This window comes from Hibiscus syriacus, unplaced genomic scaffold (assembly GCF_006381635.1).
Source record: "Hibiscus syriacus cultivar Baekdansim isolate YM2019G1 unplaced genomic scaffold, ASM638163v2 tig00111151_pilon, whole genome shotgun sequence".
Lineage (NCBI taxonomy): Eukaryota > Viridiplantae > Streptophyta > Magnoliopsida > Malvales > Malvaceae > Hibiscus > Hibiscus syriacus.
Genome location: NW_024062999.1, coordinates 1,444,657 through 1,516,745, shown reverse-complemented (window position 1 = coordinate 1,516,745; position 72,089 = coordinate 1,444,657). Strand labels below are relative to the sequence as shown.

The window sequence follows — 72,089 nt, the reverse complement described above, 5'->3', positions numbered from 1 at the left end:
AATTACCTTAACTTGAAGTCTAAGGAACTTCACGTAATCTACAATTTCGTCGAGCATAGCTGCCCTGTCCGTCTGCAGAAGATTCAGCAATGCATCAGCAGATATGGAAAGAAGTCACATTATAACAAGAAATCCTAACCTTGTTGCAGCTAGGAACCAACTCTTGCAAAGCCTTCATTCTTTCGGCGATTCTTTCTCGACGTAGCTGCATTCACCGGAGAAAATAAACGTGGATGGACCGATAGAGGTTCAAAAGATTACCAGAATTGTTTAATGTCAAAACTCATTGCTAAGAAACAACAAACATGGTTTATTAAGACCATATGAAGTGTCCTAAATGAAGAGGAACTAAGCAATTTCTGATAAAGAACTTTTGATAAGAAAAGAGATCGAATTTTACCCGCTCTGCGATACTGTGGGGATCGGTCGCCTGTCCTCGCCTAGCTCGTACCCTAGGACGGGCGGCAGGTGGCTGCGGTGCAGCAGCAACTGGACCCGATGTTGGCTGGCTATGAAATGGCTGCACAAGAATATAACAGATTATGCAATTAAAATGTTCTAAAGTCACGTACAAAACAATTACACTTTAACCTTTGACGTCTCATTATACGATAAAATCGGGGAAACGTTCACGTGAGGCAGCCTTAATATAAGGTTAAAATAAGGCAGTACCGATTTTATTATTGTTTAAATAACAAAACTGGTAAAAAATAACCGGAAACATTATTAGGCGCTAAAAAATACCAATTTTGTTATTATGGATATTTTAATCGGATTTTCGAAAAAATGACCGGAAACATTGTAAAACTGGTAAAAAAATGACCGGAAATAATAATATTACCTGTAATTTTTTACTGATTTTATTATTTAAAGCCTTATTTTAGCTTTATATTAAAGCGACGCATTGTAAAACTGCCCCTAAAATCGAAGACGAGTCCGAAATGAACTTTTGATGCGCTTCTTACACACGCGCTATCTCTCAAACGTTCAAGTCGCGTTTGGGAAATCTATTTCCGACAAAGATCATCACTTGGATGGTGAAAAGGACCGAACAGGTCTATCACCCTTTCATCTTTGTAAAATTGTATAGGATCCGAGATGATAATTGCAGAGTTCCCCACACGTGCACAACACTTTACATCCCGTGCCAGTAATCACTTCCCTTTTACCCCCACCCTCCATTTAAAGAGCGTGAATACACGAATAATAAATGAAAAATAAAAATTAAATCCCCTAGGTTTTCTCTATGTATCAAATATACCCCTGACCTTAATCATGATGAAACCGTACAAAAAAGGTCAAATTTTACAGTACTGCCTTAAAAAGGAAGACAAAACAAAAAGGCACTTCAATCCCAGATTTTCAATTTCTTTTTCGTACTCCTATATGCAACAATATATATAAATATATGAATTAAGATTCACTTATATATATATAAATATATGAATTAAGATTCACTTATATATATATATATATAACAATTGATAAATTTATTAATTTTTTATAGAATTTTAATATTATCTTTTTCATTGTATATAAAGGAAAATGAATGAAAGAGGGTATATCTGAACGGAAAAATAAGTTTTACCTGGTGGAGCTGCTGTGGAGGCTGAGGCGGCGGCGGTGAAGGGCGAATTTGCTGAGCTTGCATTTGTCCAAAAGGTGGAAACAAACTTACCATATGCATAGAATCTCTCTCCTGACACAAAGCAAAGTTACAAAAAGAACACATAATGACTAAAATACCCTTACATTTTCCATAATACTAAACGTATAATTATGAAAAGATTGGAACATTTTTTTAAAAGAAAAATGTCATTTTCCCATGAGTCCAAGTTTGGATTAATTTCCCAGCAGGAAACGGCTGACTTTAAAGAGAGAAAAATAGGTCCAAAGTGAAAACTTTGCTGGTAAAATGTCAGAAACACTTGAAAATGATGTTCCTAGCGTGCCTAATATCATCTTATATTTATGCATAGATTGCTTAAATTCTATCAGATTTTTCTTTTTCAATTCTTCATATGGGTGAAAAAGACAACCCAAAGCTGCAATAATTCATTAGTGATGGACAAAATGAAATCATAAACCCATATTTTGCAACCATCTTTCAAAAGGAAAGGGAAAGTGGAAGGAAGATGAGCAGAAAACATATAAAAATAAAGGGTTTTAATTGATGAAAGAAGAGTGATTGATTTCATACACTGATTCCAGCAACAGCAGAACCAGCTGAACAAGAAGCATTGTTGTTGTTGCTGCTGCTGTTATCAACAACTCCATCTTCATGTCTCAAGAATCCATGTTCCAAATTCAACCCTAAAGGCATCATTCCCATCCCTCTAAATCCTCCACCACCAGTGCCTCCGGTTGCATCACCACCACCTGACCCTAGCTGCAACCCCATAGGTAAGGTAGCATCACCGCCTCCGCCGCCGCCACCACCACCGTATCCCGGTGGTACCGACAGGATCTGCTCGAAGAAATCATCACCTAACCCGGCTTCCTGTTGATTGCCACCCATATCTAAAACACAAAACAAAACAACTCCCCCTTCTCCTTCTCCTTCTCCTTCTCCTTCTTCTTCCCTCTATTACTCCTATATGTATAAATCAAAAGGCGTGTTTTTTTATGTTTTTAGAGAGTGGAAAGAGATTCTAAAACTGGCTGCTTGTGGTAAGTTATGGGGTTATAAGTTGAAGGGGGGTAACCGAGAAATGGGTGGCACTTCCGGAGCCCGAGAATCCGGAAAGAAAATTGTGAATTCCAAGAAGAATTCTCAAGTTATGGACTGCGTTTTCTGAGTTCCAGACACAGCTATTGCGCTCCCAGGTATGGTTTTAAAGGGAAAGAAGTGAGAGCGAAAGAACAATAATAATAATAATAATAATAAACAAGAGAGAGAGAGAGAGAGAGAGAGGCTTTTTAGGCCTTGTCGAATAGAAGAGAGTGGGGGAACAAGCAAACAAACCAAGTATATAAAGAAATCAAATTGGGTGATTATTGCGCTTTGATGAACTTTATATAGATAATATATAACTCCATATATCATACTAAATTAATTAATAATATATTATCTATTCAAAAAATAATAATGTATTGTTCCTCTAAAATAATAATATACTATTCAAAAAGTATAAAATTAAATTTATTAAATTTATATATATATAAATATATGGGTCACCTCCGAAAATTATCAGCAATACTTTTAAAGAAATTTCTTTATTTTCGAAAATTGTCAAATACAAAAGTCTTTTTCGCTTATCAAAACTCCCAAAGAATTCATATCCTTCGGGCACAAAAGTCTCACAACCTTCGAACCAGTTATAGTGCACAGATAAGACCTCTAGCATCCTTACATGACCACCAGAACAAAATTCAAGTCAAGTCAACTTGGTTTATTAGCCTACGAGTAATCATAATTATCTTATACCTATCACCATTAATTAGGGTGTGTTTGATTCACTGAATGTAAGATTACCAGTGAGAATAGGATTACCGACGGGAATAAAATTACTGAGAATATTGTATTTTGTGTTTGGTTTGTTTAGCAGGAATGTAAGATTACAGTGTTTGGTTAAAAGAATAAAAGATTATTAGAATTTATATTTTACCGAATTGTCCTTATTATATATATTTATTTTTTTAACAAGTAGAATTCTACTATAATATTACTATAATTAATTTATATATTTTCTTTAAAAATTTTAGATTCATAAAATTTATATAATTTTTTTTACAAAATTGAAAAGATAAATAGGTTTAATGAAAGGGTAAAATTTAATTTTAACCCTTGAACTTAATATAAAATTCTAATTATAGATTTTTTTTTTGTAAATCTAAAATAGTTTAAGGATAAATTTGTAATTTAATATTCGTAGAATATTTTTTAATCAACGACAGAATAAGGATACTTTTGAAAGAAATTTTTTTTAAGAGCATTTTAGTCCAAAACGTAGGTAATCCAACAATACCTAAGAGAATAGATGTATTAACATTCCCAGTCATATACCCTCAAAATACCACTGTTAGGAAAAAAATATTACCGAAGGTTGGGAATGTTGGCCAACCAAACGGGAGAATGAGATTCCATTCCCGGGATAATGTGAGATTACTCCAACCAAATGCCCCCTTAGGGCCACTACAAAAACCTCTTGAACACTATTGAGAGAATGGCCATCTCCATTTTATTTTATTTTTCACTATTGTCTTCCCTTCATGCTTTCATATTTCTCACAAAGAAGCATCGATCAATGTTCATTATTTTACTAGTTGTGACTTTCTACCCCCAAATAAAAAATAATGAACTATAAATGATTGACGAGATAAACTTATTCTCAATAATAATTGATTTAGTGAGCGTGGACAAATTTCACGAGCAAGAGAATCAGTTGAAAATCGAAACAATCACCTCTTATTTCCTTCCTAAAATCTATCCATTCCGAAAAAGCAAACCACAAGGAGAAGAAAAAAAGAAATGATAGCACGAACGACACCACTTATCATTCTCGCCAAGATTGTTCCTTCCACAAGAGAGCATCTTTGAAAGCGCAAGGAGTCACACCTTAGACAACAACTTCTACTTGAGGGCAACATGAAAAGGCCTGGAAGCTTCTATAGTGGTCATTTACATCGCCTTACAAATGAATAATCATAATACTTAATGACTAACATGTGTTGGTAAGGATACCCCCTCACGCGAGAAACTACTAAGGAATAGCTCTCTTAGGAATCGTTCAAATTACTCTTAGTAAGAAAATCCCTCCTTGAAATGTTATGTGAGGTCATTAATTTGTATTGACAAAAATAGTAAAGGGTTAAATAATAAGTGAGTGGATGATTAGGAACACCAAAATAGATAAAGGAGTAGTATCAAAGATTATGTAAATCATATAAAAACAAAATTTTATATAACATAAAAGTTGGGGATTTAAATTCATAAAAATGATTAGGTCATACTTATCACGATTTTGATATAGAGTATGCTCTTATCTGGCGATTAAAATCGTGAGAAACTCCTAAAGTACTCCTACCCAACTACTTAAGAAAACCTACTCTTAGAAAAAAATAAAATAAAATTAGCTGACCCTATTCACATATATAATGGGGTAAGGGGAGGTAGGGTAGTAGGCTGCCCCCAACGCCAGGTTGAGAGCAGCTTCCGTGGAAGACCTCCGTTATGAATTGTCCTCAGTGGGACTCGATCCCACGACCACAAGGTTAAGAGCCTTGCGCTCTCCGTTAGAATAAAATGTTATGTTTAAATAACTAATACATGTAGGCAATGCGATTTTGATACCTCTGCTTAAGTGTCGAGTTTCTGGGTATGTTTCAATTGTCTTGTGTTGTGTTGCAACAACGTGAGATGCCTTTTTTTGTGCTGTCATGGTGGAGATACCCTCTCCTTTGGCTAAGAGCGTTGAGTTACCTCCATTTTCAGTGTTGAGATGTCTACTCTTTTCTAGACTTAAATATCATTGTCGTCATAATTGAGCAAAAGTGTTGAGATGCCTCCAAACACGGAGATGCTTCAGCCCGTTAATTATAGAACCCTTGAGTTGTCTCTACAGATATAGAACTGTGAGTTGTCTCCAAGGTTGTTGTCTTACCCCCAACTTACGGCTACGGATATAATTAAGGGGTTGAGATGCCTCCATTTTGGTGCCGAGATACCTTTGTCATTTAAGCATTGGAAATCCTCCACGGGGTATATATGGTGGCATAGAGGTAACTCCATCAGAATCTAAAAAATATAATACGAGTCTATAAGGATGTAGAGATCTTCCATAAAATAAGTGTCCACACACATCAGTCCACTTAAATAATTAAAGATCCACAAATAAATACAAGATTTAAAAACTCACTCAAACAACAAGGCGTGAAAATAAAAGCTAGACAGATTGACGTAGAAAAATCGAAAATGGCGAAGTATAAAAAAGGGGGACAGAATTTTACTAAGTTAAAAAAATGTACAAAATGTAACACCCTAGACTTGACTGGGCTTAAAGTGTCACATTGGGCTATCGAGGTAAACTCTGATTTTTAAAATCTGTTTGTTCTTCTTTAAAAATATACTCAATGGTATCATAATTAAAAGCATACATAACTGATATAAAAATATTTTATAAAACAGAGCTCCATGACACATAGTTTAAAACAAAATGTTACATATTGAGATTTACAACTCAAATACATAAATAAGGTTCTATGAATACACATGCCCACTAAAGCTACAGTACAATACTCTGAAGGAGATGTTGGAAGTCCCACTACGACAGTGCTCCACGAATTGTTCCATTTACTAACCTGCCAATGGAAAACATATGAAGGCAAAGCTTACAAAGCCTACCAATATAATCACTAATTTAGAGCAGTATTAAGAGTTTCATAAGCATAAGCGTGCTAAAGATTAGATATTAAGCAGTAACCACACACACGATCTTGATCAAGTGCTACCTACTTAAAGTTTAACTTTGCCACTAAAATAGGGTCTCACGCTTCCCTTAGTCCTCGGACAACCTTAGTCCTCGGACAAGGGCCTTCCCATGAGCACGCCTCTATCAGGTCTCTACCCAGACTGAATGCAACTGCTTTGCATTATCTAAATGCAACTCTAACTCGACTATGTACTATCTATATTCCATGTTGACTAGTATATGGTTTTACAAATCCATCATACATTAGCGACTGAGAATATCCCCTCTGGTTAACCCACCCATCGCCAGTGTTAGGCCTCATGGCCAAATTAACCGTCGAAGTGCCTCGCGCACTTATTGTGGTGTATCCAGGTAAGGACATCACACCTGTCAACCCACCCCTCGTGAGTTTTAAGGCCTTGGTCATAGTCAGCCATAAAAGTGCCTCGCACACACATGCTTCAACTGTTTTCATATATCCAATACCACTAGACGATTATCACCGCAAGAACAAGATTCATATGACTATACATTCATACCTAAGGCCCATGGCTACATGATACTGACATCGTTAACTGACTCTTCATGAGTGTTCGAGCCTCGTGCCCTCATTAGCTCCTAAAGTGCCTCGTGCATTGACAATGCCCATTAAGGCAACTAAGGTAACATGGATACCCTAACATAATTGGACTCACTAAAGTAAGGATATCCTCTCACTACATACTATCTTGCTCGTTCTCTATCTAGAATATTATGCGAAGGCTTATTGGTTCAGTACTACTGTTACTTACTGCGTTGCTCCTCTTTAGTCTCTCGTTACTAAAGGGTAATTTACTCATTCTCTGCCTCTAGCGAAGTCTCTACGCGTTCTCGGGGTTTACGAATAATTCTGAGGTTGTTGTTCATTGAATTTATTATCATTTCAAAACCCCTCAAATTGAAAATACAGCTTACACCTCCTAGGTTCACTGACATTCTAGAATTCCACGCTTTTCACTATTTCTGAATCTCATTTATTCCTTGTACCACTTTTCAGTATATCATCCACAATAATCATCATCCTTAATAATTCGTATACTTTATCGTCTAAAGATACTTAGGCGTATATTGCTTATAATGTTACCTTTGTTATAACCTACTCCTACGAGTGTTCTAGGTATGTTTGGGTATTCAGGTTCTTCACAGACTCATTCTTACTATTTTGGATCTTTCTTAGCTCTTACAGTCCTTAACTGGGTCAAATCCAACTGTCTAAAGGGAGTAATATCGATATTATACTTGTAGTATTGATACCCTTGGGTTAAGTGTAGATACATTTATGAGTATCGATATAAAAATACATTTTATTGTGAAAAAGGGGCCTCAGTATCAATATTGCCACCCTAAGTATCGATACTGGCCCCTCCATGACAATATTGATACTCCCGACTTATGTAACACCCTAAACCACTACGACACACAGTCGACCGATTTAGAATGCTACACGGAACCACCAAAGTGGCTGACCATTTCTTTCTTACTTTCTCTGACTTTAAAGCAACCATTTTAATAAAACAAATACAAAATAAAATAAAATAAAAATGCTACAATGGGGAGCTACAAAATAAAATATTTACAAATCAAAATAATACAAACCAACTTTAAACTGAATCTATGACTCAACTGGACTATAATGTTTACAAATATACATGCCCTTTAAAAGTGTTGAGACGTTTTATGATCCTATTTAGTCTGGACCTCGGACGCTCTAAATCTTCCTTGAATGATCCACATATTCTACGTAAGGAAACAAATTCCAAACGCTGAGCTAACTAGCTCAGTGCCACACTAATAGCTAAATCATACTAATTGTACATCACTGAAAAGCTCAGGTATCAAGTCTACTACTCTGCTCTAGTGAGTATACTTGTATACTCAGTCACTACTCTATGGTAGACATCATGGTGTGGTTGAGGGTTTTTTATCTCGGAGCTTACATGCCCCTCTAGTTTATCAAGGTTGGTTACCCAGAATCTCTGTATCGGCCAACCCTCTCAACTAGCCCACTTCTTAAGTGTCAAAATTTGCTTCCAAGCTAGTCAACTTAAAGTGCCTCACGTACTCCCTAAGGATATATCTGGACTGAAACTATACTTTCGACACTGCTAGCTTTTCTAAAGGAACTCAAGTGTTGTGGTCGTTTCCCGAGCATTCAAACATGGCTAGTCTACTTTATCTCATTTCTACTTTTGATTAATTATTCTTACCGTTCTCACTTGTAGTCTTATTTGGAATTAATTATTGTTTTAAGGAAAACTTACTTGCTTATATAAATTTCCTTAAAAGCCCAAAACATTAACTTAGTATCGATACTAGCCTTATAGTATCAATACTCTTTCTTCAGTATCGATACCCAACCCAAGGCATCGATACCATAACTCTGAATTGCCTTGAATAAAAAATGAGTATCGATACGCATGTGGGAGTATCGATACTGGCCCTTGGGTATTGATACTCCTTAGAGTACCGATACCAAAATAGTATTCTAGATTTTTGGTCTCGATATCGAGCCCCTTGGTCTCGATACCAGACCTTCAGTATTGATACTCCTTAAAAGGGTATCAATACTACTCCTCAAAACTCTTGATTTTAAACTTCTCTCAAGAATAATATCGATACTGCTCCATGTAGTATCAATACCATCCCTTTAAAAAACCCTATTTGGGCCCAAAATTTTCCTCTTTACTCTCTAAAATCCATACATTAAGGTTTCCCAATTAGTTATTAAGTCTTATGTGATTATAGGGGTAAAAAATATGGCTTAGAAACATGCTAGTAACATCAAACATTAAATCTACCATGGAATTCTAGTCAACATGCTTAAATCTTAACTTTTTAGCTAAAACTCATTTATAATGATCTACAACTAGTATAAGGAAGTTGTGAGTGTGTTATCTAATTTCTCTTGCTGCTAAACCCTCTCTAAACTCAACTACGAGGCACTTTTTTTTACCTCTTGCCTTTGAGCTATCCGTCACTTCCTTAACTAATAAAATGTAAGAAAATGGTTTACTAATTTGTTTAAATATTGGAAATGGATTTACAAAAACTCTAACAACCTAATTTTACTAAAACTAACTTGAATCCTTTGATTCCCTTAACTTTCATAAAAACCTATTTTTGGAAACCTTAACTGAAACTTAAGATTTAAGACTTGAATTGAAGGTTGAGGGTTGGAGATTAAGGGTCTTACCTTAGTTGATTCAAGCTAGGCTTTGAATCCAAAAAGATTATATCTTTGATTGCTACTGAATAGAGAAGATAAGAGGAAAAATGGAAGAGATAATTTTGGGTAAGGGTTTCATATGAAATATCTTTAAATAAGGGGTTTCTATATTTAATTTTAAGAAATGAGTAATCTAAACTTTTAGTCTATATCCTTTAAAACCCATTCTAAAGTCATCATTTTCCTTAACTCTTGGGCCAAAATTAGGCCCAATGTTATAATAAATTGTTCTAGAAAATCTATTGGACTCGACTTACAAGTTTCAGGTTGACCCTAACTACTGCCCCGAGATTCAGGGTATTAAAACTCTCCCTCCTGATAGGAAATTTCTTCCCTAAAATTTCGACAAGGCAACTACTACTAATCTCAACCATTAGGACATCTACTTCTAAGGGTTGGATACTGGGTTAACTAGGGCGGTACATAAATAGGAAATAGGGTAAGGGTACCTAAGATTACATCAACTCCATCCTCCTCCTCCTGATCTCTGATTACAAACTGATGAGCCACAACTCTAGGCTCCACACCAGCTTCAAAATAAACTGTACCCCTACCTGTCTGACCAGAAGAACTCCCTTCTCTCTGAAATCCTTCGCCCCTCTGAACTGTCAGAGTTTACTGCTGGGTTGAAGCTATAGCTATATTCTGAGGTTTTGGGAAATTTCAGAGAAAATGATCCAAGTATCCACAATGGTAACAGCCCCGGGTCCCAAACCTACAAACTCCCGAGTGTCTCCCACCACAAAGAGAACAACTGGTCTGAGAATGTACGCTCGACGATCCCCTAAAATTAGTCACTGATACGGTAGACAAAGGTTACCTACACTACTAGTCTTACTCCCACCCCCGTTCGAACTCTACACTGGTATACTAGATTAACCTGCTGAGGCTCTCCAAGGCTCCTAGGAATCTCTAGACCTCTTGGATGGCTTAGAGGTTTTTGCTGACTCAGCAACTTCTCTACCATAACCAGATATAGTACCTTATTCCGTTGCTTTCTTTTCCACAGCTCTCTCTATTACTTTATCCTAACAAATTAGCTTGGTAAAAACTCACGGTGGATTGGCAGCTAGGTGAATGAGTATGTCTAGTCGAAGACCCTCTCTAAACGTTCTGCAGAGATGATATTCAGATAAAACTAGATCTGATGCATATCTACTCAGTCAGAGGAACTCTACCTCATACTCGAATACTAATCAGTTCCCTTGAGTCAATTGTATGAATTGATCTCTCATCGTGTCCATATGGGCCTCTCTAACATATTTCTGGCGAAACTTCTCTAAGAACCGATCCCAGGTGGGTCGCTCAGGCTCTAATGATATCTTTATTGTCTCCTACCCATCTATCGCGTCATCTTTCAACAGGGAGATGACATACTCTAACATACCCTCGGGGGTGACATACAACTGACGAAGAGTCCTAAAGGTTTCTCTTAACCACTGGTTAGTTAAGACTGAATCATTATCTACTGACCCAAATAACTCGATAGTCTAGTACCTCTAGAGCCTCTCTACTAGGGTTTCCTGAGGTGCTACGAGTGGAGGAATTGGCTGGATATATTGAACATATGAGGAAATAGGAATCTGAGAAATAACACTTACTATACGTTCTAGAGTAGAGGTTAAATTATTAAAGAATGCAACCATATCAACTCTTGAATCTCTAGGCTCTCCATTCTCGGAGTATGTAATGAATCATCTCTAGAATCACCGGCTAAAAATGCTCTACTCTCGTCTCCACCCTCTCTACTTGGGCATGGGCTTCTATTCATCTCTAAAATCTGAGATTAAGATGAAATCGAGGAATTACTACAACTATTTCATATACAGAAGTACGACATAATTTTATAGGGCGTGTATACTCATAAACTCTTTACTGACACTGACCCATAGATCCTAGGAATGCATAAACATTGCTCTGATACCACTAAATGTAACACCCTAAACTAAGACGACTCACAGTCGACCAATTTAGAATGCTACATGGAACCACCGTAGTGGCTGACTAATTTTTTCCTACTTTCTCTGACTTTAAAGTAACCATTTTAATAAAACAACTATAAAATAAAATATAATAAAAATATTACATTTGGGAGCTCTAAAATAAAATATTTACAAATCAAAATAATACATACCAACTTTAAATTGAATATATAACTCAAATGGACAACAATGTTTACAAATATACATGCCCTTTAAAAAAGTACTCTGATCTGCTCTGGTCTGGACCTCGATCACTCTAAATCTTCCTCGAATGCTCTACCTAATCTGCATAAGGAAACAAATTCCAAACACTAAGCTAACTGGCTCAGTGCCACACTAACAACTAAACCATACTAAATGTACATCACTAAAAGACTCAAGCTATTAAGTATATTGCTATGCTCTAGTGAGTATACTTGTATACTCACTCTCTACTCTATGGTAGACATCACGGTGCGGCGAAGGGTTCTACATCTTGGAGCTCTCACACCCCTTTAGTCTACTGAGGCTGGTTACCCAAAATCTTTGTATTGGTCAACTCCCTCAACTGGCCCATTCCTTGATGTCGGACCTTGCGCCCAAGCTAGTCAACTTAAAGTGTCTCACATACTCCCTAAGGATATATCCGGATTGAAGTTATACTTTCAACACTGCTAGCTTTTCTAAAGGAACTTGGGTGTCATGGTCGTTTCTCGAGCATTCAAACAAGGCTAGTCTTATTTGATCTTACTTTATCTCGTTTGTACGTTTGATTAATCATTCTTATCATTCTTACTTGTAGTCTTATTTGAAAGTAATTATAAGATTTTAGGAAATCTCACTTGCTTCTATAATTCCCCTTACTTTAAAGCCCAAAATATTATCTTAGTATCGATATTAGCCTTATAGTATCGATACTCTTTCTTCAGTATCGATACCCAACCCAAGGTATCGATGCAACAACTCTGAATTACCTTGAAAGAAAAGGGAGTACCGATACTCATGTGGTAGTATCAATACTAGGACCTTGGGTATCAATATTCCTTAGAGTGTTGATACCAAAATAGCATTCTAGAGCCCCTTGGTCTGGATACCGAGCCCCTTGGTCTCGATACCAGACCCTCAGTATCGATACTCCTTCAAGGGGTATCGATACTCCTTCAAGATGTATCGATACTACTCCTCAAAACTCATGATTTTAAACTTCTCTCAAGTGTAGTATCGATACTGCTCCATGCAGTATCGATACCAAACCTTTAAAATGCCCTATTTGTGACCAAAATTTGCCCTTTTACTCTATAAAATTCCTACATTAAGGTTTCCCAATTAGTTATTAATTCTTATGTGATTATATGGGTCATAAATAAGGCTTAGAAACATGCTAATAATATCAAACATTAAATCTTCCATGGAATTCTACTTAACGTGCTTAAATCTTAACTTTCTAGATAAAACTCATTTATAATGATCTACAACTAGTATAAGGAAGCTGTGAGTGTGTTACCTGATTTCTCTTACTACTAAAGCCTCTCTAAACTCAACTAGGAGGCACTTTCTCTTTACCTCTTGCCTTTTGCTATCCCCTATTTCCTTAGCTAATCAAAGGTAAGAAAAGGGTTTACTAACTTGTTTAAAGCTTGGAAATGTAGTTAAGAACACTTTAACAACCTAATTTTACTAAAACTAGCTTGTATCCTTTTATTCCCTTAACTTTCATAAAAACCCAATTTTGGAAACCTTAACAAAAACTTAAGATTTAAGGCTTGAATTGAAGCTTGATGGCTGGAGTCGAGGCTTTTACCTTGGTTGATTCAAACTAGGTTTGGAATCGAAAAAGCTTCTACCTTTGCTTGCTACTGAAGAGAGAAAAGAAAATGAAAAATAGAAGAGATATTTTTGGGTAAGGGTTTCACGTGAAATCCCTTTAAATAAGTGGTTTTTATCCTTTATTTTAAGAAATGTGTAATATACTCTTTTGGTCCCTCTTATTTAAAACCCATTCTAAAGTCATAATTTTCCTTAACTCTTGGGCCAAACTTAGGCCCAATACTCTTATAAATTGGTCTAGGAAATATATTGGGTTCGACTTATGGGTTTCAGGTTGACTCGAACTAGTGACCCCGAGACTCAGGGTATTATAGCTTAAATCCCTAATTTTTTCCCTAATTCTTTCCCTAATTCATCCAGTATTGATATTGTTCATCCTAATATTGATACTCAAACCCTAAAATTGTTATTTTAGGCTAAGAAATCACCCAAAATCATCCTAAAGGCCATGATTTGGTTATTAATCAGGTGATAAAGCTTTAGGGAGTTAACTAGGGTTTTAAAGTAGCCTAAAAAGTCTTCCAATCCTCTAAAACATGATTTGATCCTAAGATCAAATATAAACCCTAAAATGCTTAAATACTCAAATTTTAGTCAAATTCTTAAATTTATGAAAACTTAATACTCCAATGGATTAGAAATACACTACCTTTGTTTTAGAAACCCGAAATGAATCATCTTACTTAGCCAAACTCTTTTCCTTAGTTTTGAAGAAAACTCCCACTCTTCTCTTTAACTATAAAAACCAAGGCTTGATTCATTAAAACAACGTCGCTGTGGGGATTAAGAATGAATATGAAGCATGAAAAGGGCTTAAATCTCTTACCTTTTGCTTTAACCCTTGGAGAGGAAGAAGAAGAAGGAAATACGAGGAAATGGAAGGGAAAAGGGATATGAATGAAATAAATTGGCTCATTTTTAGAAAATGGGAAAAATAATGTTTTTGGTATTTCCTCATTTTTCTACAAATTAAAAATCTCTTTTTTTGGCTAATTGAGCTCCGAACTCAACCCAATTAAACCTAACTTAACGACTTAAAATATGAATTTCATTGGGTCCACTTACCTCTCGAGTAAACCCGAAACTACTCATTCGGACTTTGGGGTATTACAACTGTACTAAAATTACCAACTAGAAAAAGAAATTTAAGTTAGAGATCTTCAACAGATGCCTTTAGACCTACAACTTGACTCCTCAAAGCAGAAATTCATTTATTTTTTTTTAGAAAGGCCTTATAAATGTGATGGACATTTTCGAACGCACGCCCCAAATCAAGCCATTTTACATTCCCTCGACGAAATAATAAGGAGGGATAACTTTTTATACCTCTAGAGGTCACCTCTAAAAAATTGCCAACTCTTTAATGGTCAAGACATCTAGATAGACACATTTGCTTCTGAAAATTATTAGTTTTTCACCAGTTGAGACCTCTGGATAAACTCTTTTGTTTACCAGATGTTCCAATGAATCCATATCCTCTATGCACATGAGTATTATAACCTCTGGACCAGTTACAGTGCATAGACAATACCTCTGACAAATTCATGTGATATACTAAAACGAAATCCAAACTAGATCTATTTAGTCTATTAACCTATGAGTAGTCATAATTATCCTATGCCTATCAATATCAGCTAGGGTCACTATAAATATCCCTCGACTTTAACTTAGAGAAGGATCTTCTCCACTTTCTTCTCCTTCTTCACTCTTATCTTCCCTTTTATGCTTTTATATTTCTCACAGAGAAGCACCGGCCAACGACCATTACCTCATCAACCGCGACTCTATCCAAATTAGAATGGATGAACCACCAAAATTTATTCACATCAATAATATTTATCGAAACATATATATTATATAAAAATATTAATATATATGATGCCTATACGTGCAAACAATATCTCCTTATTCTTAGAAATCATATATTATGTTAAAAATTTATGTAGAGTAATATAAAATGAGATATTATGTTGATAATTATATATTTTAATTAAACTTATAGTATACCGATCAAAATATTTTAATCTTAATTAATATGAAATTTCAAATTCAATTTCGTGCAAAATACCTCATTCTTCTTCTCTTCTTCTCCTCCCCTTATAAGAATATATTGTATATTTTTAGTGCATAAGACGTAAAACTTTACAAATAATATAAAAATCGTTCATTATGTATAAATATTTATTTTATAATTAAAAAAAGAATATTTTAGTATTCGGTAATTAGTTGGTGAATTTACTATTTTAAAGTGATGTTGTCAAACGAGCATTGGAAATATGTTTCCTTTTTTTTTTCCGTCTTCCCATGTAATTTTAGGTAACCGACAACTTCACTTAAACCCATCAAATTGATTATTTATCATCGTACTTAATACAATATTGTTATTATAAATAATATCTTAATTAACCTTAACAAATTGGATGAATACTAAGGGTGTTTAATTGTTTTTTTTTATTAAGTTAAGATGATTATAAAGTAGTATATATTCTAAATACTATCAATCATTTGATATTGATCATTCAATCATCCTGTTGTAATCTCTGGTGCTCGAACTCGTGACCTTTAGGAACAACAATAATCTTTTAATCACTTAGATAAATTAGTTCGAGCTAATTATTTATTACTGAGAATATGTATGTTCTTATATTTGAGGTGTCGAGTATTCATTTTTTATAATAAAATTTATAAATTTTAAATATTTATATTTGCGGATTACGAATACTCAATTCATATTTATATCATTTTTTATAACGTTCAAGGAAGCTGTAAATGAATAATGCTTTCTTGTATTAAAGAAGGATTACAAAACTGGTTTATATACAGCTATAATGTTAACTAACTAACCGAATTACAACTGCTAACTAATCAACTAACTAATAAACTGACTTGAACCAACTATTAACAAACAAACTAATTATAAGCAGACACTACGAGCTAATACAAGCTGATATACTCTAATACCCCCTCAAGCTGGATGCGCATGTATGTTAAGGAGACCAGCTTGGCAATGAAGGCACGATGTATGGGAGGCCGAAGGGTTTTGGTGAAGATGTCGGCCAACTGGTCTGAGGAACGGACATGAAACAACTTCAGAAAATCAGCTTTCACCTTATCTCGTACAAAATGACAATAAACTTCGATGTGTTTTGTCCTTTCATGAAACACTTGAATAGTTGCAAGGTTAATTGCAGCCTGATTATCGCAATATAATCTTGGATAATCAACATCCTCATGAAATTAAGAGAGCAAAGAAACGAGCCAAACTAATTCAGATGTAGCCATAGCCATAGCTCGATATTCACCCTCGCATGAAGAACGTCTAACAACAACTTGTTTCTTCGATTTCCATGATACCAAGCTATTACCAAAAAAGGTACAAAAAACATTCGTGGAACGTCTTGTATCATGGCAAGAACTATAGTCCGAGTCAACAAATATGCTTAAGTGATTATTGGCCTGGACTGAGAATAATAAGCTGAGACCAGGAGAACTTTTAATGTATGCCAGAAAGTGCTTTAAGGCAGTCCTGTGAGGCAGACGAGGAGAGGAAACAAACTGGCTCAACAAATGCATAATATGAACAATATCTGGCCTAGTATTGGTCAAGTACATCAAACGGCCTATCAGTCGTCGATACTTCTGAGGATCAGAAAGCAATGCTCATTCATTTGTACTCAGCTTCGAGGATAAAGGCATGGGTGATTCGGTTGGTTTGATACCCAAACAGCCTGTATCTTCTAGCAACTGCAACACGTATTTCCTCTGGGATAAAATAATTTCAAAGTTATTCCTGGCAATTTCAAAGCCTAAAAACTAACGCAGGGGCCCCAACTTCTTTAGTTTGAAGTGCCTTTGTATTTTATGAAGAGCTTGTAGGTCTTCCCCGGCCAATACGATGTCATCTACATATACGAGAAGAGAAACGAATTCATTGCCATATCCCCTAGTGAACAAAGAGTGTTCGAATGGAGATTGTTGAAAGCCAAATTGAATGACAACGTTAGAGAATGCAGTGAACCATTGTCTGGATGCTTGCTTCAAATCGTAAATGGATTTGTGAAGCCTACAGACTATATTAGAACCGTTGAGCTCAGACTTGTATCCAAGAGGTAATTTCATGTAAACTTCTTTATCTAATGTACCATTTAGAAAGGCATTGTTTACATCTAATTGCAACAAATGCCAGTTACATGTTGCTGCAAGAGAAAGCAGGACTCGAAGAGAGGTCATATTGGAAACAGGTGAGAACGTGTCCATGTAATCAATGCCCTCAACTTGTGTGAAGCCCTTAGCAACCAGCCTGGCTTTACACCGGTCAACCGCGCCATCAGCATTATACTTCACCCGATAGACCCACTTGCAGCCAACAACACTCTTTCTATCAGGTAATGGAACAATGGTCCATGTTCCAAGCTCTTTCATAGCTCGAAGTTCATCACTCATAGCATTTCTCCAAGTTGGAGACTTGACAGCTTGATGATAATAAGATGGTTCAACAATGGATGAGATATTTACAACGAATGCTCCATACTCAGTGGAAAGTTTTGAAGAAGAAACAAAACTTTTGATAGGATATAAGCATTTTAAGGGAGCACTATTGCAATAATATTGCTGAAGGTAAGAAGGCTTATGAATGGTGCGAGAAGAACGTCAAAATGGCATTGATGCATCGTTAGTTGAGGCAATAGGTTCTAAGGGAACATCTGCGTGTGATTCAACATGCTCAGGAGAAGCATCCACGTGTGATTCAACATGCTCAGGAGAAGCATTATTGTTCGAATCAGTAGAACCAAGGGAAGCATTACCATTCGAATTAGTTGAGTCAGCAGGATCAAGAGGAACCTGTTGAAATCCATGCACATGTGAAGCATCGATCATGTCATTTACGATCTTTGGCAAGTAAAAGTCTTGAAAAATGTCAACATAATGGTCAAACAAGTTTGCATTTCGAAAAGGAAATGATCCTTCATGAAATACCACGTTTCTAGAAATAATGATCTTTTGGCTTTGCAACACATAAACGCGATATCCCTTTACACCTGGAGGATATCCAAGAAATACCGCAGGCAAAGCTAGAGCTGAAAATTTATCCTGTTGAGAGTTTAATGTAGAAACAAAGCAAAGGCAACCAAAGGCTAGTAGCCTACTATAATCTGGTAGATGACCATGTAAGATTTCATAAGGAGATTTATTGCTCAGTGCAGGCGATGAAAGTCTGTTAATTAGATATGTTGCAATAAGTAAGCAATCACCCCAAAAATTGATTGGCACATTTGACTGAAAATACAAAGCACAAGCAACAACCAATAAATGTTGGTGATTCCTTTCAACAACAGAGTTTTGTTGGGGTGTTTCCACACATGAAAACTGATGCATTATGCCCAAGTTAGTAAACAAATTAGTGAATTTTAACTCAGGTGCATTATCAGACCTGAAAGATCTTATATCAATTTCAAATTGTTTTTTAATCATTGATATAAAAGCAGGTATAATGGTGTTGACATCAGATTTATGTTACAGCAAGTAGACCCAGGTAGATCTCGAGAAATCAAAAACCAAGGTTAGAAATAAAGCCTGTCCAGAATACGTTTTGTGCTTGTAGGGTCCCTATATATCACGGTGAACTAACTCAAACAACCGTGTAGTATGAGAACAAGAAACTGGAAATGGAAATCTTTATTGCTTGGCCAATGGACAAACTTGACAAGAGTCTTTCATTTTTTACATTCTTTAAAAGCAAAACATCTTTAAGAAGATGCATGACATGGAGACTGGGATGACCCAATCTGTTATGCCAGTCACTAGAAAAAATGCTAGAAACACTATTACATGAAATATTAGATCTGAATGAGGACATCTGCAGCAAGTAAAGTCCTTGAACCAGCTCACCCTTCCCAATCACTTGATGAAGGTTCTGAATTAAACAGTTCGTTTTGAAAAACAACACACTAAGATTAGAGAATTTCAATAATGCACTGATTGAGAGCAAATTGAATTGAAAGTTTGGAACAAATAGCACATCATGTAAGACAAAGTCAGATGAAAATCGAACTGTGTCTGCAAAGCTTACTGGGATGATGGATCCATTAGGTAAGGTGATTGAACAACTCGTTATAGGAAATAATAATTCAAAATTATTTCTTGAATGACATATATGTCTTGAAGCTCCCGAGTCTAAAATCCAGTAGTAAGATATTCCAACACCAGAAGCAGTTATGTGTGATATGATCTTACCTTGCATGGCAGTATTGATCGAAGTGGTAGGGATATCCAAAGATGATACGGATTGTAACTGGGAAGTGAGCATGGTGATCAATTGTTGACACTTCTCAGGAGTGAAGGTTTCACCGACAACAGGAAAACTTTGCTGAGAAACAACAGAGTTGGTATGAATAACTTGAGAGCTTTTACCACGAAAAGGGTTCGAAGAGGACCAATTCTTGGAATTGTAATCAGGTGGATAACTAATCAACTTGTAACACCTGTCTTTTGTATGACCAAGGAGGTTGTAATGACTGCACAAGGGTCTGTTCGTGCGAGCATTAGTGCCAGAATGAGTCTTGACAGCAAAGGTAGGCTCAGAAATAGGGTGAAGAGATTGTACATTTCTTTGATTCTCTTCTTGAACAATTAAATAGAAGACTTTTGAAATGGGAGGAAGAGGATCCATTAACAGTATATGTCCCCTTATATGATCATAAGACTCATTTAACCCCATTAAGAATTGAATTACTTGTTCTTGCTGCTGTTCAGCAAGCATGCGTTGCACTCCTCCACAATTACATTGGAGACAACTGCATAGCTGTCGAATTGAAAACAGTTCATCCCAAACAATTTTCAACTAAGTATAATAATTGTTTACTGACAATTTATCTTGCACGAGTTCGCATAATCATTTCTTTAAGTGAAACAAACGTGGTCCATTCGACTGCTGGAAATTATCAACCAAATCTTTCCACATTTCAGCAACAATTGTATGATATAGTAAGCTTGTAGCAATGTCTTTGGAGACTGAATTGAGAAGTCAAGAATTGACCAAATTGTTGGCTCTTGTCCAAGCATTAAACTGGTTTACCATAGAAGGGTCAGGAGCTTGAATGGAGCCATCAACGAATCCAAGCTTGTTTTTGGCAGATAAGGCAAGCATCATCGACCCTTTCCAGCTGTGAAAATTATCATTAGAGAGCAACTGGCTCACCAATATCATGCCAAGATTGTCAGACTTATGCAAGTAATAGGGATTTGTCTTATTGTCGAAACTGGCGTTCAATGATTCAACCACGATGAAACGTGAGAAGAAAGAAAGAAACTTCTGATACCATATAACATTCAAGAAAGCTGTAAATGAATAATGCTTTCTTGCATTAAAGAAGGATTACAAAGCTGGTTTATATACAACTATAATTTTAACTAACTAACCGAATTACAACTGCTAACTAATAAACTGACTTGAACTAACTAGTAACAAACTAACTAATTATACGAGTTAATGCAAGCTGATATACTCTAATATGTTTATTAATCCAGGATGCTTATAAGCGGTAGTATCTATTTTAAAAACTCAAAACCATAAACTCAAATATCATGTAATCTCTGGTGCTTGAACCTGAGATATTTAGAAATAAAAATCATTCCTTTAACCGTTGAGATAACTTGGTTCGTGCATATAGGGATGTAAATGAGACGAGATAGATCCCGAGCTACTCGAGATCGACTTGGTCAAAGCTCGATAAATACTCTATTTGAATGGACTCGACTTAAGCTCAAGCTTGCCTCAAGTTCTTAACGAACCGAAACGAGCTACTTGATGCTCGACTTTAAAAGCTAGTGAGCTACTCGAAAATATAATATATTTAGATTTTATCTTTTAAAAAATAAATTATTAAGAATATTAACATTTATGTGTTGAGTTTTTTGAAAAATGTAATATAAGGATTTCATGTATTTAAGGTTCATATTCGAGTTTGATACCTCAATCAAGTCAAGTTTAATTTTTTTTTTTCATTTCGGGCTTTTACGAGCTTTAGTTCATGATTTCAAATTCGAGTCGACCTTGAAAATTTTAGGCTCCCAAGTTTTTGAGTCGAATCGAGCTCCATTTAAGAGTATTCGAGTCAAGTCAAGCTCAGCAATACTCGAACTCGGCTCAACTCATTTATATTTGTGTTATTTTTATATGTATCGATAAATCAACAATTTTAAACCCCTCTAATAATATGAAACGATACTCAATTTCAATAAAAATCCCTCTAGAAGATCCACTTAGCGGGCCATTAGGGTCAAGGTGAGTGTGATTAATTAGCCAAATAATTCTCAATATTTTATTGGCTAATCACCCTTCAATCCAATATCCCCGTTTTCTTCTTCAAACTCATAATTCAAAATCTAATAAAGCTTTGCTTAACATGAGAGTACCAACCATATTAAGAAAATAAAAGAGCCTTTGCTTAGGATTCTTGGCCCACCATTGAAATTATTTACTTGGGGAGACAAGAAAGTCAATTTGAGTGGGCTCTAACCATCCTTCCAAAAGGTGAAAAAGGAAGTGGAGTGGGCTCTATTATCTCTCATAATATTTGATAATATTTGATATTAATGGGATAAGACGTTAAATCTCGTAACTAAATAAGATTTACTATTAAAGAGTAGCACTAGTTGACATAAATTAACATATTCTCTCTGGATGACCCGAGTTTAAACAGTATTAATACATACGATCGCTCCATTCGAGACTCGGCATCCTTTTTCAGCTTAGATTCGAACTCCTTTGCCGCCTGCAAAATTTAGAGACCAAGTTTAGAACTTATCAACACCACGTAGAATTAGAAACTGTATTGCTTGGAAACATGTTGACAACATCAACATGTAAGAAAACCCCCTTTCAGTGATTGTCAAGGAACCTGTGTAACAACAGTACAAGTTAAATAATGTCTTTAGCCATGTATTACTCGGTAATATTTATAACATCAGACACTGAGATCGTTAAAAAAAGTAGTTTAGGTATTTATTCGTGAAATGCGCTATAATTTGGGAACTTATTTTATAATTAAGCCTCTGTGTAATCTTCTTCCAGTTCTGAATTCAAAGTGTCAAACAGAAAAAATCTTGAAGTGCTACCATAGCAATTTATTCAAGTGCATCAATAGTAACACTCAATGCATTGGACAATCAGAACACAATTCATGAAGGAAAACTAGAGTTATTTTCTATGCTCTCTTAGCTAAATTATCTGTTCAAATTTGAATCAAAAAAAAAAAAAGCAATTAAAAGTCGTCTAATTGCTCATGATTGAGTTGGTCACCCAATTAAACAGCACACCAGAGTAAGAAAAAGTCCTAAAATTTTCATTTATATCCTAAGATTCCTCATGGACAATGCCAAAGCCACCATTTTTACATCCCAAAGAAACCTTTTTTATCCTTCTAAATCTTGATCCTTTCCATTTTGTATCTGTCATCCCAAGCTAAACCCAGATAAGGAAATGAAAAAACATGTAGGAAACTCTCGACAGTTTTATCAAGGCTCTTCCCTATTTCAGGCAACTTCTTTGGTCCAAACACAAGGGCAGCCACTCCAGCAATAACAGCAAGTTCAGGCACACCAAGGCCAAACAAAGCGTTGCAAGTAAGACCCTTTTTAGCAGGTTCAGCTCTTGTCTTCCTCCTAGGTTGAACAATGACAAAAAACCAATTTGTTTTGAGATTTGGTTTTGTTCAGCAAAGAAACAGTGTTACTGCTGGTGACAAAATTGGACCAGGAAGAAGAAAAAGAAGCGTAGATGATGGGAATCTTGAGGGAGAGAGAGTTGTAGAAGCAACCTCCATGGTACAAGCCTAGATTTGGTTACAAGTGTTTTATATTTGTGGATGAAGATAGTATTTGTTAGTAGTATTTTATTTTGGTCGTAAACTCTATGCCAACAACTTACTTCTATGGGCACATGCAGTCACTGCCAATGTTCAAGTCCATACTTTACAGCGGGGCAGAATCCTACTGATACTACCATGGTTTGTGTTCTTTCAGCTTGTTCTCAATCGGGAGAGCTTTACAGCGGGGATTGTGTTAATGGTTTTATAGAGAAGACAATTTGTAGGCCTGAGGGTGATGTTTTTATTGGAACTGGTCTTGTTGACATGTATGCAAAATGTGGGCACATTGATAGTGCTTTATGTACTTTTAGGCTAATGAGTGTGAAAAATGTTCTGACTTGGACTGCCATGGGAGCTGGCTTAGCTCTTCATGGGAGAGGAAAAGAAGCATTGGAGCTGTTGGATGCAATGGGGGATTTCGGTATTAAACCTAATCCGGTGACTTTCACTAGCTTGCTTTCTGCTTGCTGTCATGCAGGGCTTGTTGAAGAGGGACTTAAGTTGTTTCACAATACGAGGAACACGATCGGTATCGAGCCTCATATACAACATTATGGCTGCATTGCTGATCTACTCGGCAGGGCCGGATATATAAACGAAGCCAACGATTTCATCATAGAGATGCCAATCAGACCTGATGCCATATTGTGGCGGAGTTCATTAAGCGCGTGTAATGTTCATGGAGATCTTGCAATGGCTGAGAAGGTAGGGAAGATTCTGCTCCAACTCGAGCCACCAAAGAATTCTCTACATGTGCCTGTTACCGGTGAAGATTATATTGCTTTATCAAATGTTTATGCTTCTGCCGGAAGGTGGCGACAAGTGGAGATGGTACGAAAGAAAATGAAATCAAAGAGGGTAGAAACCAAACCCGGTGGTAGTTTCATACAGACCATCGGCTAATCAACTTGATCAACTAATTGATTATGGCATACAAGTTTTTGAAGATGCAGAAAAGGCCTCCCAGTAGATCACATTCTTCTTCTTTCTTTTTCATGTCTCTCTCTCGGGTAATAAACATCAGGATTATGGCATACAAGTTTTTGAAGATGCAGAAAAGGCCTCCCAGTAGATCACAAGGAATTAAAAGGATAAACCAGAAAGCACATTAGTAAAAAAGGTTTAATCAAGCAGTTGCCATTACTGCATAATTAAACAAAAGAATAACATTGTTTCCAGTAGTTAAACCAGAAATTATAGCACAGTTTAGCCGAATTCCAAGACATTCTTTAGTAACTCTCTTTGGACTCTGCTCATGTGCCTTGCTCCTATTGCTTCCCGTTCGACTGGGATCCACGAGGGCTTACGCCTCCACGGATCCGCTTTTGCAGATGTTCCAAGCTAGCCACTCGCTGCAAAGAAGCTGTCTGTCCAATTTTGTTTCCTGTTACCGCTGATCCTCCGGAATCTGTTTGTATGTTTTCAACTGAAGAAATATCTGTGCATGCATTGTTTATTCTCGGGTCATGAGTGGATATACGATAGTCTGCAGCAGCCCGATAAAAGGTATGCTTTGGACCGCCTTGCACTGGATCAGCGACAACTGATGTATCAGACGGACTTCCATCAAACGACGAGACGCACATTGTCAATATCTCAGGTGAGGCATGGAACAGATGGTTCAAACCAGTAGTTCTTCTGACAGCCTCTTCAGCCAGTTTTACCTATACAAGGAATTCACCAACGGGCATATTAAGTCCGCAACCTAAAAGAAACTTGGACTCCAAGGCATATACATCAATGAGTAACTTACCTTGGCTCTCAATGTTTCTAAATCAGCTTTCAAAACTCTGTTGTCAACAGCTGCTTCATTTTGCTTTTGGCTAATGTCAGTCAAACGCTTCAACAAGTTTGCATTTTCAACTTTTAGTTGAGCAACCTGCAATCAATAATGGATTCGGATATTCGTAACTCGAAAAAATGGAAACGAGACACAGAGGAAAAACAAAACACAAGAGGTAGGGTAAAGCAATAGACCTGTGTCTCAAGTTCTGTCAAATGAGCCTGCTTTCTTTGTCTAGACCGCCTAGCCGACTCTCAATTCGAAAGCATCCTGAACCACCACCAAAAGGATAATCGGTGGGAATAGAACACAACCACTGAATATCAGCAAATTAGAAGAAAAACCGATCGTTACCTTCTTACGCGTTTTGCATCCGCAGGATCCATGTTCTCCATTGTCCCATTTTCTCCTTCAACTTCATCATCTTCCGACTGTTCTATCAACGATCCGGTACTTGTACTCGGCCTCACCTGAGCTCCAAGTTTCTTCTGTCCATTCTGAAAAGAAGAAATTCCAACCACTGAACCATCATCCTTGTCACCGGCTCCTATATATTCAGTAAAACAGCAGTATACTACATAAAATGCATTACTTCGAAAACTCGAATTCACAAGCCACTATGATTCTAAACCTTTGGAAACAGTTTTGGATCCCAATTGTGCAGTATTAGATGCCTGTGATCCACTGTCGGCTCTACCAGCAACAGCGTCTTGTGGTGTTACAATAGATGCCTGTTTGAAATGTACGAAACATAGTCAGTCGAACGATTTACGAGCGAAAACGATTCACATAACTTCAAACTGGGGACAAAGCAACATGAAAGATGCACCGGACATATGCACAGAAGATTAAAAAACCAGAACCATGAGCATGGTTGATTCCAAGTTGGAGAAAACAGTGACATCTAGAACCAAAATGAAACGAATGACCCAGACGCGCATGCATCGGCTTTCGGCTCATCAAATAAAAACTTATCAGACACAAGAAATCAACAGAAGTTCTTGAAAATGTTAACAGTTTCCAGTTAGTTAATGGTACTCATGAGGAATAATGCAAGCCATGCACAGGCACAGCCCATACTTGATTAATGTCCAGCTTTTCTCTGTCGTACAAGGTGTATTTTATAATATTTGATTTGAATTAATCTATCAATAAATGCAATACAAATGACTATACCAAAAATAATATTAGTTCAACCAAATTGGAAAATTTGTTTCAATTTGGCAATGGCAATTTCCAAATTCAAGATGGAAAGCAAATCCAGTAACCAATCGCAGCATAAATATAAAAAAAAATGAAGGAAAAAAACTTCTATTAATACTAAAATAAATTTTTTCAATGATTTACTGATACTAAGGGGCCATAAACAATACAAATAACCAGTTTAACTGAACTAATTAATAATGAATAAAATTTAAAACAAAACCTTGACTCTTGTTGGAAGCGTAGATGAACACTCAATAATTTATTACTCGAACTATTATTGATACGAAGCAAAATACGTTACAACGACCTTACCCCAATATTACAATACTAGTTGCGGCTAGTTTACAAACTTCTTAAAGCTTTGCTAAGCTCTCTCTCAAATCTCTCTAATTTTTTCTTTCACTCGTATTTTTTTTCCTTACATTGCATGTATAACTAAGCTTAGGATACACACATATATATAGGTATAATAAACCGTCTCATATGCTTTTACAATCTTCTTGTTTCCTTGAATTTGCTTGTTTAGGTTTGCTTTTCCTTTTCATGTTTGCCGTGTAAATTCCTTGTTTGCTGCCCACTCATATTATAATATTATTAGCTTAATTTCTAAGTAATTCATGAAGTTTCCCATCCATGGTTGCTTGTCACATTTTTCCACATTGCCAAGTGTTTGCCTCCATGTTTAACTTTCATATTTTATTTCCCATTTTCTTTGTGAATGTCACCTATCAATCTTGCCGACATTTTAGAAATCTAGTTTGATTTCTAACACTCCCCCTCAAACTTGATTTTTCATTCCGAGCTTTTCTTTGAGTCGGTTGAAGATATCTGCTCTCGTATAAAGTGATACTTTGTATCGATTTGCTTGCTTTGGCAATGGGAGACTTGATTCTTGGCAAGGGAAATTATAGACTTCTTGTCGACATAAATTGTAGTTGGTTCTCGTTTTGCCAAATTTAGCTCGTTCAAAATATTTTTTAACCACATTGCTTGGCAAGTGCACGCTACTGCGGCTATGTATTCTGCTTCACATATTGAAAGAGCTACCGTTTGTTGCTTCTTTGATAACCATGAAAATGCTGCAGAGCCGATATGAAATAGATATCCAGATGTGCTTTTTCGATCATCTAAGTCTCCCCCATAATTTACTATCAGAATAATCAACCAACTTCGAATTTTCTAAATGCGTGTAGAACAAACCATGATCTGTTGTACCTTTGACATATCTCAGGATTCTTTTTGCTGCAATCCAATGATCTAATTTCAGATTCTCCATGAATCTGCTTACCAATCCCACAACGTATGTTATGTCTGGTCATGTGATAGTCAGATACTTTAGACTTCCAACTATGCTTTTAAACAACGTCGGATTCACTTGCTCTTTTGTTAAATTCACACTTAATTTGATGTATGGTTCTGCTGGTGTGGCTACCAGCTTGCAATCTTCCATTCTAAATTTTCTTAAAAAAATTTATGCATACTTCTTTTTTGATATAAATATTCCTTCTTGCATTTGCTTCACTTCAACTCCAAGGAAGTATGACATTTCTTCAATATTTGTCATTTCAAATTCTTTAGTCATAGCTTTCTTAAAATCATTGAACATACATGGATTATTTCCTGTGAAAATCATGTCGTCCACATATAAGCACACGATCATGATATCATCGTCTTCATTTTTTTGTGTGTATAAGCCATGCTCGTATGGACTCTTCATGAACCCATTTCTCTGAAAATATTCATCAATTCTCGTGTTCCATGCTCTCGGGGCTTGCTTCAGACCATATAAAGTTTTTTTAAAATTGGTAAACTTTATCCTCATGTCCCTTTTTAATGTATCCAGGTGGTTGCTCAATATAAACTTCTTCTAGGTAGCCATTTAGAAATGTTGACTTCACATCCATTTGATAAATTTTTCATCCTTTTTGTGCTGCAACTGATGTGAGAAGTCTGACGGTCTCGATCTTTGCTACTGGAGCAAATACTTTATCATAGTCTATTCCTTGTCTTTGCTTATAGCCTTTGACAACTAGTCTCGCTTTGTGTTTCTCGACCTTTCCTTCTTTATTGGTCTTAGTCTTGTAAACCCATTTTACTCCAATTGGGTTATGACCTTCTGGTTGTCTTGTTAGTTCCCATTTATCATTTCTTTCTATTGATGCAATCTCTTCATCCATTGCACTCTTTCATTTTTCATCTTCAACCGCTTCTTCGTATGTTATTGGATCACTATTCACAAGTAAGCAGAAAAGTGAAACATTATTTAATTCATAATCGTTATACCTTTCTGGTATTCTTCTCTCTCTAGTGGATCTTCAAACTTCTGTGGGAGGTGCTTCAGAATTTTCTATTATGTTGCTAACATCGCTGCTGCTGCTTGACGACGATGGTATATTTTGTTAAGGACTTTGATCATCAGCTTGTTCATCTTGATTGATAAGATCATCATCTTTATATTTATCTTCATTAAAAAATAGTCCTTCAACTTTCTTTTCTTCTTTGCTCCATCTCCAATATTCTGCTTAATCGAACTCGACATTTCTTGAAATTACCACTTGTTAGAAGCGTAGGTGGGCTTTTGATAATTTATATAACCCGAAATATTATTGATACGAGGCAAAATACGTTACAACAACGTTACCCCAATATTACAATACTACAATAGTATAACACTAACTGCGGCTCGTTTACAAACACAACCTCGTTATTCTAAGCTTTGCTAAGCTTTACTCAATTCTCTCTAGCTTTTCTAAGCTTTCACTCATATTCCATCTCACTTGTATTACATATACAAACTAAAGGCTAAGCACATATATATAACCTTGTTTAACCGTCATATTTGCCGCCTTAAAATTTCCTTAGTAATTAAGCAAATCATAAGTAAGTGCCACGTATAAGTTTTGTTGTCATTCACTTGCTTCCTTCATGTAATTACCAACGTTGCCTTCATTTCAATTCTCCAAGTGTGGTTGCCGACACTAATATACTTAATAATTAAGCATGCACTTTACTACAGAGGATATGCCACATTTTCATGCATATATTAATAAGCATGCTTGTTGCCATTAATTCCTCCAAGTGGGTCATATTCATGCACTTCTAGCCACCTTTTCTTGACTTTTCAACTTTTAGAAATCAAGTTTGATTCCTCCCCTCAAACTTGATTTTCCATTTCAAGTTTTTCTCCACTTATCTTCTCCAATTGATTCTTCATTTGTTATGAGATCACTCTTTGCAAAGAGACTAAATAGTGAAACATTATTTAATTCATAATCGTTGTACCTTTCTGGTATTCTTCTCTCTCTTGTGGATCTTCGAACTTCTATGGGAGGTGCTTCATAATTTTCTATTATATTGTTAGAATCGCTGCTGCTGCTGCTTGACGACAATGGTACATTTTGTTAAGTAGTTTGATCATTAGTTTGTTCATCTTGATTGATAAGATCGCCATCTTTATCTTTATCTTCATTAAAAAATAGTCCTTTAACTTTCTTTTCCCCTTTGCTCCATCTCCAATATTCTGCTTCATCGAACTCGACATCTCTTGAAATTATTATCTTCTTGATAAGAGGATTATATAACCTGTAAGCTTTGTTTCTTTCATCATAGCCAATGAAAATATATTTTTCTCCTCTGTCATCAAGCTTCTTTCTAATCTGTTCAGGTATGCGATGCACCCAAAAATCTTAAGGTGTCCAACTCCTGGTTTCTGACCACTCTATGCTTCGTTTGGCGTCATATACTTCACACTTTTTGTTGGACATCGGTTCAATAAGTAAACTGCACATCAAACTGCTTCAGCCCAGAAATATCTTGGTAGTTGCTTACCTTTTATCATGCTTCTTGCAATGTCAAGAATTGTGCAGTTCTTTCTTTCTGCTACTCCATTTTGTTATGGCGTGTATCTAACTGTCAGCTGATGGATGATGCCATGCTCTTTATAGAATTCTTCAAATAACAAATGAAGAATCGATTAGAGAAGACAAGTGGAGAAAAACTTGGAATCGAAAATCAAGTTTGAGGGAGAGTGTTAGAAATCAAACTTGATTTCTAAAAGTTGAAAAGTTAAAAAAAGGTTGCTAGAAGTGCATGAAAATGACCCACTTAGAGGAATTAATGGTGACAAGCATTTTTATTAACATATGTATGAAAATGTGGCATATCCTCAGGAGTAAAATACATGCTTAATTATTAAGTATATTAGTGTCGGCAGCCACACTTGGAGAATTGAAATGAAGGCAACGTTGGTAATTACATGAAAGAAGCAAGTGTACGACAACAAAGCTTATACGTGATTAGACGATCGAAAAAACACATCTGGATATCTATTTCATATCGGCTCTGCAGCATTTTCATGGTCATCAAAGAATCAACAAACGATAGCTCTTTCAATATGTGAAGCAGAATACATAGCCGCAGCAACGTGCACTTGCTAAGCAATATTGTTAAAGAATATTTTGAACGAGCTAAATTTGGCACAAGGAGAACCAACTACAATTTATGTCGACAACAAGTCTACAATTTCTCATGCCAAGAATCTAGTCTCTCATAGCCGAAGCAAGTATATCGATACAAAGTATCACTTTATACGAGAGCATGTGAAGAATAAAATTGTGGAGCTAATTTACTGCAGAACTGAAAATCAACTAGCAGACATTTTCACAAAGCTATTGAGAGCAGATATATTCAACGGATTCAAAAAAAACTCGGAATGAAAAATCAAGTTTGAGGGGAGTATTAGAAATCAAACTAGATTTCTAAAATGTTGGCAAGATTGATAGGTGGCATTCACAAAAGAAAAAGGAAATAAAATATGAAAGTTAGTCAGACATGGAAGTAAACACTTGGCAATGTGGAAAAACGTGGCAAGTAACCATGGATGGGAAACTTCATGAATTACTTAGAAATTAAGCTAATAATATTATAATATGAGTGGGCAGCAGACAAGGAATTTACACGACAAACATGAAAAGAAAAAGCAAATCACGACAAGCAAATTCAAGGCGGTAAGAAGATTGTAGAAGCATATGAGACAGTTTATTATACCTATATATATATATATATATATCCTAAGCTTAGTTATACAAGCAATGTAAGGAAAAAATAAAAGTGAAAGAAAAAATTAGAGAGATTTGAGAAAGAGCTTAACAAAACTATAAAAAGTTTGTAAACTGGCCGCAGTTAGTATTGTATTATTGAGGTTCGTCGTTGTAACGCATTTTGCTTCTTATTAATAATAATTCAAGTAAAAAATTAATGAGCGTCCATCTACGCCTCCAACAAGTTTTTTTTATAATTGTATGTATAACTAAACTTAAGATACACACACATATAAATATATATATATATATATATATATATAAAAGTATAATAAATCGTCTCATATGCTTCTATAATCTTCTTGTCGCCTTGAATTTAATTGTCGTAGTTTGCTTTTTCTTTTTATGTTTATCGTGTAAATTCAATGTCTACTGCTCACTCATATTATAATATTATTAATTTAATTTATAAGTAATTCATTAAGTTTTCCATCCATGATTGCTTGCAACGTTTTTTCCATTATCAAGTGTTTATTTCCATGTTTGACTAACTTTTATATTTTATTTCCCTTTTTTTTAATGTCACCTATTAATTTTGTCGACATTTTAGAAATCTAGTTTGATTTCTAACATCTTTCTCAAAAACTTAACAAAAGAAAATGTTTCAGTTTGAGAACATTTGTAGATTTATTCGGCTGATAAAATTGGAAAATCAAACTTTTCAATGACCCAAAATGCAAAAAAAAAAAAAATCAAGTTTCCCTTTTAAGTTTTCTCGGAAACCAAACATAACCCCAAAAAAACATATTTTTCGAAAGAAAATGAACATTAGAGATCTAAATTTTCCTTCATTAGACACTCCACTTTTTCTCACCATCCAAACACCCAGAAAAAGGGCAAAAAAGAATAATGGAAAAGACTTACCATTGACATGGCAACAGCAGCGCAAGCCAAGTTAAGCTTCTTCTTAAGACAAGCCTGATAATCATCTAAATCTGCAGGAACATTGTTGTTGTTGTTGTTTTTCTCAAAACACCCATTCTTCTTCTTCATCAGCTCCTCCTTAACTTTATCCTCCTCGTTATGATCCTCACCTTTTTCATCAACTTCTTTTTTAAGGAACTCCTGAAAAGCCCACTCCGAAGCACTGAAGTTCATTTTAGAACCGGGTTTGTTGTCTTTTTCGGCGTCGCCACCGTCGGCGGCGGCGGATGAAGACCAAAAATGGTCCGACATGTCTTCAACAGAGAAAACTCTATCCATTGTGATTGGTTGGATCGTTCGGGGCTGTTTTTCGTCGTTTTATGCATCTGCTGATTCAGATGCGTGTCAAATAGATTGGGATTCAGAATTTTTGCCAAATTTTTTTTATTCTTTAAATTAATATATTGAAAATGTGCTCTGTTCAATATTTAGAGTAAATTACATTATAGGTTACTAAATTATATTAAATAATCCTTTAAGTCATAAAATATTCTAGTGTCATAAAATAGATATTAAACTTCTCAAAAAATTACAAAATGATCCTTATACGTTATAAAATAGGAATACCTTTTAATAAGTCTAAGGACCATTTTAATAGTTTAACTCATTTAATGACTATTTTGTAATAGTTTGATAAATTGTAATGGTCATTTGTAACAATTTGAAAAGTTTAATATAATTAATTTTAAAAATTGTAAGAAAGTAAAACAATTAAATTATATAAACTTAAAATAATAAAATAAAATAAATCAATAACTTCGTATAATACATGAATTAATAATAAGATGTGTCTTAACAAATTTAATAATGAATGTTTGAATTAAGATTGAAATTTCAAATTTAAAAAAATATAAGAACTAAATTTATAATTTACAAATAGTTTAAGGACTAATGGACGAATTTGATTTTTTATTTTGTATATTTGAGAACAATAATAACTAGCTTTTTAATTTACTTAACAACATGAGTCGAGTAACTTAACAACATCAACATAAAAGTGCTTCCTATTTCCTGGTTCAACTAGTTCATGTAACAACATGCCATCTCTGTCTAGTTTAACATCGTTATCAATGTCTATGCCTCTTCGACACTTCATTTTGCTTTAAGAATCCATGTCCGACACAAGTTCATGCATGTTTACAGTGATACAACCATCCAAGGACCCCATAAAAACATGGACAAACTTTGAAAATTTTCCGGGTGCATACCCATTTCCATCACTCACACCAGAGTCCTAGCAACATAAGATCAATGTAATAACATACAACACCATAAAATAGAAATGGAATGGCAATGGGGCGGGTTTTGCTCCCCCGTCTTCGTCCCCAAATGAATCCCGTCTCTGCCCCGTTCCCCGTCGGATTTTTTATTGGGGCGCCCTGTCGGGGATTTTTTTGCCCCGTCCCTGAACCCGACCCGATCCCGAGAACCCAAACCCGACCCGATTTCGAGAAAAACCGAGCAATCGTAATTTTCATAAAAAATATAAAAACGACCACAAAAAACTGAAAAATCAGTCTACATGATTTACAATTCAAACTACAATCACAAATTCAAACCAAATTCTAGATAATTGTCTAAACTCCAAGATAAAACACATACATAATTAAATACAAACTTATTCTGATATTCAAATCATACAACGAAGATGCATACGTAATATTAAGTTAAATTAAGTCATCCAAAATCGTCGTACCACTTTTGTCACTTTCTTTGATAGCTCCCTACATTAAGAAATTTATTAATAAATCAACCAAATTTCACTTTAATAATTATAAAAGATAGGGTTTAGGGTTTAAATGTTTAGGGTTTATAATTAATATAAAATATATAAAATATTATATATATAATTAATATAAAAATATATAATATTATATATATATAATCAGGGCAGGCGGGATACCTTACCCCGAACCCAAAAAAATTCCCGATTTTTATCCCTATACCCGACCCGATTTTATTCAAACCTGACCCAACCCAAACTTAGCCGGATTTCGGGTTTTTCCGTCGGGTTCGGGTCGTTCTGCCATTCCTAAGTAGCATAAGAAAACAACTGAAGGAACACTGGGTGATCAATTTTAATTTCTTCACAGAAATTTCTCAAAAGAGATTATGGGTCATCTTATCTGAGTTTTGTTTATTTCTTCCTCTCTGAGCATAACTTTAAACACCCAATAAAAATATTAACCTTGTAACACTTTCAAGTGCAATTATACATCAGCAAAACAACACCAAGGCACACAGAGCAAGTGGGCGAATAATTTTTTTGGAATTCTTTATTTTATAGAATTAATTAACCATAAACAATCTGTGAATACTGTAAGCATGCAAAGACTGCAACTTGCTCCAGCTTATCAGATCAAAATCCATCAATTAAACTGAGAAAATCATAGTTTATAATTAAGATTAGTATTCTAATGATAAAAATAGTCAGCCCACTAAGCAAGACAGCATCTTTATGAAGAAAAATTTAAATGGGTCCGTAGAAGACATCAAATTTCAAGTAAAAACAACAAACAAAAACAGAACCTAGGATGAGAGCAGGGAAATGTGCAGTATTTTGACTGATTGTTGAAGGACAATGCGATTAAAAACATGGGGTCCAAAGCCAATAATGCAATTGAACAAAATCACGGGAAAAAGGAAACAAAAGACAGATTAAAAAGTTTAAAAAGTAAACTAGAGTTCGAACACTATTATTTTCATTGTTAAAGTTTAAAAAGTTACATAACAATCATTAACATTCTCAATTAGTAAGGGTAAATTATACCATTCCTCACAGAATTTTACTATTTCTCTCCTATTTTGCTTACCGTAATTTCAATTTTTCTATTTTGTTTAATGAACATTACAGATTGAATTGTTTTGCTCACTTTGTCGTTAACTCTCTATTGGTGTGATGAAGTGTCATTTTATTATTATTATTTAATCGTCAATTACATCGTTCCTCAGTGAACCTCTTCTATTTTGTTCACCCAACTATAAAATAAAAACAGAATGTGGCTGAATGCCATCGTCGGCTACCGTCGACTGCCGTTGATGGTGGTCGTTCGGTCACAAAATTCATGGGTCAATTTGTCTCGACCCCCTGAGTCCGAATCTGGTCGTTGTTTCATCGAAAAAATATCTCAAAATCCGTGAATATCGACTGACACGTTTTGGCTTCCTCACTTTCAATCTTCGATTCATGGACTTTGGAGCAAGTTCCGACAAAATGGAGGTCGGATTCAGACTCAAGTTGTTGAGACGAAGCGACCCATGAAATTTGAAACCAAACAGTCACCATTTACGGCGGTCGACGGTGGCATCCGACCACATTCTGTTTTTATTTTATAGTTAGGTAAACAAAATAAGAGAGAGTAAAGTTCAGTGAGGAACGATGTAATTTACCCTTTATATTTTTAAATATTTTATATTAAATAAAAAAAAAATAACACATCATCACGCCGTTAGAGAATTAATGGTAGAGTGAGCAAAATGGTTCAATATGTAAATTTCTGTGAGCAAATTAGAAAAAAATTGAAAGTATGATGAGCAAAATAAGATAGAGAGTAAAGTTAAGTGAAAAATAGTGTAACTTGTAATAAAATAGTTATTTGTCTGTTAAGCAATATTACCCCTACCACATAAAGATGGTTTGACATGTTTAGGGTGTTGAGGTCACTATTAGATATCCTTGGACTATGGTCGATCGGTCCTTTGCTTTAAAAACAGAAATTTGGGCTTTTAAAATTTAACTTTAATTCTAAGGGTGCTTGTTGAGTGTGTCGATCGTGAGTTGTACAGTGCTTGATTCATGCTCATTAAAAACTTTTATTGTTTTGACCACACTCATTGTACGTTAAGCTCCTTAAAATTTTACTCGAGTCATTGCATGTTATGGTCATTGCTCATTAAGCTTGTTGCTTGTCTCGTTGTTCATTAAGTTCATTGAAATTTTTGAAGTAAGGGACATAAACCGACTTGCAACAAATTTTTAAGTGCAATCCAAACGTTTACATGGCATGATGTTTTCTTGAGATAGAGCCAAAATTCAGTTAGCTTTCTAACTTATTTTAAAACGCCTCAATCAGACATCATGAACTCAAGATATGCTTATTTTAACAAGGATAACGTATGCAGAAAATTAAATACGGGTCAAATACAAGAATTTGAATTTATTACTAATTTTAATTATTTATAATAAATTCAACTTTATATTTTCCATTATTTATTTAGTATAATTTAGAATTCTTTTATTAATTAATTTTTCTTCATCTAGCATTAATGACAAGATACTAGTGTAAGATTTTTTGCGAGCCTATAAACAGACACTCTTATTTTGTAATAAAAAAAGATGAAAATACCCAAAGAGTTGTAATTTGAAAATTAAGATCAATAAAGAAGAATTTTTTGTTTAAAAGTAGTTTTATTTTTTATTTCAATCGATCTCGGCCTTGTTTTATTTGAAAACTCCATCGAAAGAGAGAAACTACATAAATAACCATATAACTATGAGATGGATCGCGAAATGGCCATCATTTTCAAACTTGCGTCAATATGACCACTAAACTATTTAAATGGTTTCAATATAGCCACATGCGGTTAACACTTAATGGAAGTGTCTACGTGGCAATTAACAAAATTAGTATAATTAGGGTGTGAGTCCTTGTAAAGTTACGTATTTGCGGCGCTAGCACCCTGTTTTGTTTTCTTCCATTTTGGTCGATACTTGTTTATGATTTGTTTCCTTTGATTTTCATTTAATCCAATTTGATATTGATTTTGTTTTTAATTTGTCTAATGCTTTAATTTGAGCATTAACTTTAAAATCTTTTATTCTAGTCATGTATTAAATATGTAGATTAAATCCCCGTAGATTTTAGAATTAATCGTTGATCCAATTCTCACGCTTGTTATCAAGATAATACACATGTTATACAACTTGTTCAAGTTTAGGCAAAAAAAAAAAAAAACTAAAATAACTTAATTGCATTTGAACCCATGATCAATTAGTAACCAAACAAAGCCTTAACCAATAGGATAAATCTAATATTTAAGAATCAATTAAAAAAAATTTATATTATAAATTATAATTAATGATAGAAATAGACAAGTGAGGACATGAATCTACGCCAATTGAGAATATGATATCACTTAAATTATTAAGAAAATCTAATATATTATTAATAATTAATTTAAGATTTTAATATTTCTAAATTAATGTTATTTATTTTTTATTTATTTATTAATGATTATATTTTGAATCTTAAATATTTTTCTTATGTTAGAAATAAACAAAATGGCTCGTTTTGAAAAGGCAGCTTTAAGCTTTTGCAATTTTATTTTTCATATTTTTTGAATTATTTATTAAACAATTTAGTATACATTTTCAATATGATCATTGATGCATCAAATAGAAAATCATTTACTTTAAACATTAAAAAATGAAAAAAAATAAAATAAACAAGTTGGTACTGGGAAACTAACAAAGAAAAGGAGCGAGAAAGTAAAAGAAAGTTTCAATTTCAAAAATGAAACATTGATATATTTTCTTTAATGCTTTTTTGGGGCGTAAAATTTGAAGATTTTGTCTCGTAAAATAGTTAATCTTGGTGATCAAATAGATTAATTCTAAAATCTAGGAGATTTAATCTACAAGTTTAATATATGACTGAAATAAAATATTTTAAAGTTAATACTCAAATTAAGACATTAGACAAATTAAAAACATAATCAATATCAAATTGGATTAAATGAAAATCCAAAGAAACAAATCATATAAAAGTAGTGACCAAAATAGATGGAAACAAAGTAGGGTGGCAGCGCCGCGAATACGTAACTTTACAAGGATTCGTGTCCTAATTATATCAATTTTGTTACTGCCAGATAGACACTTCCGTTAAATGTTAATAACGAGTAGCTATATTGAAATCATTTAAATAGTTTAGTGGTCATATCGACGCAAATTTAAAAATGATGATCATTTTTGCGACCCATCGTGGTCATTTATATAGTTTACCTAAAATAATTTAAACTTTTTGAGTAAACATACCAGTGACCATCCAACTATAATATTTTTTCATTTTGACCATCATTTCTGAATTCTTGTCAATCACGTCACTCAACTATTTAAATGCAATCAATCAGAAAACACTTGTCGTTAACATTTGACGGAAGTGTTGATGTGTCAGTTAATAAAATTGGTGTAATTACACATTTGATCGTCAATATTTATATATTTTATCAATTTGGTCATAAATTTAATTCAATTTAATAAATTTAATTTCGAATTAGGTGGTGACACATATCACCATGTGATTGGAAGCAATTTTTTAATTTTAATTTATTTAACTATTGAGTTTCGATATTAGGGCAATCAGGATTGGTCGACGCACGCCTAAACCACTTAGCCTGAAGTATCAATTTATTTTATATTTTAAATATCATTAGTAAAAGTAATTGAATACGATATTGAAAATAAAAATAAATTTATAATTTTTTATTTCTATAATTTTATAATAATTATTTTTAAATAATCTATAAATTTTTTGGTCTGAGTTACTCTCCATAATTCATCTGTTGTAGTACAATAAATAAGAGAACTAAGATTTAACGAAAATATAAAAGGAAATTAAGTTAAGGAGAATAAATAGGATTGGGTAATGAAAAGAAGAACAAGAATTTAAAATGACATGCTTAAGGCTAAATAAATAGCGAGAATTAAGAAATCAAAACTTAAAGTGCATGAATAAATAAAAATAAACAGGAGTACTGAAATGCAAAATGCAACAATAAAAGGGCTAAAATTTAAATACAGAAATTTAAAGGCAAAATGCTGGTTTCGGTGAACCTTTCTTAATACTTGTAGTCCTTCAACAGCATCATCAGCTGGGAGTCCATGGACCATATGCATCATAATATTGTGCTGCAAGTCTACATCCATTGTTACTTTTAACTTTCAATCTTCTTCTCCTCGGTGGGTGTATTAGCAAATTCCAAAGTAGGTGAATGTATTTCTCTCGTGTTCTCGACCGGCTATCTCCGTTACAGGAATCACGTCGGTAATCTGTTTTAGATCGCCTTCTGCGAGCTTCAGTCTTAGAGCATCGATGTGCTATCGAGATTTTTTTATCTCGGTTGTTCCTACAAGAATGATGGAACCAGAGTCATAAGTCATTTCTCTAATGCCAACATCTGAAAAAAACAAGGCAAGTTCGATTCTGCTGCGATTTGTTGAAAGATCTATATGGGTCTGATATCAGAGAAACAGAACGGATGTTGAAAATACGGAATGTGATTCACGGGAATCGGTGACACATCGTTCCCTTGATGAAGAACCCAAGCAAGGGCCAGTTGTGCAGGGGTACATTCATGCTTTGAGCCAACTTCTCTATTTGCAATACAATTTCTTGTTCTGTCCAAGTTTTCTCCTTGAAACCTTGGATGAAATTTCTTGAAATGTTTAGCTAATATCTTTTCTGAGCCACATCATTCATTATGGTTCTTAATTCATGATTAGCTAATATTCTTGTGCTTATTACTTTCATCTGTCTTATGAATCTATTTTCTGGATTATGTTTAGCGCTCTATGTTCCGCAGACTTGGTTGCTGTTGCGGAAGAATGGCTACTGTTAAGCATAAGTTACTGATTTTATCAGGGGAAATGAGGAGTTGGCAAAAGCACATTCTCTGCCCAGCTCTCATTTGCAGTAGCTGCTAAAGATTTCCAGGTGGGTCTCCTGGACATCGATATATGTGGCCCGAGCATTCCGAAGATGCATGATCTATAGGGTCAAGACATTCACCAAAGCAACCTCTGGTGGTCTCCCGTCTATGTCGAATCTAACCTCGGGGTCATGTCGATTGGATTCATGCTTCCCAACCCCGATGAAGGTGTTATTTGGAGAGGACCACGTAAAAACGGACTCATCAAGCAATTCCTCAAGGATGTTATTGGGGTTGTTGATGCCCCACCTGGGACTTCTGATGAGCACATCTCAATTGTTCATTTCCTTCAAGCTACTGGAATCGACGGAGCGATCATAGTGACCACCCCGCCGCAAGTCTCGTTGATCAATGTACGGATAGAAGTTATTTCTGCAAAAAAGCCGGAGTGCCAGTTCTCAGCGTTGTTGAGAACGAGTGGTTTGTGTCAGTCGTTGACGGAATTCAGGTTTCTGAGGAGGACAGACACCAGTGAACAAACAGACGTTACAGAGAAGGTTATCAAGTATATGAGGGAGAAAGCACCATAACTACTAGATCTCATCGCCGCCAGTGAAGTCTTCGACAGCACTGGCGATGGTGCGGCAAAAATGTGCAGTGAGATGGGAGTACCGTTCCTCGGAAAGGTTATGATAATTGCTTAATTTAGTTAATATTTTACTTTTAAATTACTACTTAATCATTATTTTTTGTGATTTATTTATTCGTTTTGATTTATTTTTGTAAAATAATTAAAAAACTAACCATCGTGGTTGATTGGTTGATTTTCCATTTCTAACCGTGAATGATTGTGAGGGTGGCTCTGAGAGATGGAGATAGACGAATTTCACCGGAGATGGGGACTGATTTCGTTGGAGATGGGGACGGATGTCGCCTTAGAGAGTGAGAGATGGAGATGGGGACGGTTATGATTTAGGGTTTTAGGTATGATACGATTACGGGATATACTGTGGACGGTTCAGTGTTCCGATATATTATATTGTTTTGGAATTTGAAAAAAAAAATACGCGTTGCGATAATAATGTCGCTTTGAAAATCGCATTGCGATGTCATAATCGCGTTGCGACAGTCATAATCGTATTGCGATTTACATATTCGCATTGCGATAGTCGAAAAATCGCAACGCGAATTTAAAAAATCGCAATGCATAGTCAGAATCGCGTTGCGAATCTGGAAATTGATTTGCGATACCGGAGATCGCGTTACGAATTATCGATCGCATTACGATTTAGTTGGTCATTTTGGCAAATCAAAAAAAGTTGGTTAAAATCGTATATTATAAGTCATTTTTGGTCATTGAGGTTATTTTCTCTTTCAAATATGCTAAGTATGACTTTGGTCATGCTTAGCTAATTTCTTTAAAACGAAGGCTAAAGCGAAGACTCAATTCCAAACGTGAGAATTGTAAGGTACTTAACTCGCTTCAGATTTTTCTCTCTGTTTTCTGGGATTATTTTTCAAATCAAAACGATTTTCAAAACCAAAAGTTGACGTTGGTCTGGATATTGTTATGGTTAACGTTGGAAGAAGGATTGACTTATTGAAGCACATTCGACTTTCCGAGAACACACTTAGTAAAATTGTTTACTAAGAGAAAATTGAGATCGGAATCAGTTATTGTTGAAACAACATAATCCGAGTCAGCAGCGAGGAATTGTCCTTGTGGTAGCCGACGTGAATATTGAAGTAAAGATATGTTTCGATGATTCGATGAATTTGAGGCAAAGCTGAAGTGTGAGGCTACTTTTACTATAAGTTTTCTTTATCCTTATCTCTTTTATTTATTTTTAATCTTTATCTTTTTATCTCTTTAAATAATTTAAAACCCCAATTTTATCTTTATTACTGTTATTATTTATTATTTTATTATTTTTCTTATTAAATTATAATTATTTATTTTATTTATTACATCTTTTCAACTTTATCTGGAATTCGATATTTTTCTAAATCAAGAAAGAGTTTTACTAAATTAGAAACACCATAGTCCCTATAGATCGACCTTGCTTCTTTATACTACTTTTCATTTCTATTTATTAAGAAGCCGTAATTATTTTGATAACAAAACGATGGTTATCAAATTGGCGTCGTTGCCGGGGACTAACGACAATTACTGATTTATTTTTCTAGTTTTTGATTTATGACCAGGAGAAACCAAGGTGAAATAGCATATTTAGACCCGAAGATCAAAGCATGAGCATGAGGAATCCATACACAAACGCTTCGAGAAAAAAAGAAAAAGACAAGAATAACAAGAGCAAAGTTCAGAAACATAATCAAACCCGGGAACGAACTCTGAAGCAAACACATACAACGAAGATCAAATCCCCGATGGCAGAAGAAGAACAAACGATCCGAGAGCTAGCCACAGCTCCTGTCACTTAGATGCCATTATGTATCAATTTCCTAGTGGTTGGACTCCGTTTCAATTAAATATATGACTTATTCACCTTCTTCTCACTTTCCACGGCTTTTCCACTGAAGATCCTCACAAACACTTGTTAGAGTTCCATATAGTTTGCACTAGCATGAAACCACAAGGAGTTACCAATTATCAAATTAAATTGAGAGCTTTCCATTTCTCTTTAGCCGACTTGACTAAATATTGGTTATTTTATTTACCTCCGAATTCAGTTAATTCATGGGCTGACATGAGTCAAATTTTCTTGACATGTTATTTCTAGCAGCTAAAGCAAGCGAGTTACGAAGGAGCATTCTTTCCATTTAGCAAAAGAGTAAAGAAAATATTTATGACTATTGGGAGCGATTTAAAAAGCTTTGCGCACGTTGTTCGCAACACAGATTAAGTGAGCAAACATTAATTCATACTTTTATGAAGACTTTTACCAATGGAGATGAAAATGGTAGATGCCGCCAGTAGAGGAGCATTAGTCAACATGACCAATAGTAAAGGAATTAATTTCAACCATGACACCAACTCTCAACAGTTTTCAAGTGAACCCAACCTACGCGTTCAAGATAAGTACATTTTCTCTTGAAAATAAGTTAGACAAATTAACTGAAGTAGTTAATTCACTTGTTGCAGAAAAATCTGGAGCAACTAGAGCATATGATATATGCAAGAAACTAGACCATCCGACGGACTACTGCCCGATGATACAAGAAGGAGGCAATGCATAAATCAATGCTAAGAAACTTTCCAGGTCCTCCACAAAGACAATACAACCCATACAACAATACTTATAATCCATGATGGCGAGACCACCCAAACTTCATCTATGCGGTAAATCAAAAGCCAGCTTATCAACCAAGACCTCATCTCCAACAACAAACGCAAAAGCCATCATTGGAAGAAATCATAGGAAATTTACAATTTCACAAGAAAAGTTGACTACGTCCCAGAAAAGCTGGTTCGTCCAAGGAAAAGCTAGTTGCATCCCAGGAAAAATTCTAAAGCTGAATTGAGACACATCTTTAAGAGTTGGATAACCAAGTAACCAAGTGAGCCGACTAGCTCAAGTTGTGGGAAATTGGAATCACAAAGAGGACTACCTTCTCAAACGGAGTTAAACCCGAGAGAGAATGTTAGTGCCATCATACTTGAAGTGGAACAGTTATCTAACCTCGAAGTTCCAGTAGAAAAAGCCACACATCAGGAAGAACAATATAAACGCCACCTCCATAAATACAAGGTACGTCTGACCCACATCCTTCTCTTTCTTCTCATTAAATCACGCTACCACCCTTCCCATCAAGGTTGATGAAACATCATAAAAGAGCTGAAAAAGGGAGATCTTAGAGGTGTTCCAAAAGTTAAGTCAACATATCTTCTTGAAGTAATTTGACAAGTACCGAAGTATACTCGATTTTTAAAAGAAATTTGCACTACTAAGAGGAAATTAATGGGGAAAGAAAAAGTAAATTTGGGAGAACATGTTTTCGTAATTTTTCAACGAAAACTCCCACTAAAGATGAATGATCAAGGTATGTTCGATATACTTTGTAAAATATGTAATTTTAAAATTAAACGTGCAATGTGTGACTTAGGAGCTTCAATCGATGTTATGCCATTTTCTATTTATAAAATGATTACCAACAAGCCTTTGAAGGAAACAGGAATAACCATACAGTTGGTTGATCGATCTGTGATCTATCCAGTGGGAGTGATGGAAAATGTCTTAGTAAAGGTCGATGTATTTTTTTCCCTGCAGATTTCTATGTCATTGACATGGAACATGATAGGTCGGATACTTATTCCGAGGTACTCTTAGGCCGACCCTTCCTAAGCATCGCACATACAAAGATCGATGTTAGAAGTGGCATATTGACAATGGAATTTGATGGTAAGATCGTTGAATTTGATGTTACAAAGTAATGAAATACCCGATCGAGTTGAAAGAATTAATTTTGTTGATATTTTAGATCCTTTAATTGATGAATATATAAAATCCAATCTTTCCAGGGATTTTGAGCTTTGCCAAAGAGGAAAAAGGGAGTTTGAAAACATGTTTTAAATCAATTCTGATTTATTTTTATCTTCCTCTAAAACTAAAATTTTACCTTCTGTTTTGCAGGCACCTGAGATAGAATTGAAACAAATGCCGAAACACTTAAAGAATGCCTTTTTTAGGAGAAAATGTTACTTCACCGGTTATTATTTTGGATAAACTTTTAAAGCTAAAAAAGATCCGAAGAAAAGCCTATGAGAAAGCCAAAATCTACAAAAAAATTATACGATCGTAGAATTTCTCATAAGGAAGTTCTTAGTTGGAAAAAGTGTATGAAGTGGAGGAAGTATTTATCTCGAAACCTATAGTTTGAATCAGATTGTCAAGCTAACGATGTTAAAAATAGCATTTATGGGAGGCAACCCATTATTATTTTTATTTTTCGTTTGTTCAATTTTTTATTTTCAATTTTATTTTTCTGATTTATTTATTTTTCTTTATTTTTCAGGTACTCTGTTATTCCTACTTGAATTTTAAGCAAGATAAAATCAAGAATTGTTCAAACCGAAAGCGGAAAAAATGGCGAAAACCTAACCCTAAGGCGTGAATAGATCGTGTGGCAGTAAACAAAGGAAGAATCCTTCGAAAAAAGGAAGCAGAATTTCGAAATACATTGTTAGGACAGTGCAGAAAAACTGATTTGGTTCGAACAGAGCAGAAAAAAGACTTGGTTCGAACTGTGCAGAAAAGTTAGAAGAAAACAATACAAAAAACGATTTGGGTTTAACATCGCAGAAAATTAGAAAGCAGATTCGAACAATACAGTGCAAAAAAAACAGATTTGGTTCGAACTATGCAGAAAAGTTCGAACAGAACAGTGCAATGTAAAAAAAATAACAGTACAGTTTTGGTTCGAAAAAAAAACAACATTACAATTTTGGTTCGAACAGTGAAAAAAAAACAAAAGATGATAAAGCTTGATTGAGTTCTTTTCTTGAGTCTACTTCCTTTAGAATAAAATCTTGGAATGATCTATTCTTTTCTTGATTTTTTTGTTTTGTAGAAAATTTTAATATATCTTCTGGTGGCTTCTCGATCGAACATTCTACTCTACAACAGTTCGTCTCAACGTGGCCATGGCCGCGATCGCCACTAAATTGAGGAGTATTCATTTTTCCCTCTCTTTGTTTTTTAAATTTGATATACGTTTTGGGACAAAATGGATTAAGTGAGGGGGGAAGGATAATCATGTCAAATTTTTTCCTTGACTCATTTGATTATTTGAAATTGAGATATTTTGATATTGATATGTTTTGATTTTTTGTTGTTATTCTTGAACTTCACTTTATATTCTTGTTTCCTTTTGGATTATGACCATGTTTTGATCGAATTTAATTTGCATGATTGGTAATTGGTATAGATGGAGATTGTTTTGTTAAGTATTGATATTTCATGTTTTTGTTGATAGAGATGAAATTGACTCAGTGCATATAAACTTTTCTTGTGAGATTTGAGCCCAACGAGCATACATTTTCTTTCTTGCTCATTGTTTGATTTGAGTGTGTTGGACTAATTAGGATGTTCTAGAACTTGTAATCACAATGCATATCGAGATTACATGTTGAACGTCATGTTTTAATGTGATAGGAGCACCTAGGATAAACCCACTTTTCCCAAAAAGCCTACACATTTACATATCCACTAGTGAACCACATTTGAGCCTATTTCTCTTTCTTTGTTTTACACCTCAATTAAACTCGAAGTTTTTCTTTTTATTTTCCTCTCTTTTCACACCCTTACCGAGACTTGAGATCTTGTATCACTCTTGTTCCATGAAAAAAAAATTATTGTTTCAAAAAAAAGCAAGTTGTTCACTGTTTCGAACAGCAGATGAAAAAAACAAACAAACCTTTCATTTGAAAAAAAAAAGAAAAAAGGGAAGGAAAAATCGATCGTTTCAATCGTCTTTCATCTAATCTTTTTCCATGTTTTGTTTTTCATTGTGCTTCATGTTAATTCGTGGATTTTTCTTAATTATTTTGATCTCTTTTTTGGTATTTTAAACATTTCTTTTTGGCATTTTCCCTACCCTAACCTAAGCCTCGTTATACCTTATTTAAAGATCCATTGGTTATTGCATTGTATTCATTTTTCATAGTGGAGACTTGATTAAATTCCAAGTCTATAGTAATATTTTGGTTAGTTTCAGTTTGACATATTTCATTTACCCCAAACACTTTGAGCAGATATGTGTGAATCTTTGTAAGGTATTGAGTCATGTTTCATTGAAGTTGAATTTGAGATATCTTGATCGCTTTAAATTTACTTAGTTGTGTCTTTGCTTGATTGTAACTTGAAATTCGGAAATTGTCATGGACTTAGTACAATTGGAAGTTTAAAGAATAAATTGAAATTGAAGATGACAACTTGTGATTTTGATGTATTAATTGATGAATGCTTGAGGACAAGCATTGAATAAGTGAGGGGGAATTTGATAAGTGCTTAATTTAGTTAATATTTTGCTTTTAAATTACTTCTTAATCATTATTTTTTGTGGCTTATTTATTCGTTTTGATTCATTTTCTGTGCATGACGTCAGATTCTGGAAATTGCACTAAAAGGACAGAATTTTGCAGGTTTTTTATTTTCGGAATCAAAGCTGGATTAGTGGGAATTACTTTAGGCATGAAACATCCGATGAGACGATGACGTCAGCACCTTCTACAAGGTCCAGTCACCGTTTCTAGAAGAACGAATGTATTAGCCGCAAGTTTTTGGAATACATATTTAGATTAAACTCAAGTTTCAGGATAATATTTTAAACATTATATTTTATCTTTGTTTTATATATTTTAGTTTAAATATATGTTAGAATTTCAATTAGGATTTAGTATATTATTTTAAATAATATTTTATTTTATCTTTGTTTTAGGTATTTTAGTTTGAATAGTTTTAAGTGTTTTATTTAGGATTTAAGATGTTATTTTAGGAATTATCTTTAGTTTGTTTTTAGGAATTTAAAGGCTATAGGGTAAGCCTAGAGACATATCTCTCTCATCTGAGAATTAAATCTTTGTTTTTCTCTCTAGCTTTCTCTCTATTTTTTGCATACTTCTTTTATTTTCCATTAAATTTTGTTTTCAAATATGCTAAGCATGACTTTGGTCATGCTTAGCTAATTTCCTTTTAAGCCGAAGGCTAAAGCGAAGACTCAATTCCAAACGTGAGAATTGTAAAGAACTTAAATCGCTTCAGATTTTTCTCTATGTTTTCTGGGCTTATTTTTCAAATCAAAACGATTTTCAAAACCAAAAGTTGACGTTGGTATGGATATTGTTATGGTTAACGTTGGAAGAAGGATTGACTTATTGAAGCATATTCGACTTTCCGAGAACACACTTAGTAAAATTGTTTGCTAAGAGGAAATTGAGATCGGAATCAGTTATTGTTGAAACAACATAATCCGAGTCAGCCGCGAGGAATTTCCTTTTAGCAGCCGACGTGAATCTTGAAGTAAAGATCTGTTTTGATGATCCGAAGAATTTGAGGCAAAGCTGAAGTGTGAGGCTACTTTTACTATAAGTTTTCTTTATCCTTATCTCTTTTATTTATTTTTATTTTTAATCTTTATCTTTTATCTCTTTAAATAATTTAAAACCCCTTTTATCTTTATTACTATTATTATTTATTATTTTATTATTTTCCCTTTTTAAATTATAATTATTTATTTTATTATATCTTTTTAACTTTATCTGAAATTATATCTTCTTCTAAATCAATAAAGAGTTTTACTAAATCAGAAATACCACAGTCTCTATGGATTGACTCTGCTTCTCTATATTACTTTTCCTTTCTATTTATTAAGAAGTCGGAATTATTTTGATAACAAAACAATGGTTATCAAGTTCCATTAGATCCACAGCTTTGCAGGGCAGCCGAAGAAGGCCAATCTTGCTTCGCCAATCCAAAATGTGGGGTGAGTGCTCCAGCATTGAAGCTTATAACGGAGAAACTAATGACAAATTATTGGCCAAATGAAATGTCTGTGGAATAGTACCTTAGAGAGAGTTATGTTCATATTTAGATAGTGATCTGAGCTTTGTGCATGGAATAGAGTTTTGTTTGCCTGTTGCGTAATATTATATTCCCTAATTCATAATTTTATGATATTTACCAGTTCTGTTTAATATAATTTTTTTAAATAGACGTATTCGAGTGAGTCGATCAAATATCATTTTTCATCCTTACCTGTAGGACAGATCATTCCGTTTTGAAGTAAAAGAGGAAATAAAATATAAACATTGAGGATTGAGGACTAATTTATGACTATACTTAAAAAGTAGAGTTAATTGCACACACATCTCTAAACTATATTTTTTAAATTGATCCTTAAACTTTTGAATATTCTAGTTTCATGCTCAAATTATTACTCTGATTTTAAATTGGTTCCTGATTTTAAATTGGTTCCTAAACTTCTGAGCATTCCAAAATCATCTCCAAACTATAACCCTCATTCTATATTGGTCACCAAACTTTTGAATGTTCTATTTTCATTCACAAGCATTTGAATGATTTGGAGGAACATTATTGGAATGTTCAAAGTTTGGGGATTAATTTTTAACGAGGTTCATATTTTGAGGATGATTTGGAACATTCAAAAGTTTGAGGATCGATTCAAAATATGAGTCATAGTTTGGAGACGGAATCGGAATGTTCAAAAGTTTTGGAACCAATTCAAGATTAAGGTATAGTTTGAGGATGTATGATGGAATCAACACTAGAAAAAGAAAGAAAAAAGACAAATTTAAGCCACTGTCAGTGATTTCAAAATAGAAAAGGGGTCACTCTTACATCAGGCCAAGTGGTGTGGTTGTGTACTTTTTCTTCATACAATTTGCCTAATTTCCGATCACATGATATCTTTAAAGCCCTTGTTGATTGCTCTACTTCGTTAATGGCTTCCCCTTTCTTCTTCATATATATTTCTCATCCTTAATTAACAAAATAAAACTAAAATTCCAAGCAGCACTGCCTAGCTCATACTACCACCATACCAAAAGATATATAAATATATCATTTAACCTGTCTCATAACGCGTAGATAAAAAATCTTATCTCACGTTTAATAAAACTCGAAAAGAATAATATATATAGAGTAAACCCTAATGCCGGGTAATGTCCTAACTGTCAAGGTAGTCTAATATGGAAAAGAACACATAAAGTTGGGCGATGAGAAGATGTAGTTTATTGTGGCTTTTCCTTTATGCTTGGCATGCAAAGCTGGTCCCCCATTACACGCCTCCCAGTGTTCCAATTGTGGGTTTTCATGGCTGATGCTAACCTTACACCAACATAAAACACAGAGAAAGAGAGGGCTGAAAGCTTCATCCAACTAAAGTTTTAAAAGCTAATAGAGCCTCTTTGGATAGAAAATAAAAAGCTTTAGATCCTGCCTGCATGTGGTGGCCCTGGCCGAAAACCAACATTTCAATTTGGTCTCATCTCTCCTTTTGGGACCACTTCCCTCTCTACTTCTTTTCCTTATTTAGATGCTTTTTCCTTCACCATTTTCCTTCCTCTCTTCTCTTCCAAACCACCATTTCGAGTAGGGATAGATCGAGGAACGTAGAAATGTGGTCATATCCCTATAATCGTTTTTCTGAATAGTTTGAGGTGATTAAAAGATAATATTAATCTTTCTTAATACAAATGTAAGTGCTCGACCGTATGACATAACACTCTCTTTAACCAATAAGGTCAGTGAATGGATTTATACTCTTGTAAATTTTAAATTCTCACATGATTTAGTCTTTTTAATTTTTATCGATAATCTAATTATGTATTCTTGGAATTTTATGATTTTATAATCTTTAAATTTCTATGTTTGACACCTAACATAAGGTCATTAATTCAATTGTGGGTTTAGATTTCTTGAGTTTTGTTCGTATGACGTTCATTGCATTTTGTGACCAACAAGTACTTGATGAAATATGAATGAACTTCTTTGGATCTTGGATTCATACTTTTAATAGCTAATTCAGAGATTTTTTTAAGGGTGGACACATATATGTTAACAACATAAAATTTTTAAATAGGATGCTTGCAAATAAAATTTTAGGGTGGGCACCGTCAATAAAATAAGAAATTAATCAAAGAAAACTCAGATTTCAAAATAGGCACGAAAAATTTCAGGGTAGACACTATCAATAAAACAAATAACTAATTGAAGAAAAATCGAATTTCAGGATGAACACATGTCCAGCCACACCAAACTCCGCAAGACGTACTTGTTAAAAAAATTTATTTGAATATTACTCCCCAACCCGAACAAGATCACTTTTAGACTATATAATCTCTACTTCAATTGAATTTTCCCCCATATTTTTTAAAAACAAATGAACCTATTAGTGGTTTTCAGTGGTAAAAGAATATGTTACTTTTTTAAAATTTTTAAGTTCGAACAATTACATTTACAGATCATATGCTTTACTTTAGATTTTTTTATAGAATTTTAAAAAAAATTCATTATACTTTATTTTTTTAAAATTGAATCTCTATTAATTGTTGACCTAGAAGTTATAAAAAGATAAAATAATTTTTTAGTCCTCTATGTTTATAATTTTATCAATTTGATCACTAAAAGTTATTAATTTAATCTAGAGTCTATTAATTATTGATATAGAAGTTATAAAAGAAATTAAAATAACTTTTTAATCATCTATATTTACATTTTTATTAATATGACCATTAAAATGTTATCAATGTAAATGATAAAAAAATATAGTATTATTCAATTAATGATGATTTTTTATTATTATACATTAAGAATCAAATTGTATTCTTTCAAGTCGACAACTAGTGGTAAGATTGAACTTAATTTTAAATAAAAAAAGCTTAATTTCACAAAAAAAATAAAGGGACTAAATTTAAAACTTTAAAATATTTAAACCAAAAAAGCATAACGATGGGCTAGAGATGCTAGTTCCTGCTAAAAAAACGTGAAGGGATAACTCTTGCCAGCCTAGCCAATCATACGTAAGAAAAAGAAAATTTAGAAAAGCACCCTAGAAAAAGGAAGAGAAACCAAAATCATCAAACAAACTGAAAGAAAAACCCTTTGCTATTTATATCCTCTCATTTCCACTCTTCACATCCAACAAATCCTTCAAATCAGATGAAAAAAAGAAAGAAAAAAACAAAGATGTTTGGAGTTTCAGGCTTGATAGATTCATCATGCACCACTGATAGTTGAAGCTGCCAGCATGATCTAGCTTTATCCCTTGGGGAGAGAGGGAGAGAGACTAGATCATATGACAGCTTCATCTGTCCATGGCAGCATGAATAAAATCCTAATGAACGAACCCGAAGAGAGGTGTGGTTATTTCCTTGGTTTCTTCTTCTTTATCTTTCATAAGAACTTGTGTGGTTTCAGCTTTTTCTTTCGGTATCAAGTCTTGTTGTTCTTGTTTCATTGGAAGGATATTATATTAGGATGCTTGTTAGGGTTTAAGCGACTATTTTCCTTTTTATGTTACTTGGACTCGAATGAAGGTATCAAATATATGCGTGTTCGACGCGAATATGTTCAAGTTTTTCTATGTATTTTTAGGGTTCTTGAAGGATTGTATACCCATATCCAGATATGTTCTGCAAGAGTACTTGGAGGAGTTAAAAAAAAACCGTTGGAGCAATATAACTCACTTCTACTCTTGATTGGTTTTGTGTTCTTAATGTACTCATTGGGTTAGAAAATAGGACTGCTGCAAAATAATAGGGTTATCATTGACTAACCCACAATATTAATAAAATAATAAAGAAAAATGGAATGATTTACTATAACTCTTAGAAGTTATTATCTTAGAAGCAATTTCGTTTGAATTAGAGTAATCTCTAAAGTTGACGGTCACCTCAAAAGATATAACAAAGCCTTTCAAACTTCATATTTCGAAATGATGAAATAGAACCTCGCTTGTGTTACTCTCTCGACAAAAAAATTTCGAGAAGGAAAGAGAGGAAACATAAAAAATTGTATACCAATTAGGGAGAGGGTCCATTCTTTAGGAGTAGTAGAGGGGTAAAGTTGTCGAATGATGGATCTAAGAGTACAATTTCTATGTTTGAGAGCTGCACTCATGTGTGTTATTCATTCTTCAATGTTTGAGAGCTCAATGATGGATCCATGAGAACAATTTCTCCGTTTTCTTTTTGCCATATTTGATTTTTCTCTTGCAGAAATGTGCTAGATTTCTCTTTGATAGCTGGGAATATTTTGCTTAATCATTTCTATTTCAGAGATTAATTGGAAGAATTCATGGTGGACCACCAGCTAGGAAGTTCTATATGATAAGAGATTTCCTGTGAATTTCAAAATAAATAAAAAATGTTTATTAAACAAAAACCAGAAGAAGAGACAAGTTGCTCAACCCAGGCTTTGATCTGTCATCTCTCATTAATTTATTTGCAAGCAAAGAGCCAACTGGTACCACCCACCTTCCAATCCCTATGCTTTTAAATTCCACTAAGATCAGGACTATTTACCTTTTCCCTTTTAGGGTTGCAGAACCATATACTTTTGACAGTATTTCTTCAATCTCAATTCTTACATACTAAAAGAACTGCCCTTAACCAACAAGTATTGTCACATTGTCAAGAGGAATAGTATGAATTAATCTCGATCGAACTTTTTTTCTCTTACTTGATAAGGATCAATCCTCAACTGCAAGTGTGCAACACTCGTGAGTAAAGATGAACTCTCAGTCTCTTGTGGTCCAAGTAAATATGCTTTTGTGGAAAAAAGGAAACATCAATTTCTATTTATTTTTCATAGATATCCCAGAGTTTGTCAAAAAAATGTAACTGGAATAGACTGGTGAGTCAACTTTGCACGCCATGATTGTCATGGCAGTGCCTAATTTCTGGGATATATAGTAATTCTTTCCCCACCTAAAAAAAATGCATATTCATGCAATCAGCGATGGACCTAAGGGGGCGGTCAAAGTGGTTTGGTCAGTACAAAATCTTGTGTTCCCTTGTATATAAGAAACGGTGTTACTAGTCTTGGTGCTAGGGATTCCTTTTGTTTCTTTCTTTGAAGATTGAAAAACTAGGGTTTGTATATAAGAAGCGGAGTAATATTTTTTGGATGGACACAAATAAAATTTTAGAATAGGCACAACTAATAAAATATATAAATAACAAGAGAAAATCTGAATCTCAAGGTGGACATGCGTGCCCACCCTAATCATAATGTGGATCCGCCACCAAGTGTTATGGTTGTAGATTACGCATCGTAGAACGGTTTTCGTTAATATAATTTATTTTTAAAAATTTTTATATTTTTATTATTTTTTTAAATTAATCACTGATATCTATTCTATTGACCAACTAATTCAGATCGGATACTGCAAAGGCGAGGGTGACCTTTCCAACCCAGTTTGCTTCATTCACAAACGCCAAGATTCGAACCCCTGACCTTGCTTAAAGGACTAGTGTCTCATCCCACTAGACTAACTGATTTAAGTTTATGATCTTAATTTAATGAGGTACCCACAAAATATTTTGACAATATCTCAATTTGATTCAATTACTATAAAGACCGAACATTTTTATAAACGTCGATATGATTTTTACGTTGATAACCCATTGGTTTAATATAAGAAACAGAATCGGACTGGTAATGGAACTAACTGTAATTTTCCTTAAATGGTGTGGTGAAAACAATTATTCAAATGAGGTGAAAAAGAAATTGGGTGAAGTATTGGTAAATGAACATTACTATCTCTTTTATTTCACTTATTATACTTTGATTTTTTTTATTTTTTTATTGAACTTAATATATTAGATTTTTTTTAGTCATTTAACCGTTTCCTCGCTAAAAGTGTTTGATATAGTTTTTTTTATCTTTTTAATGGGTAAATTAAAAAATTTAATCATTAAACTTTATTCTCACTCCTATTTCACTAATTATACTTTTTATTATTTCAATTTAATCATTAAACTTTATGCATTAGACTTTTTTGGTCACTCTTCTGTTAACAACAAAAAAGTCACATCATAAAGTCGTTAGTAAGGAAACGGTTGAGTGACAAAAAAATTTAATGTATTAAGTTCTGTGAAAAAATTAAATTATAATAAGTGGAATAGAAGAGATAATAAAATTCAGTTATCAAATTTGTAATTTATCCGAAGAAATTATTTTTCAATTGTGATAATATAAAACAATGAAAGGAATCACTTTTGTTTTAAAAGACATTATATTTTTTGAGTTGATATGTTAATAAGGTTGGCTTTTACACTATATGCAATCCAAGGAAGACGCTTTGTGTTTTCGAGGTTTTCCGATATATTCTCTTATTCACTGTTCATTTCAATTCACTTTTAAAAAAATTTCACCACCTTATATGAACCATTTTTTCCACCACTTTTATCCCTTCAAAATTGCCGGGAACTACATGTATTTTTTGGTTTTTTGGTAAATTTGATCATTTTTCTTTTATATTTATATATTTTGCTCACTGAATCTAGAAAATAAATTTTATACGTTCTCAGTTTATTAATTTTTGATTACTTAATTTATCAATTATTCTGTTTTAGTCACTAAATTGTATATTAGTTTGATGACATGACATATTAATAAAAAAAGATTAATTTTTAATGTAACCTTTGAACTTTAGATATAATATTATTTTAACCTTGAACTTTAGATGCAATATCATTTTAACCATTAAACTTGAGATAAAATATCAATTTAACACTAGAATTTGACTAAAAACTCTCATCACCAATGCCACTATCATTATTATTTATTCATTATTTTATTTTAATTTATTTCCTTTTTCTGTTCAAAAGTATTTGAGTTTGTAAGGTTAAGTTCGAATCCTATCACTGTTACTCTTAGTGGGCAATCTGTAAATTCTTATATAAATCACAATTGAGTCTTAGATTTGCCCTGCTCCTGGACTTGTGGAGTCACTCCTAACCTTAATTTTTTTGTAAAAGAAAAAAAGTTTACTTATTATAAAATATATAAAGAGTAGAAAATAAATTAAAAAATATTTGATTTAAATTAATTGAATTATAATAAATTTATTTTTTTTTTCAAATTCTTTAACATGGAAGGGGATAAATTTATAAAGAGTTTTGTTATTGATCAAATTGATGTTTAATTATATGATAGATAGTGGATTTGTTTGAAACTGAAAATATAGAAGGATTGCTTGTGCAAGAAATGGAAGCATTAAATCGAGCTCATTACAAGAACAATGAGTTTTTTTTTTTTTTTGAACAAGAGAAGGTGAAATCATAGCATATTATTTCTGTCCAAACATTAAAGAATGAAATCCCATCAAGCATGCATTCACAAGAGAATCACTTTCTTTGATACATCAGATATCTTTGGACCCCAAAACGATGGAATCTTGGTCGGAAAGGTAACATATTGATATGATTTCATAGGCATTCACTTTCTTTTATTGCTTGTAAATGCAATTCATCAACTTGTAAACACCGATCTCTTTTCAGGCAATGAAGCAACTACCGCGAGAGAAGGTACAATTAGCCACGAAATTCGGTATTGTCAGGATCGATCATGCAGCGGATGCAGAGCCAAATGTTTCAATAAATGGTACCCCTGAACATGTCCGTGCCACGGTCGAGAGTAGCCTCGAGTGCCTTGACTTCGAATACATTGATCTGTACTACCAGCACAGGGTTGATACTAGAACACCAATAGAGGATACTGTGACCATGGAGAAGATTGAAAACTAAATGTAACCATGGATGTATGGTCCATGGACTTCCAGTAGGTGAAACTATTGAAGGACAAGAAGTATTAAAAAAGTGTTCACTGGAACCAGAATTACCAAAATAAAATAAAAGGCCACATATGTTATTAGGATGCTCAAAGGAAATATGAGTAAATCAAGGTTAAAAGAATATAGCAGTATATATATATATATATATATATATATGTATATATTAAAGAATCTATGAACCAACAACTCAATCCAATCTCTAAATTGTTTATAATTAGGTTGAAGAATTAACGACTCAAAAAAATTAAAAAAAAAATGTATATGGGAAAATATGATAAAACTATGATGTCCAACAGTTCAAACTTTTCAATCTGTTGTTGAGCGTTGGGAAGGAGTTAATGTTCCCATATAAGAAGGTGGTAACATTCCAGTTTGATCATACACCGTCTCGAACAATGGTGGCAACATTCTGTAAACTCCAGCAACCTCCTTCATAGCACTAGTTCCCGAAACAGCAGCAGTTCCGTCAGCTCGACCACCACCGAGTATGTTGTGGAATTCGGGTTAATTTCCACCAATAACAGATTCACCTTCAAAACTATTATCTAGGTGACTAGTGTGAAAATGATTGTACTAAAAATCACCCAAGGTATATTCCCAGGAAAGAGGAGGGGTCACAATGGTCCCTCTTAAAACCCACTTTCCTTAGACAGAACTACCAAGACAAGTAATTTTAATAGGACAATAATTAACAACAACTATACCCGACAATAGCTATTAAATAGACAAAAGAGAACACCAAAATATTTCACTAATAGAGGAAATATTACAAAGAGAGAAAGAATACAAATAGCCTTTAATATAGAAGAATGCTTATATTTGTGGGATGATTAACTAAGGAGGATGATGGTTTTATTTATAACAAAAGAATTTCCCCTCCTCCTTATACACAACCAATGTGGGACTTTGCCAAAAACCAACAAATCTCCACCTTGGCAAATTTCACACATCTCTAAAAAAACAATCTTTTAATTTGTAACAATATTGACCAAGTCTAAACAATGTTTAAACTTGACCGCAATTACCACTTTTGTCAACATATCAGCAGGATTCTCAGTGGTCCGAATCTTCTGGATTATGACTCCACCTTCTTCTAGAATCTCTCGTACAAAGTGATATCGAACATCGATGTGCTTCGTCCTTGCATGGTAAACCTAGTTCTTTGCTAAATGAATAGCACTCTGACTGTCACAGTGCACTTTAATGTGCTTTTGTTCCATTCCCAATTCACCAAGCAACCCTTGAAGCCAAATTGCCTCCTTCACAGCCTCTGTAACCGCCATATACTCTGCCTCTGTAGTAGACAAAGCCACTGTTGACTGTAAGGTGGACTTCCAACTGACTGGTGCCTTTGCAAATGTAAACACATGACCAGTAGTTGATTGACGCTTGTCCAAATCACCTGCATAGTCTGAATCACAATACCCAACTACACACTGACCGTCTTGTTTGTCCTGCTGAAAGACCAAACCAACATCTATGGTGTTCAGAATATACCGCAGAATCCATTTCACAGCTTGCCAATGTTCCTTTCCAGGATCATGTATATACCTGCTCACAACCCCAACTGCCTGTGAAATATCGGGTCTCGTACACACCATTGCATACATCAAGCTACCAATAACACTTGCATACGGAACCTTTGACATGTATTCCCGTTCTGCATCATCCTTAGGTGATATTGATGCACCGAGCTTGAAATGAGGAGCAAGAGGTGTACTAACTGGTTCTGACATCTCATTTATGCCAAAACGTTTTAGTACCTTCCTTAGATATTCTTTCTGAGACAAATAAAGCCTCCTCAGTTTCTTATCCCTTGATATCTCCATGCCTAGAATCTTCTTCGCTTCACCAAGATCCTTCATCTCAAACTCCCTGTTCAATTGAGTCTTTAGTTTCACAATTTCTGTCTGACTCGTGGAAGCTATCAACATATCATCAACATAAAGAAGAAGATATATATAGGATCCGTCTTCTAGCTCGCGTAAATACACACAATGATCATATTTGCTTATTGTGTACTTCTGCCCTATCATAAACTTGTTAAATCTCTTGTACCACTGCCTTGGAGATTGCTTCAATCCGTACAACAATTTTTCTAATTTGCACACCATCTCTTATTTTTCAGCAACTTTGAATCCATTTGGCTGAGTCATGTAGATTTCCTCATCCAAGTCTCCATGTAAAAATGCAGTTTTTACATCCATCTGAACTAGTTCCAAATCCAACTGCGCTACCAAAGCCAACAAAATTCTGATGGAGGAATGTTTTACAACTGGAGAAAACACTTCATTATAATCAACTCCCTCCGTTTGAGCGTAGCCTTTAGCCACCAATCTTGCTTTGTAGCGAATGTTATTCTTGTCAGGAAATCCATCTTTCTTTGCATATACCCACTTGCACCCAATTGCCTTCTATCCCTTCGGAAAACTAGCTAGTTTCCACGTCTGATTCTTTTGAAGGGATTGCATTTCTTCATTCATGGAGATCCTCCACTTTTTATGTTCTGAACTTTGAACTGCTTCATTAAAAGTGGCAGGAACGTCATCAATTGCAATTGGTGATGCAAAAGAGACCATATCAGCATAACGAGCAGGTTGTCTAATGGTCCTCTTTCCCTTTCTGAGTGCAATTGATTCATGTTGCTGTGGAGGTTCTTGGGTCTGAACCTCTTCTTCATCTAAATATTCTTCTACCATAGGAGAGTCAACATCAGTTTCTTTACTGGTTGGGATAATCTTGCTTCCTTCAAACTCCACCTGTTTGGGAGTTCCATATGTCTGGTCTAATTTTTCTGAAGTCACCTTTCTCAACATTGTAGATTCATCAAAGGTAACATCCCTGCTGAAGATTATTTTCTTTGTTTTTGGACACCAAAGACGATAGCCTTTCATACCAGAGGTGATCCCCATAAAGATCGCCTTCTTTACTCTTGGATCCAGCTTTGACTCCTTAACATGGTAGTATGCAGTGGAACCAAACACATGTAAGGAATCAAAATATGTAGCAGGTACTCCAAACCATTTCTCTAATGGTGTTTTACCACCAATAGCAGTCGATGATAAGCGGTTGACAAGGTGACAAGCATAGACCAAAGCCTCAGCCCAAAATTATTTGCCTAACCCAGCATTAGACAACATACACCAAACCTTCTCCACTAATGTCCGGTTCATACGCTCTGCTACTCCATTCTGTTGTGGTGTACCTCTGACAGTGAAGTGCCTGACAATACCTTCCTCTTCACAGACTTTCAGAAATGGATCATTTTTGTACTCTCTACCATTGTCTGTACGGAGATGTTTGATTTTTCTGCCTGTTTGAGTCTCCATCATCTTTTTCCATTTAAGGAAAAATCCTAGCACCTCATCCTTTGTCTTCATTGGATACACCCAAACTCTCCGGGAAAAATCATCAACAAAGGTGACATAATAGTGTGTTCCTCCCAATGAAGTTGTCTTGGAAGGCCCCCATACATCTGAATGAATATAATCAAAAATACCTTTAGTATCATGGATTGCTGTTCCAAATTTCACCCTCGTCTTCTTCCCTTTGATGCAATGCTCACAAAAAGCTAATTTGCAAGTCCGAGCACCCTTCATTAATCTTTGATCTATGAGTAATTTCAAGGATTTTTCACCAACATGCCCCAAGTGCATATGCCATAACCTGGTTGCTTATGACTCATATTCATCAGTTGCCATTATTGCTGTCCCAACAATTGTACTACCCAGAAAGTAACACACATTGTTTCTTTTTCGGATTCCCTTCATTATCACCAGTGCACCAGAGATAATCCTTATAATCCCATCTTTTGCCTTTACTTCTAAACCTTTTGACTCTAAGGTTCCCACAAAGATGAGATTTCTCATTAAATCTGGTACATAATGGACACCTGTTAAGGTTCTGATTGATCCATCCTGATTCCTCAAGCGAATTGAACCAATCCCAAGTGTGTCAAGAGGGGAATTATTTACTGTGTAGACAATTCCACCTTTTAGTTCTTTAAAATCAAAGAATCATTCTCTATTGGGGGTCATATGGTGGCTACAAGCTGAATTTAACAACCATGAACTGGAACAACTGGTTGATGGCGTAGCAGCGAATGCGAAATCTGAATTTGCATCATCATACTCGACCACATTTGACCCTGAGACAGCCTTCCCCCTTTTAGGTTTGCCTTTATTCTTTAGCCTGGGACATTCTTTCTTTCAGTGCCCTTTTTCTCGATAAAAGGCACATTCATCTTTGCTCAATCGTGACTTTGACTTCGATCTCCCTCTGCTTCCTTTATTTTGACTCTTCGAACGGCCTCTAACAACAAGAGTTTCTGCTTCGACACTTGTGTTTTCTTGTTTGTCTTTCTTTCTCAATTTATAACTATACAAGGCAACAGTTACTTCACTGAGAGACACATCAACCTTCCCATGAAGTAGAGTAGTTTCAAGATACTCAAACTCATCAGGAAGTGATCCTATCAACATCAGAGCCAAATCTTCGTCTTCAAAAGTCACGTCCATATTCATCAGATCAGTCACCAGCTGATTAAAGCTAGTAATGTGATCATTCATAGTGGTACTTGGTACATAGTTGAAGTGGAACAATCTCTTTTTCATGTAGAGTTTGTTCTGACCGTTTTTCTTCAAAAATTTCTCCTCCAGTGCCTTACACAATTTACTTTCAGAAGTTTCCTTAGAAAATGCATACTTCTGCTCTCTAGAAAGACACGATCGAATAGTACCACATGCCATTCTATTGATCCTCTTCCATTCTTTCTCCTCAACATCATCTAGTTTCTCTCCTTCAATAGCAATGTCTAGACCCTGCTGAAATAGGGCATCTAGAACCTCACTTTGCCACATGCCGAAATGACCGGTGCCATCAAAAATCTCTATTGTAAATCTAACATTTGTCACAGCATTTCTTGCCAAAATTGAAGATGAAGAAGAGTCTGCCATTTTTGCTACAATTTCTATTTAATAGCTGCCAATGCGGAATGACAATTATCCCAAGGAAATTTTTTCTGATGTGAAAGATCAGCCTAAGCCGCAACCACAGAGCATACTAAAATAAACCAAGAGCTTTGATATCAATTGTTGTGGAATTCAGGTTAATTTCCACCAATAACAGATTCACCTTCGAAACTATTATCTAGGTAACTAGTGTGAAAACGATTGTACTAAAAATCACCCCAAGGTATATTCCCAGGAAAGAGGAGGGGTCACAATGGTCCCTCTTAAAACCCACTTTCCTTAGACACAACTACCAAGACAAGTAATTTTAATAGGACAATAATTAACAAAAACTATACCCGACAATAGCTATTAAATAGACATAAAAGAGAACACCAAAATATTTCACTAATAGAGGAAATATTACAAAGAGAGAAAGAATACAAATAGCCTTTAATATAGAAGAAGGCTTAAATTTGTGGGATGATTAACTAAGGAGGATGATGGCTTTATTTATAACAAAAGAATTTCCCCTCCTCCTTATACACAACCAATGTGGGACTTTGCCAAAAACCAACATAGTACACCTCTATCAGCTGCATCTCCTCCTCCATTAGTCCAAATGTTGATCTTTGGTTGTAATCCACGAACATCTTCAACATTTATCTTAGCAATATCTTGAAACATTCTGGCATTAATCATCAAGTAATCCCTTAGGATTACATAGTTGCCTCCCACTGCTTCCAAGAGTGTGCTTAGATACACGCCTTGTGCCTTTACAAGTGCCATTAATCCTTCAGCTTCCTTTATTTTCGCATATAATTCTCCGTCAGCAACTTGTTTACGAGTGTAAAATGCAGCATCCACGATTGATTTCTCTGCCTCAGCCTGTTTTTCTTTCTCATACAATCTTGCCTCTGCTTCCTTTTATTTCTTGTACAGCTCCTGATTGGCTTCTTTCACCTACAAGAAACAATAGATAATTAACAATTCAAAGCTACACAAGAAATCCTTCAAACTAATGAATCAAAATTACCTTACTATCATAATCGACGCTAGCTTTACTAAGAAACTCAGACTTAAGCTTCTCAGTCATGGTGGCAGCATTCATCATCTCCACTTCTTTTTGAAGCTCAGCTGCCCTCAATGCCACCGCCTTTGTCGCCTCCACCTCAGCCACTTGTGCCTCCTTAGACCAACCAGCTTTCTTCTTAGCCAAATCTGCATTAGCCTTTGCTACTTCCGCCTTTCTTTGGTTTTCGAAAACCTTAACCTCAGTATTCACCCTTATCTCCTCCTTGTTCCCTTCACCTTGCCTCTGCATAGCTATAATCTTGGTTTCGGCGTCGATCTTCGCCGCATTTTGCTTAGTTTTTCCTTCCCTTACCTTAGAACCAACCTCGCCTTTCATCTTGGCCTCGGCTACATCAATCTTGGCTTGATTAGCAACCTCCATCTAAGTCTTTTGACCCAAGTAAGAAAAATACTCATGACCAGGTACATCAACAAGCTGTTGAACGTTACAATTGTAGACGAAAAGCCCAAACTGGTTAAGTTCAAGCTGAATCTTTTCAAAAACCTCACGTTTAAATTCTTTGGTTCCCTTGAAAATCTCTTCCATGGACATGGCAGCATCAATAACCCTAGTTTCTCCCTCGATCACGCCTTGAACCAGTTCTTTGACATGGTCGAATTCTTTGTGGTGGGGAGACATATGCCTAGCATACTTGATGAGGCTTTCGTTATCGCCCTCGCGAGGGCCGATGGTGAAAACGGCTGGGAGGACGAAAGGTAGCTTCTCAGTGCTCATGTCTTGGACTTGGAAGGTGTAGTTTACAGGGGAAAGGTCTAAAACGGTGCAGGTCTGCCCTGGAAGCACCCATGCCTTCTTCACAAGCTTGATGTCTTCGATACCGGCGCCAGTTACGGCTAGATATTGCGATGCTTCCGCTATTTTATACATATCGATAGATTAATCCGGATCGAAGAAAATATTGAAGGTTTTTCTGACAGAAATTTATGACTAATCGCAAGATTTAATTGTTTAACATACATACATACATATATATATATATATATATATATATATGTATGTATGTATGTATATATATAGCATGTATAGTGTCCGTAGTAGGGCTTCTTTATATTCAAATGCTATTGGACTTCTATTTTTGACCAGATTCCATATTTTTATTACAATAAAATATTATATATATTCTTATTCCCATTAAAGTGTTTGTTAAAAGTAAACTTCTATAATTGATTATTTTTATTAAATTAACTATTTTTTTATATATTTACATTGGTTTAGATTAAAGAAACTATTATTAATAAAAATTTAAATTATTCTATCTTCTTTAATATTTTTTTGACATATAAATTTTTAAAATTGATTGATTATTTATTACTATTGATTTTTAATAAATATATTTTTCCTTAATTTTTTCTAAAGGTATATTTACATTAATTTATATAAAGATCTTGTTAATGGAATTTATATTATTCATTTACTACTAATTAGAGTTATATAATATATATATATATATATATATATCCTTATAGCGAATAATCAACTACTATATCATAGTTTTGTTACAATAAAATACTAGTTACTAGTTTATTGATTTTTTTACGATCAAACCATGAGGTACATAATAATATATATTATTAATGGATTATTTCTTATCAAATTAACTATAGAGTAGTACGAACTAATTTAATCCAGTAGTTAAAGGAATTATTGTTGTTCATAGAGATCATGGGTTCTCATTGATAAGATAGAAATTGAGCTATCTAAGAAAGCAAGAAAGAAACTGAAAATACTTTGTAATCTTTTTATTATCAAGAAGCTAATCTCTCTTGAATTAGAGAGCAGTATTTATACAGTCAGGAAAGCATATGATTAACAGCTCAACAAACGACTAACAGCTCAACAACTTAACTGCTACAAGCTAACAAACTATTTTAGAACTCACAACTTATTCATAAGCACAAGCACGTGATCACTAATATTCACCCTGCTTTATCAACCTCTTCAGCACTTGCTTCAGATTCTGCAGCAAACTTCTTGACTTCAATATTCCCCTTGTCATTCCCACTTTGTAAACCTGTAGGAAGCCCTCTTAGCTGTGTTACCAAGAGTTTTTGTCTGTGCTTGAGAAACGAGGCAGAAGACAATGGCTTTGTCAAAACATCCGCCACCTGCTCATAAGCTAGAACCTCATTAACCTGTAAATGACCATCAACAACCATTTCTCGTACAAAAAATAAGTCAAGCTCAACATGCTTGAACTTAGAATGCTGAACAGGATTGGCACAAACCGCAACAGTGCTGGAATTATCACACCACAGGGTAGCTTTACCATGTGGAACCACTCACAATTCTTAAAGCAATGACTCAATCCAAACAATGTCAGCAGCTGCAGAAGCAACACTCCTATACTCAGCTTCAGCCGTGGAACGAGAAACAACTTGCTGCTTACGTGAGCTCCAGGAAATGAGATTTCCACCAAAGAAAATGCAGTAGCCAGTCGTGGAACACCTATCATCAGGATCAGACCCCCAATCTGCATCCGTAAAACCAGTCAGAGACATGCGAGACGATGCTGTAAAACGGAGACCATAATCAATAGTTCCTTGAAGATAATGTAAAATCCTCTTAACAGCATGAAAATGGCTATTGCGAGGTGACTGCATGAATTGACAAACTTTGTTTACTGCAAAAGCAATATCTGGCCGAGTGACTACTATGTACTGAAGAGCTCCTACAATGCTTCTGTATTGGGCTGCATCTTCAATGGAATCACCGGCATCAACTGACTACTTGCAGTTGGAGACCATGAGAGTAGGAAGGCTCTTGACATCTCCAAAACCATGCTTATGCAATAGCTCCCGAATATATTTTTGTTGAGTCAAAACAAGACCATTACCATCAGAACACACCTCTATACCAAGAAAGAAATTAAGAGAACCAAGATCCTTTAACGAAAATCCAGAATTCAGTTTTTCAATCACAGACTGAATCTCACTAGTATCACTCCCTGTCAAGATGATATCATCTACATATACAAGCACGTAGATAACACTACTAGCTGATTTTTGAAAAACAAGGATGAATCAGATTTAGACAAAACGAACCTTTCAGAGACCAGGTATTCTCGAAGGCTCTCAAACCAGGCCCGAGGAGCTTGCTTCAAGCCATAAATTGCTTTATGCAGCTTGCAAACTAAACCATCACCAGCTTGCACTAACCCAGGAGGCTGGGTCATGTAAACCTCTTCCATCAATGCCCCATTTAAAAAGGCATTATTAATATCTACTTGATGCAGCAGCCAACCTCTTGTCAATGCAAGAGTAAGAATCACTCGTACCGTTACAGGTTTCACAACTGGACTAAAAACTTCATGAAAATCAATCCCTGGCCGTTGAAGAAACCCTTTTACAACAAGACGAGCCTTATACCGAGACACTGAGCCATCATCATTACGTTTCACCTTAAAAATCCACTTGCAGTGAACAGGTACACGATCTCTAGGAAGAGGGACCAGAGACCATGTGTTATTTGCAATCAAAGCATCAAACTCTTCCTGTACAACTTTCTTCCAATGAGGAATCTTCATAGCATCTTTAATGGATCGAGGCTCTTCATCAAAGTATTCAACATGTAAAACATGAGGTTTTTGAATGCCATCTTTGGCCCTGGTAACCATGGAATACGTGTTATGAGGGACCCGAGATGGAGGGCAAACAATAGTCTCAGGTACACGTGAAGGCGAGACTTGTCCATCAACCTCGTGAACTAGAGAATCTCGTGTAGGCAAAACAAGTCCATCACTCTCGTGAACTAGAGGATCACGTGGGCTGGTTGAATTAAAAATATCATGCGTTGAATTCAATGGACCATTTGTTGAATTAAATCGAGCATGCACCGAATCCAATGGAGCATCACATGGAGCATCACGAATGGATGAAGAGCACATGGGAGCATTACGCATTGATGGAGAGCAGATAGGACCTTCACGTGGGTTGTTCTCACTCCCAATTCTTTTATTATTCACATTTTTTGGAGCAACTCCTATTTCCATATGCACATGAGCTGGTGGCGTGGTCCCAACTCCTTGATTATCAGCATTAGTTGAAGACAAAGGCGCAACACGTGGGCCATTTTCAATTAAAAAATCATGTGTTGAATTCAATGGTCTATTTCCAAATGAAACAACCCCATGCGTATGATCAAATTCACTTGGCGCATTTCCAAAAAATCTGGCCTCATGCGTATGATCAAGTTCACTCGGCGTATTTCCATATGGTATGGTCCCATGCGCATTATCAAAGTCACGCACACTCATCGCTTGCTCCTTGACCACAACAAGAGGTGTGGTTCCAACGTTTTGACAACCAAGCATTGTCTGTACAGAAGAGACAAGGGGAATATTAGTTGTGGATAATGGAGCATTAGTGGATGGGGCAGGTGATGGTGTAGGACACGTTGGTGAAGCATGCACTGGTGGTGGAGCACGCGTTGAATTTAGTGAACCATACGCTGTCTGTACAGGAAGACAAGAGGAATAATACCCGTGGAGACACCATTATCTGGAGCAACACCTGAAACATTACACACTTCGTAAGGAAAAATACTTTCAACAAATACAACGTGCCTTGAAATTATTACTCTGCCAGTGTCATCCAGAGATTTGTATCCCTTATGATTAGTGCTATATCCTAGAAACACGCACTTCTTTGACCTGAAATCCAGCTTATGACGATTAAACAAATGCAAGCAAGGATAGCAACCACAACCAAACACCCTGAGAAAGGAATAATCTGGCAAGACACGATGCAAAGCTTCAAAGGGAGACTTGCCTTGCAAAACAGATGTGGATAATCGATTGATAAGATAAACAGCAGAAACAAAGGCATAACTCCAAAATTTCTGAGGTAAAGAAGCTTGAGCTAGCATTGTCAATCCTGTTTCAACAATGTGCCTATGCTTTCTCTCAGCCTTACCATTATGCTCCGAGGTACCAGGGCACGAGAGACGATGTTGAACTCCATTGGCACAGAACCATTTTCGAAGTGGTTGATACTCCCCACCCCCATCAGTTTGCAGTGCTTTAATTTTATATCCAAACTGCACTTCAACAAATTTTGCAAAATCAAGAAAGCATTGAGCCACCTCAGGTTTACGTTTCAAAAGATACACCCAGGTATAACGACTACAAACATCGACAAAGGAGACATAATAAAGAAATCCCTCAGTGGAGCATACAGGAGCTGGTCCCCATACATCAGAGACAACAAGTTGAAAAGGCTCATTATATTCAGTCAAAGATTTACAAAAGGGCAACTTATGAGATTTCCCTTGCATACAAGCAGAACACACATTCACTGCTTCAGGTTTATTGAAAACAAGACTACACGACTTCAAAACACGCTGAACAATATCAAGAGATGGATGGCCAAGTCGCTGATTCCACAATTTCAAAGACACAGGTGACTTCGAGACATTATTCACCAAGCAAGAAGACCTCTGATCCGTACAAGGCAGCAGTTGATACAACCCGTCATCCGTGAGCCTCCCTTGAAGAAGAATTACTTGAGTCCGAGCATCCTTCACAAGACATTCAGAAGGGTGAAATTCCATGAACACACCATTGTCACGAGTGAACTGAGAAACAGATAACAGCTTTTTCTTTATGTTAGGTACGTGCAATATATTTTGTAAAATTAAAGGCTTCCTATTTGAGCTCAAAAATCCTTGACCAACATGTGTAATTGGAATACCATCACCATTACCCATGAGCAAGGAATTACCACCCGTATAAAGAGTACCTGATTGAAACACAAACATATCATTTGTTACATGATGTATAGCACCAGTGTCAGGATACCACAAGGAGTCAGTCAATGCTGAAGAACAAGTCCCGGAGTCCATTGGAACATAGGACACATATGTTGCTGAACCAGAAGAGAAGCCAGGAAAGGAGTAATATCCAGGAGCATACGGGGAAGGAAAATAAAATGGAGTGTGAAAAAAGTTTGAACGAGAATGCATGGAGGTTATGTTGTGAGCATAGGGTTGTCCACCAGACTATACATGATTAGTAGAGTTCCCAGCACCAGTGGACTTCGAGCCATTTTCAGTCAATGACTCAGACCCAGATACACCAGTGTAGTCTCTATCGAAACGATGATAACACTTTTGGACCACATGTCCAAATCGGCCACACAACTGGCATTGAGGACGATTATTATTACGCCCTCGACCTCAACCATGATACCCATTCGATTGTCCACGAGATGGATGACCCTGTGAAGACCCAGTATTAGCATCTTGAGTTCCACAAGAATCAGTTTCAGCAGCACCACCTTCTCGAGAGTGAAGAACAAGATTTGCAGAAAAGTCTTCACTCAATGCCCCATTTAAAAAGGCATTATTAATATCTACTTGATGCAGCAGCCAACCTTTTGTCAATGCAAGAGTAAGAATCACTCGTACCATTACAGGTTTCACAACTGGACTAAAAACTTCATGAAAATCAATCCCTGACCGTTGAAGAAACCCTTTTGCAACAAGACGAGCCTTATACCGAGACACTGAGCCATCATCATTACGTTTCACCTTAAAAATCCATTTGCAGTGAACAGGTACACGATCTCTAGGAAGAGGGACCAGAGACCATGTGTTATTTGTAATCAAAGCATCAAACTCTTCCTGTACAGCTTTCTTCTTATGAGGAATCTTCATAGCTTCTTTAATGGATCGAGGCTCTTCATCAAAGTATTCAACATGTAAAACATGAGGTTTCGAATGCCATCTTTGGCCCTGGTAACCATGGAATACGTGTTATGAGGGACCCGAGATGGAGGGCAAACAATAGTCTCGGGTACACGTGAAGGCGAGACTTGTCCATCAACCTCGTGAACTAGAGAATCTCGAGTAGGTAAAATAAGTCCATCACTCTCGTGAACTAGAGGATCACGTGGGCTGGTTGAATTAAAAATATCACACGTTGAATTCAATGGACCATTTGTTGAATTAAATCGAGCATGCACCGAATCCAATGGAGCATCACGTGGAGCATCACGCATGGATGAAGAGCACATGGGAGCATTACGCGTTGATGGAGAGCAGATAGGACCTTCACGTGGGTTGTTCTCACTCCCAATTATTTTATTATTCACATTTTTTGGAATAACTCCTATTTCCATATGCGCATGAGCTGGTGGCGTGGTCCCAACTCCTTGATTATCAACATTAGTTGAAGACAAAGGCGCAACAAATAGGCCATTTTCAATTAAAAAATCATGTGTTGAATTCAATGGTCCATTTCCAAATGAAACGACCCCATGCGTATGATCAAATTCACTTGGCGTGTTTCCAAAAAATATGGCCCCATGCGTATGATCAAGTTCACTCGGCGTATTTCCAGATGGTATGGTCCTATGCGCATTATCAAAGTCACGCACACTCATCGCTTGCTCCTTGACCACAGCAAGAGGTGTGGTTCCAACGTTTTGACAACAATGCATTGTCTATACAGGAGAGACAAGGGGAATATTAGTTGTGGATAATGGAGCATTAGTGGATGGGGCAGGTGATGGTGGAGCACACGTTGGTGAAGCATACACTGGTGGTGGAGCACGCGTTGAATTTAGTGAACCATGCGATGTCTGTACAGGAGAGACAAGAGGAATAATACCCGTGGAGACACCATTATCTGGAGCAACACCTGAAACATTACACACTTCGTAAGGAAAAATACTTTCAACAAATACAACGTGCCTTGAAATTATTACTCTGCCAGTGTCATCCAGAGATTTGTATCCCTTATGATTAGTGTTATATCCTAGAAACACGCACTTCTTTGACCTGAAATCCAGCTTATGACGATTAAACAAGCGCAAGCAAGGATAGCAAGCACAACCAAACACCCTGAGAAATGAATAATCTAGCAAGACACGATGCAAAGATTCAAAGGGAGACTTGCCTTGCAAAACAGATGTGGATAATCGATTGATAAGATAAACAGCAGAAACAAAGGCATAACTCCAAAATTTCTGAGGTAAAGAAGCTTGAGCTAACATTGTCAATCTTGTTTCAACAATATGCCTATGCTTCCTCTCAGCCTTACCATTATGCTCCGAGGTACCAGGGCACGAGAGACGATGTTGAACTCCGTTGGCACAGAACCATTTTCGAAGTGGTTGATACTCCCCACCACCATCAGTTTGCAGTGCTTTAATTTTATATCCAAACTGCACTTCAACAAATTTTGCAAAATCAAGAAAGCATTGAGCCACCTCAGGTTTACATTTCAAAAGATACACCCAGGTATAACGACTACAAACATCGACAAAAGAGACATAATAAAGAAATCCCTCAGTGGAGCATACAGGAGCTGGTCCCCATACATCAGAGACAACAAGTTGAAAAGGCTCATTATATTCAGTCAAAGATTTACAAAAGGGCAACTTATGAGATTTCCCTTGCATACAAGCAGAACACACATTCACTGTTTCAGGTTTATTGAAAACAAGACTACACGACTTCAAAACACGCTGAACAATATCAAGAGATGGATGGCCAAGTCGCTGATGCCACAATTTCAAAGACACAGGTGACTTCGAGACATTATTCAACAAGCAAGAAGACCTTTGATCCGTACAAGGCAGTAGTTGATACAACCCGTCATCCGTGAGCTTCCGTCGAAGTAGAATTACTTGAGTCCGAGCATCATTTACAAGACATTCAGAAGGGTGAAATTGCATGAACACACCATTGTCATGAGTGAACTGAGAAACAGACAACATCTTTTTCTTTATGTTAGGTACGTGCAACATATTTTGTAAAATTAAAGGCTTCCTATTTGAGCTCAAAAATCCTTGACCAACATGTGTAATTGGAATACCATCACCATTACCCATGAGCAAGGAATTACCACTCGTATAAAGAGTACCTGATTGAAACACAAACATATCATTTGTTACATGATGTGTAGCACCAGTGTCAGGATACCATAAGGAGTCAGTCAATGCTGAAGAACAAGTCCCGGAGTCCATTGGAACAAAGGACGCATATGCTGCTGAACCAGAAGAGAAGCCAGGAAAGGAGTAATATCCAGGAGCATACGGGGAAGGAAAATAAAATGGAGTGTGAACAAAGTTTGAACGAGAAGGCATGGAGGTTATGTTGTGAGCATAGGGTTGTCCACCAGACTGCACATGTTTAGCAGAGTTCCCAGCACCAGTGGACTTTGAGCCATTTTCAGTCAATGACTCAGACCCAGATACACCAGTGTAGTCTCTATCGAAACGATGATAATACTTTTAGACCACATGTCCAAATCGGCCACACAACTGGCATTGAGGAAGATTATTATTACGCCCTCGACCTCGACCACGATACCCATTCGATTGTCCACGAGATGGATGACCCTGTGAAGACCCAGTATTAGCATCCTGAGTTCCACAAGAATCAGTTTCAGCAGCACCACCTTCTCGAGAGTGAAGAACAAGATTTACAGAAAAGTCTTCACTCAAAAACACCTTCTGTCGAGCCTCACAGTCTAACAACATCTCAGTAAGAACATCAAGAGAAAAAATTTCTCGTGACGCAATTGCAATAATAGACTCAAACTCCACTGTAAGTCCAGCTAACACAACATTAACTTGTTCTTGCTCAGTAACCACACTACCTGAAGCATTCAACAAATCACATATGGGTTTGACTTTAGCAAGATACTCCCTAATCGTCAAACCAGTCTTTCGTTGGGAATGAAGATTATGCTGAAGAGAAGAAATCTTGGCACTGGAACGAGCACCAAACAGACGAGATATAGTATTCCAGATTGACATCGCAGTTGTAAGTC

At 35.4% G+C, this 72,089-nt stretch overlaps 4 protein-coding genes and 2 pseudogenes across 4 annotated transcripts in view; 2 read left to right on the top strand and 4 right to left on the bottom strand.

The window, feature by feature from the left end:
• Nucleotides 1-2,518, bottom strand: part of LOC120154802 (transcription factor UNE12-like) — a 4,102-nt gene extending 1,584 nt beyond the window's left edge. Inside the window, exons 1-5 of the mRNA XM_039166452.1 lie at nt 2,201-2,518; nt 1,589-1,699; nt 401-520; nt 140-205; nt 7-72 (exon numbers count right to left, since the gene is read on the bottom strand). Of these exons, the coding sequence (XP_039022383.1) occupies nt 7-72; nt 140-205; nt 401-520; nt 1,589-1,699; nt 2,201-2,518 (681 nt within the window). The remainder of the gene's footprint in view (nt 1-6; nt 73-139; nt 206-400; nt 521-1,588; nt 1,700-2,200) is intronic.
• Nucleotides 2,519-23,449: 20,931 nt separating this feature from the next.
• On the top strand, nt 23,450-24,261 carry LOC120154784 (pentatricopeptide repeat-containing protein At3g18970-like). The gene is made up of 2 exons (XM_039166435.1): nt 23,450-23,470; nt 23,644-24,261. The coding sequence occupies exon 2, from the start codon at nt 23,648-23,650 to the stop codon at nt 24,233-24,235; it is 588 nt and encodes a 195-aa protein (XP_039022366.1). The 5' UTR covers nt 23,450-23,470; nt 23,644-23,647; the 3' UTR covers nt 24,236-24,261.
• Nucleotides 24,262-24,448: 187 nt separating this feature from the next.
• Nucleotides 24,449-32,733, bottom strand: LOC120154805 (light-inducible protein CPRF2-like). Its single transcript, XM_039166453.1, has 6 exons — nt 32,285-32,733; nt 25,747-25,846; nt 25,470-25,662; nt 25,310-25,385; nt 25,086-25,211; nt 24,449-24,996 (listed from the first exon to the last, which is right to left on the bottom strand). The coding sequence occupies exons 1-4, from the start codon at nt 32,621-32,623 to the stop codon at nt 25,370-25,372; spliced, it is 648 nt and encodes a 215-aa protein (XP_039022384.1). The 5' UTR covers nt 32,624-32,733; the 3' UTR covers nt 24,449-24,996; nt 25,086-25,211; nt 25,310-25,369.
• On the bottom strand, nt 24,601-25,189 carry LOC120154893 (light-inducible protein CPRF2-like). The gene is made up of 3 exons (XM_039166525.1): nt 25,180-25,189; nt 25,086-25,138; nt 24,601-24,996 (listed from the first exon to the last, which is right to left on the bottom strand). Exons 1-3 carry the CDS (start codon nt 25,187-25,189, stop codon nt 24,601-24,603), a joined length of 459 nt encoding a protein of 152 aa, XP_039022456.1.
• Nucleotides 32,734-39,827: 7,094 nt separating the features above from the next.
• LOC120154753 lies at nt 39,828-48,594 on the top strand (annotated as a pseudogene).
• Nucleotides 48,595-56,575: 7,981 nt separating this feature from the next.
• On the bottom strand, nt 56,576-63,181 carry LOC120154922 (annotated as a pseudogene).
• Nucleotides 63,182-72,089: the final 8,908 nt, after the last annotated feature.

Excerpts from the sequence above, each read along its gene's own strand:
- LOC120154784 (XM_039166435.1), top strand. The coding sequence starts at position 23,648 with ATGAGTGTGAAAAATGTTCTGACTTGGACTGCCATGGGAGCTGGCTTA.
- LOC120154893 (XM_039166525.1), bottom strand. Across the intron at positions 24,997-25,085 it reads TAGAAACATTGAGAGCCAAG|GTAAAACTGGCTGAAGAGGC; the intron begins GTAAGTTACTCA and ends TTCCTTGTATAG.
- LOC120154805 (XM_039166453.1), bottom strand. The coding sequence starts at position 32,623 with ATGGATAGAGTTTTCTCTGTTGAAGACATGTCGGACCATTTTTGGTCT. Across the intron at positions 25,847-32,284 it reads CTGCTGTTGCCATGTCAATG|GCATCTATTGTAACACCACA; the intron begins GTAAGTCTTTTC and ends CATTTCAAACAG. Across the intron at positions 25,663-25,746 it reads ATCCAAAACTGTTTCCAAAG|GAGCCGGTGACAAGGATGAT; the intron begins GTTTAGAATCAT and ends CTGAATATATAG.